Source organism: Sciurus vulgaris, assembly GCF_902686455.1.
Source record: "Sciurus vulgaris genome assembly, chromosome: 5".
Classification (NCBI taxonomy): Eukaryota; Metazoa; Chordata; class Mammalia; order Rodentia; family Sciuridae; genus Sciurus; species Sciurus vulgaris.
Genome location: NC_136465.1, coordinates 113,848,878 through 113,902,235, shown reverse-complemented (window position 1 = coordinate 113,902,235; position 53,358 = coordinate 113,848,878). Strand labels below are relative to the sequence as shown.

The window sequence follows — 53,358 nt, the reverse complement described above, 5'->3', positions numbered from 1 at the left end:
AACTCTTTTTTTTTTTTTTTTTTTTTGCGGTGCTATCTCCCCAGCCCTAATACCAACTCTTGAGGCAAATGAGGGGACAGAGCCCAGGACAGAGCCTAGGGGCTCCTCTATGCTAGGCCGCGGGGCTCTGAACCCTCCGGCCGCGCTGTCAACCAGCCGGCTCGAGGAGCGCCGCGACTCCATGCACGCGCCGGCAACGGCTCTGCTAATGACTGTGGCCTTAGGGTGACTGAGAACCTTCCAATCCGTTTTGGAGTTGAGAATCTGGCGGCGGAAACCGCACCCCGGTTGGGCTGAGATCTGGAGGAGTCGGGAGCAGCTCCACCCGGTCGCGGGGCGCTCCTGGGCGCCGCGCGAGGGGGGCTGCACCTGGCCTGGGCGGGCGGGGCGGGGCCGGGGCCGCGGAGGAGGAACGCCCCGGCCCCGCCCTCCCGGCCGCCCCGTCGGGAAACCCAGGAACGGAGCGGCAGCGGGGCGGCTGCTCTGCCTCGGCGCGACAGGTAAGCGGCAGAAGGAGCCAGCGACCCTGCCCCCGGCCTCGCAACCCCGACTGCTCACCAGTCGGGCTCGCTTCTGCCAAGCCCTCGCTCTCACTCGGGTCCACCAGCCTTCTCCTCTTCCTCCTCAAAACCCCACATTGTAAAGTGAGAGGCTGGGCCAAACTGGTCCCTCCTGCCTGCGCTCCTGGCTGTGGCGGGGGTGGGTAGTTCCTCCATCGGTGGTACTCCCTCCACTAAAGAGCTAAGGGTAAATGGGGTGCCCAGACCTCTGGAATTTGGAGGGTGGGAGGGGGACCAGCCATAACCCTCCCTTCCAGGACTCTACGCTCTTTCCCCCTCACATCGTGCCCTCTCCCTGGCATTCCTCATGCGCTCATCTCCCCAGATTGGGCCACCCTATGTGCTCCAGTACGGAAAATCTTTCAGAAAGGTTTCCTCCTGCCAGCGACACGTCAGTCACACTTGAGCGAAGGGACAAGAGAGCAAAAGGCTTGCTGGTGGGACTCCCTCACAGCCCCACCTGGTTGACCTGCCCTAAATGTTTGGGCCTTTCGGGGAGTAGGGAGGGATTTATGTGGTATTGTGTGGGAGGGGGCCTGATGGGTGTGCATGACTGTGGCTGTCATCAACTTCCTGATTTCTCGTCACTTGTTCCAAGCCTCATGCTGACAGAAAGGAGAAACAGCTTGTACTGCCCCTGGGGCCAGGCATCCCAGACCCAGACCTCTGCAGAGTGTAGGACAGGACTGTCCTACCTGTGTGGGCACTGGCAGTGATCAGGTTGCCAGCAAAGCTTCAAACGGACCTCCTCTATTAGCCAGGAGGTCACAGGGAGGGTCTCAACACTGTGCTCTCAGATCACCCGAGACCCGCAAACACAGTTTACAGGCACTGGGTGAGGTTAATAACTCTGGACACACCAAAGAGCCTCCAGGACTTATGCTTATTTTAACCTGGGCTGTGTGTGCACTATGCAGGCCTTCTCTCCAGTGAATGAGCTGTTTCCCTACTCATCAGAGGAAGGGTAGGAAGGATGACACAGGAAATTACATGTGATGACTAGAACAAGGTAAGGCCAGGGTTTTGAAATATACTTTGTTCTAATTATCCAACGATAGCCAGTATCTTAGCAGGCATTTCCCAGCTCCAGTATCATGTGTTTTAGGAATCCAAAGGTAACAGAAGAAAAGACAGCTCTAGGGGTACCAGGGCAGAAAGCAAGAAAGGACTATGCAAGGGAAAATGGAAATCTGGTACTGACTAAACCGAGGTGGAGGATATTGAACTGCCAAGTAATCACCACCCATAGTTGGTAGGACAACTAACTCCTATCCACAACAGCGTGGAAGAGCGCAGGCCTGTAAAGGGGAGGCCCTGATGTTTATTAGGTGCCCTCTGAGATCAGAAACATCTTAGCTCGAGTTCAACTGGAGAAACTGGGCAGGAGATATAATCATTGCAGTCTGTGTAGCCATTGCCTAGAACTGAAGTGAAGACTTAGAGGGTCAGCTCATTCTAGGGCCAAGGGCTTCTCATGCAGGGAGGCAGTGGGCATAATGAAGGTGGAAGGCTGCTGACTCAACTCTGTCACTAATTTAGCTGTACAACCTTGTCCAAATCACATAAACACTCCCTGGGTGGGGAGCAAATGAGAAGGTATATATGAAAGTGCTTGGCAAAGCTCCAAAGCACCAGCCAAATGCAAGACAATATGGTGCCATGGTTACAACAGCAGGCTCTGGAGAGACATGAGCCTGAGTGCAAATTCTGCACAGCTACTTCCTTGCAGTGTGACCTTGGTCAAGTTAGTTAACGTTCCTGTGTTTCAGTTTCCTTCTGTGTAAAATAGATGATAACTAGAACTTGATTTGAGAGAGTACAGTGGTGTGGACCTATAGTCCCAGCTACTTGGGAGGCTGAAACAGGAGGATCACATGAACCCAGCAGTTTGACGAGTTTGTAGTTTGGCAACAAAATGAGACCCTGTCTAAAAAAAAAAAAAAAAGGGTTGTTCTAAACATCTTACAACTCCTATAGACATATCCTGATATCTCTAGCCCTGGAAGTGAAACTGAGGACCAGAGGGGTGTATATATGCTGGAAGGATACATGAGTGGCTGTATCAGAGCCTGGGTGAACTTGGATCTATAGCTCCTGTCCTTCTCTGGGAGAGCCCAAAATGTTCATTCTCATTTGATGGGTCTGAGAATGAGGATTTGAATAGAAAGAGGTCAAGTGTAGGGCAGTGCCTGTCTCTGTGTCAAGCTCAATGCTGTGATTGTGCTGTGTAAAAGGCTTGTGTGATGACAAGAACGGGTTCAGTCCAGGGAGAAAAAGGAACATTAGAAGACTCTTTTATGGCACCTGAGAGCCCTGTGGGCTTCAGGTTATTCTCCTGTACCCTGTCCAGCCCACTCTGGGTCCTAGGAAATGGTCTAACCACACACCTCAGGGCAGAGGGATGCTGCAGGCACAGAAAGCCATATGGATGAGTCAGGTGAAGCATTCTGAAAGTGAAAATTTGGGGACCAGGATTTAAGAAAGGTAATGATATGTAGGTGTCTAGGGTTGTTGGTTTGCCTCCATGAAATCTATAAGCAATTCCTACATGGGGAAAGCATGAGTGAAAAACTTAGGAGCAAATAAACTCACCTAGATCTTGGGGCAGCAAGACATATCTTTGTCTAAGATGGCTTTGCAAGAGGGGGCTTACAGGTAAGAATCTGAAGAACAGAACCATGGCCTTCTTACCAGGGAGATAAGGGCAAGGCTTTGAGGAGGGAGAGCCAGCCAGAGCCAAGCATCTGGTCAGGTTTGAGAATGAGAGCAAATAGGAAGCAGACTGCCCAGGCTGTGCTTCTGCCACAATCAAGTAGAACTAAAGGAACATGCACACGGCTGTCCTGATGGTGAAAGGGGAGAGAGTCCTGAGGCAAAGGAGGCTGGCAGGCGGTTCAGCAGACTCTCCAGATGCTGGGCGCAAGGGCACACTTTCAGATGATGGTTTTGAGAGTGGAGAAGAAGGGGAGGATCCTGGTAGCAGGGAATGAATCAGCAGGACCTGGGAGGAAGCGTGGGGTGAACCCAACTTTGAGAAAGGATTAAATACTACAGGCCTGGGAGTGGGCCAGGGGCAGGAGTTGGGGGATTTTTCAAGGATTTTGATGCTATGACAGTCGTGGGAAACTGGGAAGGCCAGCTCGCTTAAGGGACGGAGCACAGACTGAGTTCAAAATGTGGTGGGTGGAGTATCCAGTCTCCATGGGTAGAAATTCCACAACCAAGTGCAGGTGTGGGAGGGAGAAGGAAAAACTTCAGTTCCACCCTCTCCAATCTGGAGATTGGTCCCAGTCTTCAGAAACATCCTGTTTCCCACTATCTTGACCTTGCCCAGCCTTCCCTGGCCCTGTCTCCCTGCAACCAACAGATGGTTAAACTGAATTTGGATTTCTTTTTTCTTTGCTTTCCTTCAAGCCCACACTGCTTGTCACCAGAGTTTCTCAGCCAGTAGAGAAGCCCACCTATTCCCTGCCTGGGACTCTCCTTCCTCCCTGGATTCCTAGGGGTCTGGGCACATTCCTGCCCCACCCGGCAGGGCCTAAGAGATCCTCCGGGGAAAAACCTATTGAACTTCCTATTTGGTGTCCCTGTCAATTTGATTTTTGATGATTTTTTTGCTCAGAACAAAGGTTTAGTGAGCACCTACTTTATGTGAAGTGCTGATCTAGACATATAGTGGTAAGGCAAAGTTGGGTTGGGTTTTTCAGTTGAAAATCTATGTTTGGATAACGCCAGCTTAATATTATATGTAAATATAGAATGAACCTAGATATACTGGCGGGAAATGTTAATGGACTGACTACAGAAAGAACTTTCAGCACATCTTTTGGGGCAAAACAAGCCACAGTGCTGCAACTTTGGTATTGAGGAAAAATCAAAGTGTCTTGAAGGTGTAATTATGGGGGAAAACTCCCAGCATTCTATGATCAAAAGGGTCAGAGGTGGGAGGAGAGCTTTGGAAGAGATAATTTGCTCCTCTTTCACAGCATGGTACATAGGACATGAAACAAGAGCTGTGTTTGATGGGGAGAAAGTGTTAGCCAGGAAGACTAGACAAGCATTTGTCCAGCCTCACAGCCCCTTCCCCCACCAGGAGCTTGAAGTTGACCTGTCCCCTCCCTAACATGATGTCCAGCTCCACACACCTGTGCCCTCAGTGAGAGCCATGGCAGTCCTTACTTTTCAAAGAGACTTGTAATTGGGTTGTAGTTTGACTGACTTGAGCAAACATCCCTCTGGTGATGACGGGACAGCTTGCTTCCTGACTGCCACGTCTCCCCGGAGGTGAGCAGCTAGCTCATTTGATAAACAGGAAGAAACTTGTTACAAAAAGGCCACCTGGCCAGCAAGGGTGTGTTCTGGGTGGCTGACCCTGGCTTTCACAAAAGCAGAGGCTTTGCCTGGGACTTCTCAGTTTCTGCATATTTAAAGCATTTGAATTCCTGGGTGGGAGTTGGAGGAGTGTAAATGGCACCCAGGAGGTCTGGGAGTAGAAAGGGAAGTTCAGCAGAGCCCAGAACCCACGTGACCTCCAAGGGGGAGGTGAGAGTAGGCTAGCAGAACGGTGGCCTAAGGTTCTGCTCCTGGGAACTATGGTATGTCACCTAAGCAAGCTAGCCTCCCCAGTAAAATGAGGGCAGGGCACTCAGATAGCAAGTTGAGGGTCTAACAGTAGACTATCACATAACTTTAATACCTGTGGCAAGTGCATTTAGAACATCTTTTAGTGTAGCCAGTGCTTAATGTTTAACCCTTCTGGCTTCATTTCATTTAACAAGTGTTTGTGGTACACCTACCACATACTAAAGGAATGCTAGGCTTTATAAGTAATAAAAAGGTGGAGTCAACATAGCCTTTCAGGTCCCAGGAAGGAGAAGAGATGCCTCTAATGCAAGACAGGCGGTGATGAAGACAGCGTAAGTGAAGATAGGAAGCCAAGGCTAGGGGCTGTAGGCCAGTGGTAGAGCTCTTGCCCAGCATGGACTGCAACATTGGCTTTCAAACTTCTGTGACTACAAAACCTACTACTCATATATATGTGGCAGGGTAACCCAAAAGTCTTAGGGCAGTTTTATACCTTAATAACATCAGAAATATAAATTATACAAAGCAACAAAAACAAAAAAAGTCATTTGAAAATCTGATCAGCTGCATGGTGGTACACACCTATATTCCCAGTGGGAGGCTGAGGCAGGAGGATCCTGAGTTCAAGGCCAACCTTAGCAACTCAGCAAGACCCTGTCTCTAAATACAATGTAAAAAAAAGAGCTGGAGATATGGTTCAGTGGTTAATTAAATGTCCCTGGGTTCAATCCCTGATACCAAAAAAAAAAAAAAAAAAAAAAAAAAAAAAATCATTAAATTTCTTTTTCTTTTATGAATTTTGAATAATGAAATTTTGTTTTAATTTTCTATCAGATACTCTGTCATCTTCAATGAACTGAGATAAAGATTAAAATATAAATTGACTATTCAGAATTGATAAGACTAAAGAAAGGCAAAAGAAATGTAAATAAAACTTTCTAGTGATATTTGTTTTAAAATCTGTAGCCTTCATATTTCTGAACTTATTTTCTGAAATACATACTTTTGAAGTTATTAAAGCTTAGAACTAAATATATGTATAACTGAAATGAAAAGTTAATGAAATAATACCTACCCATATTACATGTGATGGAATTTGATACTTCTTTTTTCGTCCTGTTCTGGTCTTTTAAAGAATTATTTTTCATGCTGATCTGCCACATTCTTAAGTTCTTTTACAGCACTGTAAGGGGTTTTGATTAGTGGTTGGCTAGCCTCTAGTTGCTCTTCCTCATATCGACGAGAGAAGGTATGTTCCTGTTTTGCTTGGTGGGGCCCAGGAAGCAAGTCCCATTCATTCAATCGAGGAAGGCTTCCCAGAAGAGGATTTCTGGCATTATCTCAGTGCATTGATGTTCTGATGAGTTAAAAAAGATGAATGATCAGCAGCAGCAGGAGGAGTGAGTGGACAAGCCCTGTGGACACTTTTTTGTCAGTACCCCTGGGTGTGGAGCCCCAAAGGTGGGGGAGATAGGCAGGACATGGCAGGTGGATCCTGTGAAGCCCTGCACTTAACAAAGTACTACAATAGGGGCTATTCCTTCTCCAAGGCTGGTGGAGGGGGTGACCTCCCAGCTCTTGTTAACTGCACTTCTGGGAATCATCACCTATGCAGAGAGCAGGAATCTTTAATCCCAAACTCCTGTGGCTTCCACTGGATTATGTGCCTCTTCTGAGGGACTCTTCTGTTGCCTGCATGCTGAGCAAACAAACCAGACAGTGATTACTGCCAAGCCTAATCACAGGTGTCTTGTTTCCTTTCAGGATGTGGTGAGTACCTTGAGGAACTACAGATTCCAGAGAAAAAGTTTTAGACAGCTAGTTGGATTGAGAGAGCGGGTGCCTGGGAGCAGCTCATTTTGACCCTAGCTCTCTTTCTTCAGGAGAAATAAAAGGAACAAAGACGAACCCCGCTTCAAGGGACCACAAGGCAGTGCCAGGAAGAGTGAGTTGGAGTGACCTGGGTGGCTCACCTTCTTAGAAGAGGTGAGTCCTAAGCAGTGGCTATTGCTAGTAATTACAGTGTTACCACACCTTCATTGTTAACTATGTACTTTCTTGCTGGAGGGGGAAGAGAGACAGAAAGTAGCAGAAGTTGCCAGAAAAATGCTCATTGCTACCCTGTTCTGTAGCCCTCTGACTGGGCTTGGCTGCAACAGTTCCAGGATTGGTGAGATGTCTAGCTCAATGAGAACCCCTTGGATTGACCCCAGCATTATTCTAACCCAGGGGCAGAAAGCTGCCTCTACATTGAACCCCATTTCTTCCCTGAAACCCCCATCAATTCCACAGGGAAGTCTTACCTTTGCAGCTCACTCTCTATGCTATTGTTAAGTTTTAATGTTAAGAATTTTTTTTTTTTTATTTTTTTTATTTTTTATTTTGGCGGTGCTGGGGATCGAACCCAGGGCCTTGTGCTTGCAAGGCAAGCACTCTACCGACTGAGCTATCTCCCCAGCCCAAAGTTAAGAATTTTTGAATAGATAATATAGTCAGGGCTCAAAGTACAAAAAGGGATTCAGTGAAAGATTTTTTTTTTCTGTCCCTGTCTCCTCCAGGGGCAGGGGCTACCACCTCTTGTTCTCCAGCAAGAGTTTTAAATCCCTGGAGAAAAGGAATTCAGTCTTGTACCCCTTCATGTCCCTATTTGGCCTACCCTGGCACCCAGGGGGGTTTTGCTCTCACCCTGTCACTGCATTCCCCTCTTCATTAGCTCTGCTACTACACTGGGTCAGACCCCCCCCCACCCAACCCCCCCAGGCCTCTCTTAACTGACTATCCAGCTGCCAAGCAGGTCCTGCTCCTAGATGCTCTCTACCAGCTATCATATTGCTCTACATGGAATTCTGGGCTCCCAGCTAATCCTTTAGTGTTCCGCACACTTCAGGTCAAGGGCAAACTCCCTAGTTGCCTCTCCAGACTCATCTACTGCTTCTCCTATCAGACTTCATACTCCCACCATAGCAGATGGTTCTCAGTTTTCTGATTGGCCATTCTGTTCCCCACCCCTAGGCCTCTGCTGTGCTCTTCTCTCTGCCTGGGACATGCTCACCTCACCAGGGTGACTCCTACTTGAGTCTCGGTGCTCAGCCCAAGCTTCTTCCCCTGATGGAACTTCTCTGCTCTTGCCCATGTGTTGAGCTTCCCTTCTCCTTCAGCACCCAAGCGTGCCTCTCTTTTGCTGCCTTCTTGCTGAGTAATCACTGTTTAACATCTGACTCCCTCAACTGGTGTATACTCCCTCAGGTGGGTCTTGCTCTGCACTGTGTTCCCACAGCTTGCAGAGTCGCTGGCACAGAGCAGGTATTGACAGAATGAGCAAATCTCTCCCATCTCCTAGACAATACAAAAAATGCAAAACAGATGCCCAAAGAGAGTTCTTTTATTCAATTTTTGATGTTGCTGCTGAATCTCATGATATGAAAGGAAGTGCCTGTCTCCCATGCCCAGAGTAAACCCTGCTCCCTGTTGAGATCATGACAGTCATATATTCCCCAGATGCAAGTGGCTCTACACCAGGCTTCCCCACTGGCAGGAGAGTTTGTGTTTAAATAGCAGAAATAAAGAACTCAACCACAGTTACTTTTAAGCAAACTATGCAAGGGATGATGAGCATGGTTTTGGCCAAGGACCAGATGCTTAAGGTTAACTCCTGGGAAGCTGAGCAGGGATTATTAATTATCATAATAGAAATACTTGATACCACTTACTGAGGGCTTAGTAAATGCCAGGCACTCTGCTGGGTGTTTTACATACAATATCTGATTTAATCCTCATCATCACCCTGTGAGTTAGGTACTAGTTATTCCCACTTTGTAGATAATGAAATTTGAGACTTAGAGGGATTAAGTAAATCACCCAAGGGTCTGTCATGGCTAATGATAACAACTAATGCTTTGTGAGAACTTAACCAGGTACAGAGACTGCCAAGTTTTTCCACCAAAAAAAAAAAAAAAAAAAATTAAAGTTAATCCTTATACCAACTCTAGCAGGTAGGTGCTATTACTAGAAGGGGCAGAACTGGCATTCATGCCCCATTCTCTTGCCACCAGCCTCTGTGCTCTACCAGCGAGCCTTATACTGGCCACAGGAAAAGTTGGCCACAGGAAAGTTTTGCAAACGTTCATCCTTTGAGGTGTGGGATACATGCCTAGGGGTGGAAGCTGGTGAGCACCCATACTTGGTTCTGCCTAGAAGATATCATAGAATATTAAGTTTAAAAAATCTTTTTAAATTTTTATTGCAAATGAGTAGATACAGAAGGATGCAGTTAGCTGGTCCTTGTACAATATGAGTTTGAACTCTGTGGGTGCATTCATACATGAATTTTGTGTGTATGTGTGTGTGTGTGTGTGTGTGTGAGAAAGGAAGATTTTCAACAATTTGAAAAACTGACAAATTTATAGCCTAGAAATGTTGACAAAATTAGATATGTCATGAATATGTGTAACGTGCAGATAAAATCTATTGTAATCTATTTTATTATTTACTAACATAAAATATACACAAATCTATTATTAAAAGTTAAAATTTACCAGAACTTATGCACACAAACACAGATCATACATGGTGGCATTTGAATAGAAAGAAATCTAGCAAATGTAAAGGTGCAATATTAAATCATAACTGGGAGCTGAGGGTGTAATTCAGTGGTAAATTGTATACTTAGCATGCACAGGACCTTGAGTTATATCCCCAGCACCAAGAAACAAATAAATGATAACTGCATAAAATTAACTTGTATATGCTATACTACTGTAATAATTTTATAGCTACCTCCTGTTGCTGTGGCTGTGAGTTCAATTATTTTGAGCATCCACTTAAAACACCATGCAATATTAATCATCTTCAAGTGAGCAGTTTTTTCTCCCTAGAAAATTGAGTATCACACTAAAAAGTGATCTCCTGTTCATGCACATTTTTCACCACACCTATTATATATACCAAATATGATTGATTGACTGTTGATGTTATCAGCGAGGCTTCTGATCAACAGCAGCTATTAGTTAATTTGGGGCAAAGTCAAAAGTTATACTCAGATTTGTAACTGCATGGAGGTTGGCATCTCTAATCCCTGCAATGTTCAAGGGTCAACTGTATTTATAAAATATATGTAGGGTATAAAGAATAATAATATCACCAGTAACCTCCATCCACTTCCAGAAAAAGCTCTTTCCTTCTAAGTTCCCTATTGCCCACCTCTAATTCCATACTTTTTTCTCCTTCTTCAGAAACTTTGGATATACTATTCCTTTAGTTTCTTTGTAGCTTATAAGAATACCTATTTAATATGACTATGCATACAAAAAATACATTTGTATCATAAACAGCATGTTGTTTAGTATCAGCATGGTTTCAAATTTTCTGTAAATGGAATCACACCATATGTGTATTTCTTTTATTTGATCTTGTGTTGCTGGGGAGTAAATTCAGGGCCTTGTGCATGCTAGGCAAGTGCTCCCCCACTCAGCCACACTCCCAGCCCCTATATAAGTCTTTCAGCAACTTGCCTTTTCACCCAACTTATATCTACATTGTTGCACAGAGAAGTGGTTCATTCTTTGTCATGGCTGTAGAGAACTTCACAGTGCAGCTACTTCACACTCTATTCATTCTATTGCTGATATACTTGTAGATGGTTACCATTTTTTGTGTGTGTGTGGTTTTAGACAATGCTCCTGTAAACATTCTTGTCTAAGCTTCTTGGTTTGCATGCACTAGAGTTTATCTGGGACATAAAAGTAGGAATGGAATATTCAGTTATTGGGGATAGTACTCAGGGGTGCTTTACCCCTGAGTTACATCCTAGCCTCCCCCCCCCGACACACACACTTTTTTTTGTGACTGGATCTCACTAAGTTGCTGAGGCTGGCCTCAAACTTGTGATCCTCCTACCTTGGCCTCCTGAGTCTCTGGGAATAGAGGTGTGGACCTCTGTATCTGGCTAACGAGTAAAATTTTAAATAAACAAACTTGGCAGGTGTGGTGGCACACAGCTGTAATTCCAGCAACTCTGGAGGCCAAAACAGGAGAATCACAAGCTCAAGGACAGCCTCAGCAATTTAGCGAGACCCTTAGCAACTTAATGAGATCCAGTCTCAAAATAGAAAATAAAAAGGACCAGGGATATAGCTCAGTGGTAAAGTGCCCCTGGGTGCAATCCCTAGTACCAATACCTACATACATATATTTATTTTGCTTGTTAGTGCCAAAATGGTAATGTCAGTTGAATCTCTTCATGTAGAGTTTCAGTGTTCCAGTTGCCCAAACCCATGAATGTCAGGATCTTAGGGCAAGAAAGAATCTGTCCAGTTTCCTTAGTTTACAAATGAAGAAAATTGAAGCACCAGCACATTGTGAACATGTGAAGTCAGCACAGAGCCTGACTACAGCCCCAAACCCCAACTCCCTCCCCACCCCTATCTTGCCTCATTTCTCTCTCTCCTTTTCTTTCTCAGGCCGAGGCCCCACAGTGTGGCCACCACAACATATCATATCAAGCTATTTTCAGGATCAGGCCTGGAACTTGGAGCTGAGCCTGCTGGGGTCCCCATTGGTTGTGGAGGATGAGGCTGCTCCGCAGACGGCACATGTCTCTGCGCCTGGCCATGGTGGGCAGCGCCTTCATGCTTTTCCTCTTCATTCGGCAAAAGGACATAAGAAGCAGGGAGCTGGCCACAGAGAAACCATGGCTGGAGTCTCTGGTGAACCAGAAGGATCATGTCCTGGATATCATGCTAGGGGCCGTCAACAACCTTAGAGATTCAATGCCCAAGCTTCAGATCAGGGCTCCAGAGCCCCAGCAGGTTCTGGACTCCATAAACCAGTCCTGCCTGCCTGGGTTCTATACCCCAGGTGAGCTGAAGCCCTTCTGGGAACGCCCCCCGCAGGACCCCAACAGCCCTGGGGCAGATGGGAAACCATTTCAGAAGAGTGAGTGGAACACCCTGGAGACTCAAGAAAAGGAAGAGGGCTATAAGAAGCACTGCTTCAATGCCTTTGCCAGTGACCGGATCTCCCTGCAGAGGGCCCTGGGGCCAGACACCCGACCCCCTGAGTAAGTAGCACTGAGTCCGGGGTGGAGGCCAGGACTTTACCAGAGGTTTGGCAGGTAGGGCTGTGGCCCAAGGCCATGTGCCAGGAACATAGTTGAAGGTAATTTGAAAATACAGGGAAGGATTTCCTATAAGCCCTCTTTTCTCTCACTGACCAACTGGCCTTATGCAGGGACTAAAGGAATATTATGGGCAGGTCAGAGACCTGAGAGAGTAAAGCACAGTTATAAAGGTGACAGGATGCAGAAGGAACTTGGGACCAGGATCTGGCACAGAGGTACCTGGAAAGGGCTGATACCAGGCTGTGGTTTCAGTGGCCTTGCCCTCTGCTGAGGCCTGTCCCAGAGGATCTGGGACTCTGATGCAAAGCTGCTGGGAGAGTGGATGTTTCCTGACTACAGCCCTGGAGGTCAGGAATATTCCCACACCACCTGGTTTCCTCCAGTGAGGGCCACAAGGCCATGAAGTCACTCTAACCTTTGTTTGAAACTTTTATATTTTCAGTCTTGGTGATAGAATCAACACTTCCTTCTCTGAGCTGTCCCCACCTCACTCTAATGTGACCACAGCTGTGTTCACACTGTCTTCAATTTAAAGATTCTGAATCTCTAGATTTTGTCTTTTTCAATTTAGGAGTTATATCCTTGATGGGTACTGTGGCCCATGCCTGTATCCCAGTGACTCAGGAGGCTGAGGCAGGAGGATCCCAAGTTCAAGGCCAGCCTCAGAAACGTAGCAAGACCTGTCTCAAAAAAAAAAAAAAAAAAAAAAAAAAATTATGAAGGCTGGGGGTAGAGTTCAGTGGTAGAGTACTCCTGGGTTCAATCCCGAGTGACAACAATAACAGAAAAGTTAGACCCTTTCTGGCCTTTTCTTACATGGCATCTCTTCATCCCCAAATTCAGGATCTTTTAGGGCTATGAGTCTGGAATTCCTCAGACTTGGCCCACAAATATCATAACCCCAGAACAAGGGTCACTTGATGTTACTTGTAGCTCCTTGGCAAAGAAGGGCATTGTGTGGAAGAAGTTGGGGAATCTCTCTGGAGCAATCTCTCTGATCAACAGAGGGGGGACTAGAAGGGTGTTAAATACAGGATTACTTGAGCTCCAGATTCCCACCCAAAGATGGAGTGTCTAGGTGACAACGTGACCAAGTGCCACAGAATGGTTGTTGTAGTGGATGAGGATAGAGAAAAGGTTGCAGGAAGTTGACAGTGATAGTAGAGTCATATTATAGGGTGTTAATAAGGAAATGGATTAGAGAAGAACTGTACATTTAAAAGGGAAGTGCTTTTTTTCTCTCACATTGAGTAAGAAAATTGTAGTCAGTCTTCTCAAATGTCAAATTTGCCCTTTATCACTTACCCCTCTGGGACCTCTAGACTGGATATACTTTATGCAGTATACATATTACAGAGGAAGAGTCAGCCCTGGGAAGTCCTAACCTGATAGCAGAGAATAGATGAAGGAAGGAGGTGGGGTAGCTTGGCCATCATCTGGGGCACTGAGCTAGCTCTGGAGATGGGAGGTTGGAGTGTGTTGGCTGGGACCTGTGCAGAGGCTCAGAACAGGTGACAGAAAGTCAAGAACAGCTATTCCCAGCCACAGATGTTGGCTGGTGTTTCAGAGGAACAGAGGATGGTTTAGGGGAGCTTTAGACCCAGCCTTTCCTACTCCAGGAACTTCCAGGGACCTGTATAGCTGTTTCTATTCTCTTGTCCTTCCAGGTGTGTTGACCAGAAGTTCCGGCGCTGCCCACCTCTGCCCAGCACCAGTGTCATTATTGTGTTCCACAATGAGGCCTGGTCCACGCTGCTGAGAACAGTATACAGTGTCTTACACACCAGCCCTGCCCTCTTGCTGAAGGAGATCATACTGGTGGACGATGCCAGCACTGAGGGTGAGGCTCGAGGGGCCCTGAGGAGGGGCCAGGGTCCCAGGGGTACTCTGAGGAGGAGGACAGTTTCTCTCAAGGGATCAGGCCTTTTGCCTGGCATTGCACGCATCATAAACCCCAGAAGCAGAAGACAGGTGGGGGACAAGGGGCAGGTAGACCACATTTGTAGAGCCTGATCTTTATTCCCACTGCACCTGAAGAACTCCAAGAGCTTTGCAGCTTTGGCCTTCAGAACGTCCTGAGAGCTGCCAGGCTCAACCTCAACTCAGAAATGCTAGGCAAGGGCAGGGCAGAGGGTAGGCACAGGCCTTTTCCTGGTTCTTGCCTGCTAGACCACTCTTCTGAAGTCTCCACCTCAGAAGCTCTTTTTGCTGTAATGGTTCATAGGTAAGTGAGGTTGTTCACTGAACTTCCACCCTTCAGTCAACTCCACATTTACTGAGCCTTGCACCTGGCACTGATCCAGGCCCAGGAGGTGCCATGACAAGCAAGACAGACCCTATCCTGAAAAGGCCAGCTAACAACCCATAGGTCAGACTGTGGTATGGCCATATGAACACATGAAAGGGCATGGACTTGAGTCCAGCACCAGGAATTCTAATCTCAGCTCTGACTCTCTGAGCTTGGGCAAGCATTTAACCTCTCTGAACTTCAGTTTCCTTTTCTAAAAACGAGGACAGTTGACTTCTTCCTATGGCAGGTGAGGGATCTGAGATAGGTGATAAATGAGATAATTCTTGTGACACAGAGCAATTGATATTGAATAACAGCTCCATAAACATTGGTTTCATTTTATTCATTGTATGGAACAGTGTGCCATGGGATTATGGAGACAGGAAATATTATTTCTGCCTGACATGGCTGGGCCTGGTCCACAATGGAGGTCAGATTGGAGCTGGGCCTCAGGAGAGAATGGATGAGGGGCATTCCCAGAAGAGAGAACAACATCAGCAGAATCCTAGAGAAATGAATTTGTATGCTGGGGAGATCTGGTATGGCTGAAGAGTACGTTTATGGTAGGAAATGAGACCAAAAAGATGTTGAATTAACATTCATGCCAGCTAAACATATTTGTTTAGGGAGAAATATCAGCTTCCTCTCAAATCGGGCTCTTTTGTGACCCTACACCCCCAGCCCTATGCTACCTATCCCTCAGAGAAGCTTCAACCCCTGAACCTAGTGGTAGGAGTTCTAAACTGCTTTCACAGAACTTCATGAGTTCATAAGTTATAAATGCCCAGTTAGGCAACTCCTGTGACCAAACTGGGTAAGTGGCAGAGTGCTAGAGTGGCATAGGAGCACCTAAAGGACAGAATAGCCTGTGCCTCATAGGGCAGAATTTGCAGTAGCCCCAGGCACCCCTCCAAAGCTTCTGATCCTAGCAGACTCATGTTCACATTCTCTTTGGTTGTTCCTACCTTGTTGCTCTGGACTTTCTCTTAAGGACAATTCTAGCATGCCTAGATCACTTTCCTGAAAAACCTAATCCAGGCCTTATTTTTCTGTCTGTCTGCTTCAAGAATCCAGTGAAAACTCTTTTCCTCCCCCAAGATTAGAGCACCATTGCCCTCAACAATGTGCTACACCCACATTCACTGTAATTCCAGAGAATTTGTACACTCTAAAATAAGTAACCCTGGCTAGGCATGGTGGTACACACCTATCATCATGGCTACTTGAGAGGCTGAGGCAGGAGGATCACAAGTTCAAGGTGAACCTGGGCAATTTAGGAAAAGCCTGTCTCAAAATGAGAAATAAAGAGGGCTGGGGCTCAGTAGTAGAGCACCCCTGGGTTCAATACCCAGTACCACAAAAAATAAAGAAGGGCTAGTGGTGTAGCTCAGTGGAAGAATGCTTTCCCAGCATGTGAGGGTCTGGATTCAGTCCCCAGTACCACAAAATAAATAAGAAGTAAATAAGTAAGATAAAATAAACAACCCAACCTGAGTGCTTTCAGACTCTAGAGATACTTTAAGCACTGTTCAGTTCAGTGGGGAAAGGCAAAAGCAAAACAAAAAAACCTCAGCTCTTTGGCCAGATATCTACAGTCCACAGTGGGATGAAATTTCCTATGCACTTGACTCAATCAGATTAAACAGCTCTCATTACACACACACAAATAAGGGCTGTGCCTCTGCTGAAATGCAGTGTCCCTGCTCTCTGTCCTCCTATCTAGGTGCCCAGCAGGAACCCTATGACCATGAGTATTTGGGTATTTGATACTGAGGTAGGTGGAGACCCAGTACCAGGCTGACCTCTGAGTCAGAATCAGGACACGGATTTTACTCCTGAGTGAATGGGTCAGTGTCCAGGGTTCACTCCTGGTCTGGAAAACACTACCAACTTCTGAAAACTGGCCCTGAGGCCCATCAGTCTACCATACCCCAAACAGTGTACGCCATGTCCAAAGCCCTGTCTTGCCCCATGGGGAGGCTGAGGAAGAGACAACCTAGGCCTCCCTCCTGTGGGGATTTACTAGTTGAAAGGGGGACACATATCTAGGACCCAGAAAGAGTGCAGAAATGAACACAACCCTTAGTGAGCAAGTTCCTTATGAAGTGGCTAGGAGTGAGGAGATTAGGGAAGGGAGGGATGAGCAGGGTCAGGACAGGATAAAAGTGGCAGCCTTGAGACAGGAATGCACTGTGGGAAACCCATGGGAAGCATTTTGAAACAGCCCAAGATATCTCCCATTTCTGTATCCCCTTGCTTGTCAGAACTGAAGTAAGTGGCAGTTTTGAGGCTTCCTGAATTCCTGAGAGTTGTAAGATAATCAGAAATTGTTCAAAGGCTGTGACTGTAGTTGACTTACAACTTGCAGTGTCTGTTTTAACAAGTAAAGTTGTTCTATTACTTGCAGGATGTCTCCATATTAACCCTATTTACATTTCAATTTTTTCTTCTGTTTTTCCCGACAAAGAGATTCTATCTCTGTCCCCATTGTCATCCCAGCAATTAGGTCTACAAAGGGAATAGTCAGTGCAAAGACCCTAAGGCTTGGTATGTTTGTGGGACAGAAAGAAGGCCAAAGAAACTGAAAGCAAGTGGACAAGGAAGGAGAAAGAACACTGGTAAAGAGAGAGAGCAGGGACTAGAGGGTGTGTAGCTCAGTGGTAGAGCACTTACCTGTGTGCATGAGGCCCTGGGTTCAATCCTCAGTACTGCAATTAAGTTAAAAAGAGATGAGTGGGACTGAATCATAAGACCTTTATAAGCAGTGAGCAGTATGTGGTTTGTGTGTGCGTGTGTGTGTGTGTGTGTGTGTGTGTGTGTGGTCAAAACCTAATAACAAAATTCAGAACTTCACCATTTTCAATTACAGAGTTCATGAATACTAAATGCACTCACATTGTTGTGCAACCACCATCACCATCCATTTCCAGAAGGGTTTCATCTTCCCGTATTGAAACCCTGTACCCGTTAAACCACAACTCCCCATCCTCCTGTCCCCAGCCCTGTCAGCCACCATCCTACCTTCTGCCTCTATGAATGTGATTACTCTAGGTACCTCATATAGGTGGAATCACATAGCCTCTGTCCTTTTGTGACCATCTTCTTTCATATAGTAATATCTTCAAGACTCATCTATGTTGGAGCATCTGTCAGAATAATATTTTATCCTATGTGTATACCACATTTTGCTTATCCATTGATCTGTTGATGACAATTGTGTTGCTTCTGCCTTTTTTTTTTTTTTTTTTTTTTCCTGGTATTGGGGATTGAACATAGAGTCACTGTACTTCTGAGCTACATCCCCAGCCCTTTTTATCTTTTATTTTGAGACAGGGTCCACTAAGTTGCTTAGGGCCTCACTAGGTTACTAAGACTTGCTTTGAACTTGCACTCCGATGCCACTGTGCCTGGCTGCTTTTGCCTTTCAACTGTTGTGAGTAGTGCTACTGAGAACATGGGTGTACAAATAGCAGTTTGAGTCCCTGTTTTAAATTCTTCTGGAATTTAATCCCAGAAATGGAATTACTGGATCATATGATATTCTGTAGCTTTAAAAAGAAACTACCATGGTGTTTAGATTTGTTTTTAAGTATAACTTTAAGCCATTATTAGTGAAATGATCTGATTTATTGTTTTTAAAGATAGCTCTGTTGCTCACTGTGACTGCCATGTCAAGAATAGTTTGGAGAGAGTAGTGTATAAATGGGGCCCAGAAACCATTAAGACATTAGTGCTGGGGTGATTATGGGGATGGAGAGAGAACTGGTAGGTTGGTTGTGAACAGTGAGAAGAGGGGAGAATCCAGAAGGACTCCAAGTTGGAGAGATGCTGGTTCCCTGAGCTGACAGAGGTGAGACTTGGTAGGCAGGTAGGGTAAGATCTGGAATTATGTTGGGGCATACATTAGGTTTGCAGTTGTGTTAGATGTTCAAGTGAAGAGGAGGACAAGACCAGGAAGGAAGACCCTGGACTCATCCACATATAGATGGTATTTATTTCAAACCATGGGGCTGAGTGAGGCATGAGTGTTGGGGGTAACTGCAGTCTTGTGGATTAGAGTCTTGAGGACTGAGCAGGGTTGGAGTGGTAGTGTTGAACCTAAATTAAAAGACTGTCATCTGAGAAACATGAGACAGAATAGACCAGCTTGCCTGTCTCCCTGCTCAGTTCTGGTATCCTCCATATGTCAGAAGGGTGGTACCAGCAGAGAATTATCAGGGAGTCATTTCTTAGGGGAACTGTCTGATTCCTCTAGAAGGGACAGAGGCCTAGGACTGGGAGCCTCTCAGGCTCAGAATCCCCAGGTTTAGCCTAACCACGTGAGACTGGAAGGAAATCGTGGGGGAACTTTGTAGAGCTCAGACTCCCATGAGGATGACAGCTCAGTGCTTCTCGGTTACCACAAAACCCACTTCCTGTGATATTTTGTCTCTGGGTTACCTCTACTACCGTGAGCTTCCTGCAAGCAGAGTTAAAGCAGTTCTTAGGAGAAATGTGAGCCATGCTGAGATGGTGAGGCTCCTGCTTGGGGTTCCTCCCTCTTTCCTGTCAGAACCAGCCCCTGGGGCTGTGATTGGGTCATGAAGCTCCAAGATCCCTGATGGCAGGACCTAGCAGGTCCCTCCCTGTACAGAACAATGTCTGGCACCCGGAAGTATGTCATCAGACGTTCACTAGCAGATCACTGAACTAAAGCTGCCATGGGAGGTTAATTCTGACTCTTAAGATCCTGACACCAGAGGGAAAAGTTCTCATTCCTGGAGTGAGTTATAGCCCTGGCTTTTGAGTGATTGCTTAAAGGATTCCATCCACAAGGCAGCACCATGCCAGGAACACCTGTCTATCCAGAATTGAAGAAAAGAGAAGAGTCGAAGTTCCAGATTATAGCCAGGCACAGTGGTGCACACCTATAATTCCAGCCACTTGGGAGGCTGAGGCAGGGGATTGCAAGTACAGGGTCAGCCTGGGCAACTTAGTTTGATCTATCTCAAATTTTTAAAAGAGTACATTAAATGGGCTGGGATGTAGCTCAGTGGTAAAGCAATCCTCAGTAATGCCCCCCCCCCACCACAAAATCCAAATTATAGTTTTCTACCCCTGGGCTCCACCATCCTGAGAAAAAACAAAAAGAGGAGCTTGACCAAGTAGATCTTTCTCCTTCCCTCTTGGGGTTTCACACATGGGCAAGTGGGTCAGGCCTCAGACTGCAGGAGGTTGCAGAGATCACCTAGAAGCCATGCCTATTGTCCTGGCCAAGTGGCCTCACTGTTCCTGGATGGGGGTGGTGAGAAATCCTCAGATTCAAGCTGGTTAGGACCCCACAGATGCCCTTTGCACTTGCGGTAAATCTGGGCTTATCATTCTGAGTCTTTCATCTATCTTTTTTATCTATGAATATCAGGGACAATACTCCCTATTCCATTGATTTGTTATTGAAAAGACTAAAGAAGGAAGTCAAAATGAAAATAGCCAGTTCAGTGACTGGCACATAGTAGGTAGAGAGTGCATGTGTGAGCGTGTATATATGCAAGATTGGTTTCAATCCACTAAATTGATTTCATAGGGTTTATAAAATTCAGAGCAGGGCCTGTGCACTGGGCTGATCCCAGGATCCAAAAGGAAAGGATACACATTTGTCACAGCTGTTTGCTACCTCTAACACTACAAGAACCTCCATTCTATACAACTGAGACTAGAACAGTGGCACAGATAAACCAAAATAGCAGTTAATGAAATATAAGTAGGATTTGAAATATGTTTCAAGATGGATTCCTTCAGAACAAAGCTATTTTTTAATGTGCTGAGGGTTTCAGGTGGAATACTAGGATCATTAGGGAACTCTTAGAGTAGCCAGGAAAGGTCACTCAGAATGCTCCCCACAAGGGGAACAGTCAGTATAAAGGCCCTGAGGCTTGGTGTATATACAGGGTGGAAAGAAAGCCAGTGTGGTTGAAAGGATGTGGGCAGGAAGGAAGCAGAATACTCCCCCTGAAAAGGAGCAGGAACTCTCAGCAAAGATGCCCCTCCTTTCAGAAAGCTTTCCTTGCTGCCCTCCAATTCAAATGTTTGGTCCTCTTGGGAGAATGACCCAGCCTGCACTAACTGTGGCATATCACTGACAGATCATGGGGCAGTGTGTTCTTTAGGTCAATTATCATGCAGCTGTGATCGCTGTACACTAGTTCCTAACACTGTGACTGGCCCATGACAGGTACTTGGTGTATAGTTGTTTTTAAAAATGTATGTGTGTATGGATGAATAGATAGATAGAAGAAAGACAGAGAGATAAGAGCGGTACTGTGGATCAAACCCCAGTCCCTGAACATTCTAGACAAACACCCTTCTACTGGGCCATACTCTTAACCTGTTTTTAAGTATAATTTAAAAGTTGCTTGGTTTGATTAATTTTCTTAAAGAATTCCATATGTGAGCCAGGCATGGTGTCACATACCTATAATCCCAGACACTTAGGAGGCTGAGACAGGAAGATCACAAGTTCCAGGACAGCCTGGGCAATTAGCAAGACCTTGTCTCAGAAATAATAAGAACTAAAGATGTAGCTTAGTAGTAGAGTGCTTATCTAGCATGAGTGAGGAACTGGGTTTGATTCTCAGCACCAAAAAAAGAAGAGAGAAAAGAAAATGTTGATCCAGCAGTTGCTCCGACTGGCAAGCAGCCAACATCCATGTTTGCTGTCCCAGTCAAACTTATTCCAAAGATCCTGGGAGATGGGGAATCATAGACACTAAGAAATGAGGGAGCACCCACCAAGTGTGAGAGGGAAGGAATCTGAATCACAGTGCTGGAGGAAGTGGCAGGGACAGTTGAGAAACTGTGAGAGGCACCTGAGAGCCTTTGTCAGTTTGTACTCAATATGGGACCAAAAAACACAACTCTGAAGTGCTGTCATGGATGATGGAGAGGGACCTCAGTAAACAGGCACCAAAAAGCCCCAAGAAGACTTGGCCAGAGATGGGACTTCCTCCTGTCTCCCACTATTCTCCCTTCTCCCCCTTCCTCACCTTCAGCTTCTGTGGAGTGGCTCAGTGTGCTGGCAACCTCAGAGCACCCAGGCTTGGTGCCCACAGGGGATTAAGTTTGCAACAAAGCAGAGAACTGGCAACAGTGGCCTTGTCCCTTCCAGAGTACTTAAAGGAGAAGCTGGAGCAGTACGTGCAGCAGCTGCAGATCGTGAGGGTGGTGCGGCAGGAAGAGCGGAAGGGACTGATCACTGCCCGGCTGCTGGGGGCCAGCGTGGCACAGGCAGAGGTGCTCACATTCCTGGATGCCCACTGTGAGTAGAAGATGCCTGCCTGGCACCCTGTAGGCCCTAAAAAAATTGATGACTCCAAAATTTCTAGGAGTATGCTCTGGAGCCCCCGATGCTCTTCCTTTTCTCTTTCCCCTACCCATTCTTTGTTCTGAACTGTGCACCTCAAAGAGACCTTGAACTGGGAACAGATTTGTATGGGGCTTTCCTTTGGAGCCATGTGGAGCCAGAAAGGCTTCCTTCTTGACCAAAATCAAAACCCCTTCCAGTCCTTGTCAGGGGAAAAAAACTATTCTGATGAGCTGTGATATATATTGGGGAAAGCTCTAGACTTGGAGTCAGAAATCCTGGTTCCCATTCTGACTGTGCCACTAACAGCCTTGGTGTCTTCATTTATAAAATGGGAATGAGGATACCAACCTTATTCATCTAACAAAATCATTACTCTGAGGACCCAGTGAAGTAATACATGCAGTAATATATGCAGAAGTTCATTGACAACATCAAGTGGGCTGATCACAGTGATGCAAGCCTTGAGTGGGGCTTGGGTTAACTGTGGGGAGGACCTTGACCACTTGTCTGGGTCTGCAGGTGAGTGCTTCCATGGCTGGCTGGAGCCCCTATTGGCTCGAATTGCTGAGGACAAGACAGCAGTGGTGAGTCCAGACATTGTTACCATCGATCTCAATACTTTCGCGTTCTTCAAGCCTGTCCAGAGGGGCAGAGTCCACAGCCGTGGCAACTTTGACTGGAGCCTGACCTTCGGCTGGGAGACTCTGCCCGACCATGAGAAGCAGAGGCGCAAGGATGAGACCTACCCCATCAAGTAAGGATCACGGCCTAAGAAGCCCCCAACCTGACTTCTGTGACCCCAATCCCACCCAGCTCCAGGGACCTGTGCTACTCCATGTCAGCATGTATTAGGTGCTCTTATCAAGTGCTTGACATTTTATTTAATCCTCACTCTCTGTGAGGTAGGTACTATGATAGCCTACTTTATACTGAGGCGCCCAGTGATAAACATTTCACTGTAGATGAGGCAGCTAGCAAATGGTAGTGAAGATACTCCATTCTGTCCACCCCGCAGCCTTAACCATGGCACTGCACTGCTCCTCACCATAACAGCTTGCTCCTGTGCACACTGATGCAGCCAGCACTGGACTAGGGGCTTCACATACTTCATCTCTCTGATTCCTTTCCCCACTTAGGTCATAAATGGCGCTGGAAGAACAGGTGAGAGAATTGGGTGGAGGTCAGAGTTGAATAGCCATTGTAATAAGTAGGGGTGGTATGCACACCTAGGTCATGGTTTAAGAACGTATTTAAAGAAAATAAGCTTCCTACAGTTTAAAGTTGCCCTGAATTTTTTTCCCCAGTACTGGGAATTGAACCCAGGTATGCTCTAAAACTTAGCTACATCCCTTTAGGTATTTTTTTTTTTTTTTTTTTTTTAATTTCGAAACAGGGTCTTACTAAGTGGCTGAGGTTGGTCTCGAACTTGCTACCTTCCCGCCTCGGCCTCCCAAGTTGCGGGATTGCAGGCATGAGCTATTGCACCCAGCTGCCCTGAACTTTTTCTAAAGGGCCAGATAGTAAAGATCACAGGATTTACCAATCACAAGCAGTCTCAATTGCTTTTTGTTTGTTCGTTTGTTTTGGCACCAGGGATTGAACCCAGGGTCACTCAACTACTGAGTCATATCCCCACCCCCTTTTATATATTTTATTTAGAGACAGGACTTGCTGAGTTGCTTAGGGCCTCCCTAAGTTGCTGAGGCTGGCTTTGAATTTGCGATCCTCCTGCCTCAGCCTCCCAAGCTGCTGGAATTACTGTTGCTTATTCTTTGAAGCCCAACAGGTCTTGCCTATCCTTACAGCCTTCTCTGCCCTCTGCAGATTGCCTGTTGATGTTGTTAGAGACCACAAGTCTATTTTAACCACGGTCTCAGACAAACTGTGTTGGGAATGAGGTTTAGAGTATACTGTGGTTTTAGATTATTTATGTCACTGTTTTCCTGTACTGGCCAGAATATTGGCCCTGAATATATGTCAGGGTTGGAAGGAAGCAGAGGATACTGCTCATCTCATCTCAACCAGAGATGAGAGAGAAGTTTTTGTTTGTTTGTTTGTTTGTTTTGTACTAGGGATTGAACCCAAGGATGCTTTACCACTAAGCCACATCCCCAGCCCATTTTTATATTTTATTTAGAGACAGCTGAGTTGCTTAGGGCCTTGCTAAGTTGCTGAGGCTGGCTTTGAGCTCATGATCCTCCTGCCTCAGCCTTCTGAGTCTCTGGGATTACAGGTGTGCGCCACTGTGCCTGGCTCAGAAAGAAGGTTTGAAAGGAGGAGAGGCTTAGGATTCCTCCCATTGCACATGCCCAGAATCCTGAGAAATGCTGACCAGAGTCTCAGTTGAGAGAGCTCAGGTGCTCAAGGATCCCAAATTGCCAGCTGTTCTTCTGTCTGCATTAGAAACAGAGAGGGAAAAGAGAAGGCAAGAGAGAAAAAGAATTGGCATTCCCTAGTGACCCTCCACTTTTTTCATAGATGTCTTTTGTTTGGCATGTACAGCAACAAATCCCACCCCCAGACTGGGACCAGGCACACAGCAACACAGTCAGGGACAAGGCGCTTGGCTGCCACTCATCACTGACATGCCGAGTTCCAGCCAGTGTTCAAGGACATACAGCTGGAGAACAAAGCTCCATTGTTTGAGGAATGAATTTGCTCGTTGGTTCAAATGCCCTGGTAGCAGTCACGGCATGCCCAAAGCACTTCACAGAGTGGCCCACCAGCAGGACCTGGCAGTACCCCCTAGCCTCCCTGTCAAAGCCCATGGGAAACCAAGAGGAGAGGCAGACGACCCAAGAGAATCCCAGGGCTAGGAATTAGAGGGTATGTACTAGAGATTGCTTGTTGGTTGAGGATCTATAGTGATAGTCCCTGTGTAGCGTTTCTTCTTACAGCTGATTTGTCAGTGACTTAGTCTAGGAGACCTTTTGGAGATTAGACAGGCCCTAGTAAGGGGAATTCTTAAGAGCAATTTAGCTTCAAAACCATCTCTCAACCTCTCTGGATGCTTCTTGTGTGAGCTTAGGACCCCTAGGAGAAGACAGAAGCAGTGACAGGAAGCCAAGCTGAGCATAAGGGTTCCCAACTGAAATTCCTCCCAGAAAGTGGCTGCAAGAGCCAACTTCAGGAAGACAAGAGCAGCTACAGAGTAACACCAACGTCAGGCTCCTGTGACGTCACCTTGGTGGATCAGTCCATTGAACCTTGATTAGACCCCAGTGTGATTAAGGCCCCTTAATAGGTTCTGGGGTTACACAGAAGGTTTCCTCTGGAAAATCTTCTTTCTGCTTGGTCATACCATATGAAGCTACCCACTAAGGGCAGCAAAGAGCTATTCACGCCAGGCTGGCCCAGGCGCAGAAACCAACAGCCAAGGACTAAGTGCTCCTGCCTTCCATTTTGCTTTTACTTCCCTTTGTCCCCTTGGGTGCCCTACCCTTAGCCTAGTACCTTTGAGGAGCAAACTGGTATTTAATTCTAGGAATGAGATGTTTTTGTCATTTTACCTTGAGTCTGTTCCTCCTTGCCTTTGTTTGGAAGCCAGAATCTTTTTATGGCCTCCTAGTTGTTCCTTATAGTCCAAACCTGGTGCTTAATCTCACACTCTTCCCACCCTGTTTCCAGGGGTACCTCTTATCAGTTTCCCTCATTCAAAGCAACTGGCATCTTTTCCCCAACTTGAGTTTCTCAGGCAACTTAGAACACCAGGGTCAGACACCTGCTAATACCGTGGCTTTATAGTCCATGAAGAGCCAAGGAACCCAACACACAATAGGGTCAGCCCCGCTGATAATATGTGTTCATTCATTCACAGTTTGACTCCTGTCTATTTTCAAAAACAATTTCATAAACTTTCAGAAAATTGAGTATTTACTCCATTCTAATCACATTGCTGCCAAACAAATGAGCAATGAAGCTTCCCGCTCTGCTACTATACTGTGTCCCCAGAGGATGGGATTGTCTTTGTCAGCTCTGGATGCTCACCGTGCACAGCACCCACCCTGGAGGCCAGTATCTCATACATCCTTGGTTGAATGAATGAATAAGTACCTTTCTGAGGAGGGTAATAATAATTACATCTGTCCTTGACCCAGGATTGGAATGGGAGAAGGACAAAGTAAAAGTTCAGGGGCAGGTGACTCAGCAGAAGAGGGGCTGCATGTCCCAGGAAAAAGGAAAGGAAGGGGGAGGTAGGCTAGGAGGCCTAAGGAGCAAGCCCACAAACAGCCTTCCGCGACAGGCCCCTGCTCCTCCCCCTGCAGAAGATGCATATGCTTCCCCCTCTGTCTCTTCAGGTCCCCGACGTTTGCTGGTGGCCTCTTCTCCATCTCCAAGTCCTACTTTGAGCACATCGGTACCTATGATAATCAGATGGAGATCTGGGGAGGGGAGAACGTGGAAATGTCCATCCGGGTGAGAGTGAAGAGGGCTTCGGGGGGAACCTCAACATCCCAGGGGACAGGAGCTGTCCCCGAGGCAGGGATGTCACATCTGGAACCGAACTTGAAAGGGTGGCTGTTTTCTGTTATGGCCTGCCCCTTCTCTGTCCGCCTCCCTGTCCGTGGTAGTAGGGCTCTGGCAATCAGTGGGACTACTTGAAACAAATTACTAGGTAGAGCTTCTTAGTGGGAAGGGATAACAGGGGCAATAAGGACTGGACATGTGGGGACTGGGGATTTTCTGGCAAAGTCTGTGGGAAAAAATGATGAGCACAAAGGGAGAAACAGGTCATAACCAGTCACCACCCTGGTTTTGTTGTTGTTGTTTTAGAAAAATCAGGCTCTCCTTTCCAGGTCAAAGGACACCTCCCCTTAGGGTTTCCCTATCTCTGTTCAACAAACTCTTCATAACTGTAGGAGAAGACAGAAACCCCAATTCTGATAGATGCCAGAACTTCGAGGGATTTAAAGAATTAGGCAAATCAAGATTGGATTAGGAAGAAAGGATTTCCTCTTCATGAAACTTATACAAATTCCCATGCCAGTAAAAAGTAATAAGTAGATGAGCTCATATTTTCTTTTTTTTTTTTTTTTTTCGTTAAAAACATTTATTTCACATTCACTCAGCTGTACATTTTCTATGAATAACGTGGAACTGAGATATTTATAATCACCCCCAATCCCAGGCATCTTTCCCTCCTGACACCAGGAAACACTGCCTCACACAGTCATGTTCAATGAACTTGGCTCTGTCCTGCTCCTTCCTGGTTCTTGGACAGAGTAGCCCATGGTCCCTGAGACTCTATTGCCCCAACCCCTCTCAGATGGGCTCACTTATGAAGTCTTTGTTCACAGTGTCACATAGTCAACACATGATTGATAGCTACTATAACATTACTATAATTGTGTACTTCTTCCTGTAGCGGCCATACTAAAGAGAACAACAACACACCTCTACATATGGAAACCAAAAGAAGAGGCTAGTGGAAGGGATGTTTTCAGCCAGCCCACTAGCATAGAGAAAGGTCACTTGCAGTTACCATAACTCTCAGCATTCTGATTCTAGGCTACTCAGTGAGCCTCTGACCCCTGTCCAGTCTCTCTCCTGAGAAACCATGTGCTAAGGAACGAGGTGACTACCCCAGGTCACCTGCAGTTGACAGTCCTTGCTGTTAACTAACACACTAATTTTGTGACTTGGGGGATCTTTAGTTTCCAATAATACCTAGGTAAGCTGATAAAATCACATCTTCAGGTCAAAAGGTAAAGTGATCAGAGCTCAGAGTAGGTGGGCAGTACAAAGTGATCCAACTGTCCCTTCTCCAGAGTGGGAAGTAGTAAACTCAGGACTTTGCAAATCTCCATTTGCTTAAACCAGAATGAACCAACATCACAGAGCCTCGAATTGTGTAGTCACAGCCTAAGAAGAAAGTTGGTCAATGTCCCTATTTCCAGGAAGAGACCTGAGTCTTTGGACCTGGAATCTAGTGCCCTGGGAACTGAACATAGCTGCCTGCGGGGAGATTGCCCCCCCACCCAGACCTCCTAAGACACCATCCTGTCTCCTCTTGTGCCAGGTGTGGCAGTGTGGGGGTCAGCTGGAGATCATCCCCTGCTCTGTGGTAGGCCATGTGTTCCGTACCAAGAGTCCCCACACCTTCCCCAAGGGCACCAGTGTCATTGCTCGCAACCAAGTGCGCCTGGCTGAGGTCTGGTTGGATAACTACAAGAAGCTTTTCTACAGGAGAAATCTGCAAGCAGCGAAGATAGCCCAAGAGGTGAGAGGAAGTAGTGCCCGGAGGTGATAGGATGAAGAAAAGAATAGAATCCCAGACTCTAGTCAGGGACTTAATGGCAGGGACCCCCATCTTTACCATTCTGTGCCTCCCTTCAGACCTAAGAGCCTTGTGAGATAGAGCCCAAGGGAGGCCACAGATCTTAAAGGCTAGAGAAGGGAGAGGAGGCTTTGTTGTCCCTACCTAGAGAATCATAGCATTACTTAGGAGGGGAGGAGTGAGAGAAGAAATTTGAGGGAAAGAACCTCTTACAAGAGGAATGACTCTGAGAAGCTTGGACTGGGAACCAGGAGGACTTACTGGGCAGTCACAGGAAATGAGGAAGTGGTGGGTATTTTGGTAGAGGGGGCAATCCCCAAACCAAGGTCGGGGGTCTGAGATTGAGTATGAGGCTGAGCAACTTAGCCCCAGCAGATTCTGAATGGGAATGCACAGGAGAGAAAGTGGCCTTGGGAGCAACATGCTGGCTGGGCTGTTTCAACTCAAACGGGAAGCTCAAGACTGTGGGACTGACCCTTAGGGGACTGACTTGGTTGGCAGAAATCTTTCGGTGACATTTCGGAACGACTGCAGCTGCGGGAACAACTACATTGTCACAACTTTTCCTGGTTCCTTCACAACATCTACCCAGAGATGTTTGTACCTGACCTGAATCCCACCTTCTATGGAGCTGTAAGTTTGAGAACCAACCTGCCTTACCATCATCACAGCTACTCCCTGAGAAGTTCAAGACCACCTACCCCCACTGATGGATGGCAAACAAGAATTGACCTTTACCTACCACCCTCCTTTATCTAGGAGGAGGAGAGAGGGGCCACTTTGGGGCTTCTAGGTATAGAAAAAAACCTGGTTGGGGGAAACAACCCATAAGCAGTGGTTTGCAAATGTCAATGCACATTAGATGCACCAAGGAGTTGTGTTAAAACAGATTGCTGGGCCCCAAACCCAGAGTTTCTGATTCTCAAGGACTGGGGCGGGATTTGCAAATCAGATGTTGATGGTCTGGGCATCACACACTTTGAGAACCCCTGCTCATAAGGAAACTTCTTCCAAGGAAGTTTCTTCCAAGGAAAAAGTCTTCCAAGGAACCTGATGTCCTAAGAGGTTAGACATCCTGTCCCACAGTGGATGTCCAGTCCTGACTCTCCCTCACTTTGCTATATTCCCTGTCATCTGGGTTGATGAAAAGAAGAATTTTTCCCCAATTGGGCCCTGCAGCACAAAATAGGAAGCTCCCAGTTATGCTACCCTGGCCCCTCTCTGTTTACTATCTTGCAGATCAAGAACCTTGGCATTGATCAATGCCTGGATGTGGGTGAGAACAACCATGGAGGGAAGCCCCTCATCATGTATACCTGCCATGGCCTCGGTGGCAATCAGGTAAACAGCCCACCCATACCAGGTTGGCCTAAGAGAAGCCAGTCTCTGGGGTACCTCCTCTCCTCATGGTTCCCTTCCTCTACCATAAATAGTCTTTTCCCAAGGCCTGGGGTGAAGGTGATCTGAAAGGCAGAGGAGATATCATCCCTGTCTCAGGGAGCTGAGTCTGAGGAGTAATATGTGACAGGCCGGTAAGGTCTGAATTCTGAACTGGGGACAGAGGGCGCACCGGCAGCAGTGCTATGTGCTAGAGAAGGAAGAGAGGGAGAGAAGGCTTGCTGGAAGGAGGCCGACTGATATTTGTGGGAAAGTGTGAAAATTTTTTAGTATTTCCCTTCACCTACACTCAATTTTTATCTTCAGTGCCTCCCCCGCCCAGAAACTGCCACTCTAATCCTACCACCCAGCAGTGATCCCCAACCACCTACTGACATCTCACAATTACCAGGCATCCTGGGAAATTTACCCCATGCCCCAAGAGGCCCCAGCACTTGCCTGAGCAGTAACTAGTAACATCCCCATTCACTGTCCCTCCACTACTACAAATGTACAGTCGCTGGTAAATAAGAGGTACTTAACAGAGCTGAAGCAAGGAAAAAAGTGGCTTAGGACCCTGAACAGGGAGCCAGCATGAGCAAATGAAGACAAGCCATTCAAAAGCAGTTTCTTAAACTACTGATCTATAAAATGATTTTAGGTGATACACTATTTTAATAGTAATTTACTAGTAGAGATAGAACAAGAATATCTAATACATGATTTTACACAGAGATGTTACTTAAAATGAAGCTAAGTTAAATTTTTACTTTATTCATTTATTTACTTTGGTACTGGGGATTGAACCCAGAAGCACTTTACCACTGAGTTATATCCTCAATCCTTTTTATTTTTTTATTTTATTTATTTTATTTTTTGGTACCAGGGATTGAACTCAGAGGCACTTAACAACTGAGCCACATCCCCAGCCCGTTTTTTTTTTGTTTTTGTTTTGGTTTTTTTTGTTTTTTTTTTTTTTGTTTTTTTGTTTTTTTTTTTTTGGTATTTTATGTAGAGACAGGGTCTCACTGAGTTGCTTAGTGCCTTGCTCTTGCTAAATTACTGAGGCTGGCTTTGAACTCCTGATTCTCCTGCCTCAGCCTCCCAAGTCGCTGGGATTACAGGCATGTGCCACTGTAGCCAGCTAGTCCTTTTTATTTTTTATTTATTTTATTTTATTTTTTATTTATTTATTAAGACCCTGTCCTTTCTGGCTTGAAAGCACAGGGTCCCACTGAATTGCTTAGGGCCCCACTAAGTTGCTGAGACTGGTCTCAAACCCATGATCCTCTTAGCCTTCTGAGTTTCTGAGATTACAAGCATGTGCCACCATGCACAGCAAATTTAAAATTTTAACTTAATAAAATATATAGTGACTGTTATTCTAGTATAACCTATTTATTATAAAAATTATGAAGGCAACAAAAATTACTAAGAGTGTTGGCATGAACTGGTCCACTTGCTTTCCTTCCCAGGAATCTATCTTTGGTTGGTATCTTAGGGCATGTAGCTTTGGAAGGCAGTAGGCAAACTCCCCTCCTGCTCTTCAAAACTTCCCCTTTAAAAAAAAAAAAAAAAAAAAAAATTTTTTTTGTAGTTGTGGATGGACAAAATGCCTTTATTTTATTTGTTTATTTTTACATGGTGCTAAGGATAGAACCCAGTGCCTCACACATGCTAGGCAAGCACTTTGCCACTAAGCCCCAGTCCTAACCCTCAAAACTTCCTCTTCTCTTGACTTTCAGTACTTTGAGTACACAACCCAGAGGGACCTTCGCCACAACATTGCAAAGCAGCTATGTCTACATGCCAGTGCTAGCACACTGGGCCTTCGGAGCTGTCAGTTTATTGGCAAAAATAGCCAAGTGCCCAAGGACGAGGAATGGGAATTGACCCAGGTGAGTCAGTTGCCCAGAACCCTTGGAATCAAGAACCCGAGACCACATCTGCCCACTGCCCATTTTCTGAATCCTCTGCCCGAGATACTATGAGGTGACCTGGTGAGTGTGGGTTTGATGACAGGCAGGGTTCTTGGGACTTGATCAATGTTGGTTGATGACCCAGTCCAGCTGAAATAAAGATAGGGTTGGTGATTATGGTCCATAGCCAGTTCTGCCATGGCATGAACATCTTTAGACTGAACCCAAGTAGGTGAAAATGAAGAGTCATTCATGGCTCCTGCCTGCCTCTGTGTGCTTGGCCCAAAGTGAGGCCACTCACATGTATTGGCTTAGTTCATCTTTCAGAGGCTCTTTACTAGTAGGCCATGGCCCTGTGTCTGAAGATGAGCCAGATGAAGCTCAACAAGTGTGTAACTGATTCAAGACTCATCACAGTAGGAATTGGCAGGCTGGGATTCAGACCTAGATAAGTCTGGCTTGAAAGCACAGGCTCTTTCCATTGTGCCACACTACTTCAGGATATATGAGCCCATCCTTAGCTCAGGGAAAGAGGAACCTAACCTTGAGGCTGCAGGGAAGAGAGGAGTCAAAATAAAATCAAAGATAGGAAATGCGGTGCAGGCAGCAGAGGCCCCAGGTCTTTGAGCCATCTAGGTTGGCAGGAAGCCCTTAGAGCACTTTTCTTTCTTCTTTTTACTTTTCTTTTCTTTCCTCTTCTTTTCTTTTCTTTTCTGTTCTCCTTCTTTTCTTTCTTTCTTTCTTTTTTTCTTTCTTTCTTTCTTTCTTTTCTTTCTTTCTCTCTTTCTTTTAATTCTCAGACTTTAGTTTGCTGCTTGATATTCTCTGCATATTGGAGCAACCACACAAATGTCCTTGAAGCACTAACCCCTGACTTGTCTGAGCATTGTCCACAGGCAGCTCCCTCTACCAGAGATCCAAAAGAAATCTCCAACCTGGATCAAGTATTTTGGTTTCAAAGAGTTGCCCAGCTCCTTCTTATTGATCCACACATGGTGGTCCTTTTTCCTGGCCTGGGGAAAGTCTCTGCTTAGTAGTAGTTCTTTGAAGAAGAATACTTTGACCCCAAGGTTACTCTCTGTCTGCATTGCCTGGGGGAACTTGAAGTTGTAATAGCTATAAGGTGCATTGCCTAAGAACTTGGCTTCCCTGTTGTTTTCTGAGAGAGTGGTCAGGGTTCAGCTGTCCCTTGGACAGTCTCCCCAGGCTGCCACTTTGTCTGAGAGGGCAGCATCTAAACATCCTCATCTCCAAGCTTCTCTCTAACTAAAAGGATAAGTTTCCAGTCTAGCTTCTAGTGCAATGAGATTTGGTCTTTTTTTTTTTTTTCCTTTAATCAGCTTCTGTTATACAAGTTCCAGGTTTGCACTGTAGGAATTTCTGTTCCTACATATCTTCCAAATTTTGTACAAGCAATATATCCTGTTCATCCTGTTCTTCATCAAAGGTCAGATTTCTTCTTTGCTAGTTGCTGGGCTTCATCTAAAGCATGAAGCTCATGATCTGAATACAGGTTGTTCTCTCTCTGCTGTAGCAGAGCTGCCATGGAGTAGATGTGCAGTGGTCACTGCAGACAACATGACCAATAGGCACCACTAGGACCCACTGCTTGAGGGTGTGGCCTAAAAGACCAGGCTGCAAGAACCCAGGATACCTGCCTATACCCTCTGAAAGCATTTTCCTATTAGCCCCTGGTCTTGTTTTCCTCTGTTATAGCCACTCAAGCTAAAGCTGGAGCTGGGGAACTGGCACCAGTCACAGGGGCAGGGACTCACTAATGCAGCTCATCAGAGCACCTCCCTCCTGGGAGAGAAATTGCAAATGTCCTCTTTGTGCCTTGTTGGGTTCCTTTGCCTTTTTTCAATTGCCCCCTACCTCATTGCCCCCTGTAGCACGGTTAGAGTCTGCCCCCAGGTTGACCCTTTGCTGTGTTGTCTTTTAGGATCACCTCATCAGGAACTCAGGATCTGGTACTTGCCTGACAACCCAGGACAAAAAACCAGCCATGGCCCCCTGCAATCCCAGGGACACCCACCAGCTCTGGCTCTTTGTCTAGGCCCTGGATCATCCCCAGAGAGCCTCTCAATCTTCTCAGGAAACAGGATTGCCGATGTCTGGAAACTTGACCACTAGCTCCTCAATAGGCCTTAAAAATGGATTTCTAAACCCAATGGATGTCAAAGGACGATCTTGCTCCTTGCAACATTGGGCCCATTTTCTTTCCTCCATACTGATGGAAGAGACCATGAGGACACATGACATTTGGTCTAGGGCTTTCCTTCTGTCCTAGAAACAGAGGCCACCAACACAGAGAAGGCAGCTAGGGGAGGGCCCAGGGCAGCAATGCTGAACACAAGAAGAATACCTCTGCAGCTATATCCTGAAACCCTGATCACCTAGAGAATCTGCAGAATCTAGTGAAACAGGGTGCTCTAACAGAGGGATTAGAGGTCAAAGAGAGCCTCCCTTGCTAATGTTGCCCAGGGTGTGTAGAACTGATCATGATTTATAGGAAGCATCCCATTGAGTATCCTTTATTTCTTTTGCCCAATAATCCTGTGAGAAAGACAGGACAGGAACAACTGTGCTCATTTTCCTGATAAGAAACTAAGGAAGAGACAGGTAAATAAGCTTGTCTGTAGTCACACAGCTAGTGGATAGCTGTAGCTAAGACTGAGGCTCTTCACTGCTAAACCAAAGCTCCTTCCACCACACAAGAACATTAGACAAGCCACTAGCTTTACTATGCCCTCTTTACCCCATTCTGATCATTTTCAGCTGGCTGGCTTCCATAAAGCCTTGAATGATGGAGCTGGGTAGCCATGTGGAAGGAGACCACATTTGGGAATCCTGGGATGTTAATGATGAAAGAAAGTTCATGGAAGCAGTGATTCTCAAGATTAAGCCCCATATATATTATAAAGTAGAAAATACAAAGTAGCATGGTGAAATTGAGGGAGGGAAGGGCAATGCCCTCCAACCCATGACCTTGTAGAAGTCTGTGAGCCTAATTTGAAAACTGGTATTTTAATCCAATTCTTTAATTTTATATTATGAAACTAAGGCCAGACGAATTTGTCCAAGGTCACCCAGCAAGGTATTAGCCACCCTGAGATTAGAACCCAAGCAGGGACAGTGTGCAGAGTCAAACAAGACTAAAAAACTGATCCCATCCACTGTACTGGCATAGGCCCTGAATGGAGCGGACTTGATGTGCTGCCAACCCTTCTCCAAGCAAGTTGGATTCACCACACATGTTCTCTTTGCCTGAGGTAGAAAGCGCCCCCTGCTGCCAGGCCTGGTGGCACATGCCTGAAATCCCAGCAGCTCAGGAGGCTGAGGCAGGATGATTTCAAATTCAGAGTCAGCCCCAGCAACTTATTGAGGCCCTAAAGCAATTTAGTGAGATCCTGTCTCCAAATAAAATATTAAAAAGGACTGGAGATATGGCATATGGCTCAGTGGTTAAGTGCCCTGGGGTTCAATCCCTGGCCTGGTACCTAAAAAAAAAAAAAAAAAAAAAGACACACACACACACACAAAAAGACACACACACACACACACACACCCTCCCCTCCGCCACTGCCTAGCTGGAAACAAACCAAAATTCTGTCCAGGAAGGCTTCTTCTGATGTCAATAGCAGCTGCCTCCTGTTCCCATGCAATTAAACCCTGCAGGAGGCCTCCTGGTTCCCTGGTACCCTTTGGGAGCCCACCATAGAGAAGACACTCTAGGGTGACCCAGCCAAGGAGAAAGGAAGAAGTGGCCAGGATGTGACCTGGAGTTGGGAAAAGGAGAAGTTCTTTCACAGAAACAAGAGAATTGGCCATGGAATCCCAGTGAAAATAAAGATTTTAGGGCATTGGTAGAGGAAGTGTGCGTTGGGTTCTTTTCCTGCTCTGTCCCTTAGCTATATCCGTTGATTAGGCTGGGAAGAACCACATACATTTGAAAAAACTGTGTTAGAGCCACTGGCTGTTATCCCCAAGCATCTATGTACTGGATGACAAGTATACGTAGGCAGAAGGAAATTAAGAGGAGGTTATGCCCCCATGGAACTTCCACTCTAAATGTAAATAAGGCATGAGAAGCTTAAAGATGTCAAAAAAAAAAAAAAAAAAAAAGTGCCATATGTGTTAGAAGGAGCAGTCCCTTCCACTTAGAGGGATCAGGAAAAGCCTTACAAAGACAATGACATTTGACCTCATGGATGGGTGAGTCCTCAGGTGGGAAGGACTTGATAAGCAGAGATGTTACACAGACAGCATAAGCAAAGACACATAGGGACAAAGATACGAAAGGTTCTGGGAAATCAAGAGGACATCAGGGAAAGGGAACAATGGCTATAGGAGGTAGAAGATAAGGGTCTTGTTTTTTCTTTAATATCTTTTTAGATGTTGATAGACCTTTTTATTTTATTCATTTGTTTATATGTGGTGCTAAAAATCAAACCCAGTGCCTCACACATGCTAGGTAACTGCTCTACCTCTGAGCCACAACCTCAGCCCCATGGGCCATGTTTTAACTTTGATGGACCCTTAGCACTAAATAGGATCCCTGCTCCATAAAAAATTAAAATTATATTTGTGACTACATTGGTATAAGGGTGAATGTAATCTAGATTCTAGTTACGTCTTCTAATCTTAGACCAAAGCATTTTTGTGAGCCCCTAGAGGTATTGTGGGCCTTAGGTACTGTGACTACTGGGTAAATCTACTCTATAGAAGAATGGATCAGGACCCAATTGAGAACAGCTTTGAGTGCTGTAATAAGTCAATTTAGCCACAGACTCATAACCCCTAATCTTGACCCTACACTTGGTTGCATTAAACATCCCAACATTTATGAGACATGGAGGGGTTTGCCACTTATTCGAGTACACCACACAGCTTCTATAACATCACCCTGTAGCTCCCCAGCCAAATCATATCATGCCCAATCAAGGTGCCCTGTTGGGCCAAGAAGCTTCCTCATGACTATCAAAAAAACAGCATAACATTGCTCAGGAAGAGTGAGCTAAGAGTAACTCACAGGGAGTGAAAGGTACAGCAGGAGGGAGAAAGGACCACATGCTCTAACAGTTAATCTGAATTGTCAACTTGATTGGATTAAAAGATGCCTAAAATTAAGAGGTGTCCGGGTGTGTCAATGAGGGTGTATCTAGGAATGATTGGCATGTGGGATAGCAAACTGAAGTGGAGACCCTAAGTGTGGACAGCACCATCCAATAGGATGAGGGTATGGATGGAATGAAAGTTGGAAGAGCAAGGAAGCAGCAGCAGTTGCAAACTCCATTCTTCTTCAACAAGTTCTTGATTGCTGCTGTGATTATCTGAGGACATCAGACTCCAGCACTTTCATTCTTCCAAAGCGAATCTCCAGGAAGTTTCCAGAAGTCTTTGGTCCCAGACTGGGGTTAATCCCTCTGTTCTGAGTCTTCAGCATCTTGAACTGCACAGCTGCTGCTTCCTCCCACTCTGCAGCCTGCAAACAGCCATTGCAGACTATCCAGCTTCTGGTTGTATAATTCAACCTAATAAATCTATAAATTTATCCTAATAAATCCTAATAAATATTTCTCTTGTTGGTTCTGTTCCTCTAGAGAACCCTAATACACATGCCAAATTGGCAAGGGGAGGACAGGGAGGAGAGATGGTCAAGAAGAGGAAAGAGAGCTGCAAGAATACTAAGAAACTAGTTTCTTGCCTTCCCCTTAGCCATGGCTGGCCTTGTGCTAACTCAACACCTGCACTTTTCCTTAAAACCCATGCCCTGGCCATCCTCAGAGTTAACCAAGAGCCTCTCCCTCTTAAAACCTGCTTCCAGGGCTGGAGCTGTGGCTCAGTGGTAGAGTGCCTGGCATGTGTGTGGCCCTGGATTCGATCTTCAGTACCACATATAAACAAATAAATAAAATAAAAGATCCCTTGACAACTAAAAATATTAAAAAAAAAAAAAACACAAAAAACTGCTGCCAGCTCTGTGCAACTATTTCCTAACACCAGATCATTGAAGCCTCTGGGGATCTATCACCGACGTGAAGAGTATTAGACCATTGCCAAAGATAGCTAAATATCCCAGAATTCATTTATTTTGTAATTACTTAGTTATTTTGGTACTGGGAATTGAACCCAGGCATGCTTTACCATTAAGTTACATGTCCAGCCCTATTTATTTTTTAACTTTGAGACAGGGTCTTGCTGAGTTGCTGAGTGACCTCAAATTTGTGATCCTCCTGCTTCAGCCTCCTAAGTCACTGGAATTATAAGCATGTGCCCCACACCTGGCAATTTATTCTTAGTGTTAATTGCAAAAGTAATATAATGGAGAAAAGTCGAATAGTATAGAAAAATGTGAAATTCATCCTAATGTTGTTCCAGACCTACTGATTTATTCTCAAGAACTAACAACTTTTTATAGCTTAATCTCCATGGCATTTTCATTTTTTTCATATTTTTTTTTTGGTGCATTATAATTGTACATAATGATAGAATTTGCTGTCACGTATTCATACATGCACACAATACAACAATATAATTTGACAGATATCATTCCCCATTATTTCCCTCCTCCCTTCCCCTGATCCAGTCATCTTCCTCTTCTCTACTCCATACCTTTTTCTATGAAAGTACAAATATATACATACATGGTACCAGATATTTTGCAACTTGCTTTCTTCACTTTGTGTACTAAGGACATCTTTTCATGTTGGTTCATTTAAGTTTAGCTCATTCTTTTTAAAAGACACATAGTACTTCTTAGTGGGGTTAAATCCAATTTATTCAACCATTCCCTGTTGATAAATACTTAGGGTTTCCCACTTTTGTGACAAACATTGTGACAAACCATACTACAAAGTATGTTGACAAACAATACTATAACCCACAGCCTCATACATTTATTTTTATGCCTGTGTTTATTTCAAAAGAATGCATTCCTAGCATTGGAATTGCTTAGAATTGCAGTGCCTTAAAATATAGGCCAAGGCCACTGTATGCCTAACACTAAGAGTGAGAATAAAACAGAGTCTGACTGCATCAAAGATTATCAGTTGTGAGGGGCTCCAGTCCTAGAGTTTGGGGGTTTTGCTGTCGTTTTTTTTTTTGTTGTTATTGTTTGTTTTATTTGTAGTACTGGGAATTGAACCCAAGGTCACTCTACCACTGAGCCACATTCCAAGCCCTTTTTATTTTGAAACAGGTCCTTGCTAAACTACTGAGACTGGCTTTGAACTTGCGATCCTCCTGCGTCAACCTCCCAAGTTACTGGGATTACAGGCATGTATTATCACGCCCAGTTAGTGTTTGGGTTTTAAACAATTATGGATTGGGTTTCTCTGGGTCAGGCCAAGGGTACAGAGACATTTGAGAAATTGGCCCTGCCCTTCAAGTTTTGCCACTTTAGAGCAGGTGATGTCAAAGCATAACCTCCAGGAGGCCCTCGCCCCTCCTCATGGACTCCTGGTCCTGGACTGACACTCTCCTTACTCTCCAGAGAGACCAGGAGGTGGGGCCCCTATCTCATTGCTAGCTCTTCCCTGAGGTCCACTCTGTGTCTGAATGCTGAAGGTTGGACTGGCGAAGGAGTCCTCCAGGTGACCTGAGACTTGAAGTGCAACTCCCCTGAATAGCTCAAGGACCCTTAAAAGTAGTCTGCAGACTACTTGAGACCTTTTCCAGACCTCTCCCACCCTTGCAGACCTAAAGCCTAGAGCGGGGAGAGTGCAGGTAATAAAAACCCCAGGTGACTTTCCTGCTTTCTACCTCCCTGCGCCTCCCTCCTCCCTCCACCATTGGCCTTGAGTGGCAGATTCTTTCATTTCCTGCAGGACCCACTCACTCCCTCCTGAGGGCCCCTACCCCCATGGCCCTCAGACTGTTTCCCTATCACTGAGGTTTACCTTCTCTCTCCTGCCCCATGTTCTCCTACTCCAGGAGCCCCTCTTTTGGCTTTCCACTTGAGCATCTCTACAGAACTATTTCTCATTATCTCCCTCTACCAGAGATCTCTCTACAGCACCTGCTTGGCTGTTAGTCCCCCTTCCTCCCACCCCAACTCCCCCAGTACCGGATGGAACCCAGGGCCTCTCACATGCTAGGCAAGTGCTCTTCCACTGAGCTACACCTCCAATCCTTATAATTTTATTTTGAGATAGGATCTCACTAAGTTGTCCAGGCTGGGCTTGAACTTGCAATCCTCCTGCTGATACCGCCAGTGAAAATCAATCAGGGACAGATTCCGTTTCCCAAGTGGGAAGATTGAACACCCGAGAAACACCACAGCAAGCACAGAAAGCAAGTTTATTTAAAGGAGGGAAACAGACTTCTCCTGGAAGGAAAAAGGGGTCCAGATCTGGTATCCAAAGAATTGGGGGTGTCCTCCCCTTTCATACATTTTAGAGTTCCTTTGTTCTCATGGCCTTTCCCCCTCTCATCCTGCTTACATGATCCGTGACCAAAGTGACTTGTGACCAAAGTGACTCATGATCAAAAGGTGGGCCAAGGGCAGGAATGAAGCTGCCCAGGGGTCCAGCAGGAAAGGAGCAGCCCAGGAGGCATTCATTAACAGCCCTTGTTGGGAGGAATAATTCCCGAGAAGCAGGTCACCTTGACAACAGGTTGCAGTAAGGGGAAGGGCTCTGGAGGTATCAGCAATTCAATACCCCAGAGGCAGGTGAGTGTGGTCACGAACAGGGGATGTGTCCTTAAGATATTAACATTCCATTCCCTTTGAATCAGCTTCCATCTTCCCAACCCAACTCAGCTTCCATCTTCCCGACCCTGTCTGATCATCTATCTACAGGAACTGCCTGACCTTTGTTCTTGCCTCATTCCCCCTCTAATTTTAGGGAGTCTTACTACTGTAAGGAAAATGGACGATGGCTGCTCTTGTTGCTTCAAGCTGACAGTGGGTGGCATGGGGCAAACAGTTCAGATTTCCTTTTTAGAAATCAGGTCTGTCAGGAATCCGTGGCAAAAGTCTGGTTTGGAAAGAACAGGCTGTAAAGTTTTATGAGGGTGGGTGTTTCTATGAAAGAAACAAAAAGATGTGAGCACTGGAATAAGATTAATACAAAATAAACGTTGCAGTATCTAGAACATGTCAGTGAATATCATGAAGACAATAGAAACCAGTAATATTTCACCAGGTGTAAGAGCTGAGTAGTTTTTCCCATAACAAGGCAGTGAGGACAAGGCCTTTATCTGGGAACGCAAATCTTTAACACTGCCAGGGTTATCAGGAATGTAAGCACAATACTTAGTTTTTAAAATGTCACAGATGCTCTGTAAGATGTAGTTAAGCTATTTAATATCATCTGATTTTTATAAAATATTGACATAAACTCTGTGCTTAGCAGAGATCCCTTTATTTCTGTTACTTAGGGCTAAATAATCATACCACTAAATACTGATCAAGCTTACCTGTATAGGAGGTTAGCAAGATTTGTAGGCCTTAAATTGACTATTGAAAAAAAAATTTCTGACTCTGATAGACTCTTTTGAGAGTTATCAGGCACTCTTGCCTAGAATCCCTCTTTTGTAGCCTTCAGTTTTACTTACTCTTGGTGGGGCTGACACAAGTGTACGTCTTTAATTGCATTAAAATAACCATTGTTTTCCTTTTAAATGATCAGGAATGACTGCACTTGGGCTTTAACTGTTTTTGTTATGTATTTTAGATCAAACTGATCAAACTGATCTTGTTCCTATCTGTTGTTAAGAGTAAGCTGAATTCCCTCAGGAGGTCACTGTCAGGGAACTTGTGAGCAGCCTCTTTGTTCCTTTAGTGCCAGCTTCCAGGATAGGTCAAGGTTCCACTGACCATGTGACTTCCCTTGGAAACATCAGGAATGTCTCCCTTCTTCAAAGAGCCTCCTCTTTACAGAAGGTGCACTGGTCTGCAGCATGTGAATTAGTCAATTTTCAGCTCTCCAGGGTCTCAGTGATCCCCCAAATTGGACAGTCATGTGGTCCAGAGTCACTAAGCCCTTAGGGAAGTCCTCTTGTTCCCTGGGTTCATGCTGACTCAGAGGGTAAGAGACAAATATTGGCTATTTTCTTTCTTGGCCCTATTTCCTTAACTTTAGTCTCTAAGTTTTGGTCTTAAACATCTAGCAGACCAGTTTCACCAGTCTTAATGTAAGAGTACTGGGTTTTAAGTCTATAACTTTACAGTCATTTACCCCTTTTATTTAATTGGGGTCAGTATTAATACTGGAGGTTAGCCTTACATCCTGTCTGTCTATAGATGATGGCCTACTATCTCAAATTAACTCAGGTTGTCATATTGAAAGTTGTACTTCTGTAAGGCACTAATGGACAACAGTTAAAGTTTACAAGGAAAATACAAAATGAAATTAGCAAGAATAAAAACATATTGAGTTTATATAATAGCTATGAACCAAGAAACATAATTTCTATAATCCTAAACCTTTACTTTAAACCTTACTTAGTTATATATTATGTCTCCTATTTATTTTGAGATCACAGTAATCTTTACAGCAAAAGTTTATCCTTTGAACATAACTTTAAATGAGTTTAAGTCTATTCTACTTTTTTTTTTTCGGCGCTGGAGATTGATCTCAGGGCCTCGTGCTTGGGAGACAAACACTCTACCAACTGAGCTATATCCCCAGCCCAAGTCTATTCTACTTTGAAATTAACTTAACATGGAATAAGGTGAGAGACAGAGTCTTAATGCAATTGAGATGGGGGCCTTGACAAATCTTTAGGTAAAGTGTTTTATTTATGAAGATGATCTTTGCCTCTTTCTTAAATATCATTTTACAAGTCTATATATGCTGTTTCCTGAGTCTATATGAATATTATCTAACACAATATAACATCTGAAACATGAATCTAACAAAAGCTAAGAGAGCTTTTAACCCCCTTTTGTGGGAAAGTGGCAAAATGTTTTTATGTTTCACAATATTAACCTTGAAACAGATCAGGCTCTCATTATCTTTTAAAAATATATTTACATGTCCACCTCAGTGTAAAAAGTAACATAAAATCATATATATTATATATAATGTTATTATATATAATAATATCATAAAATTAAACATAACAATTATGATATAATATAATATATATGATTTAATATTATATGATTTATATTATAATATTATACATTATTATATATAATATTATCTATAATATATGATTTTATGTTACTTATATATATGTTTATATATTATTGATATATAAATATATTTAAATATATACATATATAAAATATATTTATAAATTATTGATAACAGGTCTGGTTACAGAACATTAAATAATATAAATAAATCCCCAATTAAGTTTGCTATTTTTGTAAGTCTAAAATTACCATTATAGACAACTTTAGTTAGGAGAACACTAACTTGAAAAAAATGCTCTTTTAAAACCTCATGCTTTAAGGACTTGTGTACCTGGAAGATGTGAATACATTTAGTATACAAAGAAACCAGTAATAGCACCACAATTACATTGATGTTTTTATATTAACCAAGTTTAGCTGTTAAAGAAAAATCTTGACTCTGTAATGTAGTGTAATACTCTAAAATAACAGTTGTTGTTTAACCAGAGTTGTACAAATTTTAATTCCTTTAAGACTAGTTTCTCTAAAGAATAAAATTTAACAGACACGAGAGATTATCTTGATAAGAAATCCTTGTTACTTCAACCTATAGAGGATTAGACTTTGGTTTATATCAATACATTAATATTTGATCTTAGGGAAAATTCTTGAATAGCTTTAATTGATTATGCTAATTATATATATATATATAACCAACTTAGTTACATACAAACATTTTGAAATTTACCCTTCACAAACCTTTTGCAACTTGCTTAGATATTTTATTTCACCACACAAAAGACTTTCTTATCCAGAAACATTTCTTTTTCCCCTCTACTTTCTATATGAAAAGACATTTCCATTCCTAGAAACTTCTTACATCTCTTTCCTCCCCGTTGACCCCTTTTCTTTATTCATACTCTGAAAAAACCCCTATGAAATTTGAACTTAGACAAATTATTCCACTTTAATAAGACAAAATACTTTATACTATTTACAGCATGTTAATTGAAACACAGTTGAAACTTTTTTGATTCTTTGCATATAGAATTACACCTGTTAGAACTTTAACTGTTAGTAACCTTGCTTTAGTGAAGACCCATACACAAGGCAATCTTAAACCTTTTCTCATTTACCCATTTTAAGAAAACCCACATAATATTTAAATATATTACCTTATGGAATTTGAGAGGTCAGGAGCACTTGATTTTATACTGAGCAGTTAGCACTTTAATTTTGTCAGTTAATCAGGCGTCTCCTTAACAAACAAATGAAGATTAATCTCATTGGTGTTAAATCTAATTTACTTATTTCTAATTGTAAAAACAAAGATTTCAGACAAGTATAATGAAGCATTAACCATCTCTTCCTTGTTGAAGAAACATCCTAGAAACAATGGATATTACATTCTAGACTTTTTGTAGAAATCAGTATTCTATTAATTGTCTGATCACCTAGAAAAACTTGTGAGTTAGTAATTTTAGAGACATATTTATTCTCATCTGTTTATCTAATTTAACTAGAACTTTTTAAATCATGTGAACTAAAAGTATTTGGAAAAAAAAATAAAAAATAAAATAAAATAAAAGTATTTGGATCCATTTTACTTTTTTGTTGTTGTTCTTCTAATTATTTATACATGTTAGTAGAATGCATTTTGACACATACTTCATTTTACTTTAAAACTTAATTTATGAGTACTCATTTATCTATAGGCCAATTTTGATAACATGTACATGATATATAGACACAAGAACATGTAGACATGACAGACAATACACAGGTATGCATACATATACAAAACAAATAAGAAACAAAGACTTGTATCTTTTTGTAGGTAGATCACCACTACAATGCTACAGATATTTATTAAAGCCTCTATCAGATTGAGAGCTAGCCCTTGAAAAATTTGGCCTCTGAACAAAAACAGTGTGAAAACCTCTATAATTAGATAAAATAAGACTGACCACAAACAGAGAAACAAGTCGTACCCCATTTGTTTACAATTAAAACAAAAAAGAAATACAAAGGTAAATATCAGAGGTCATAGTAAGAAGTGAAGCATTTACCTTTGAGAGTGGGAATTGCAGAGATGGGAGTAGATGCTTGGACACAAGGTTGTTATTTTTGTTATATACCTTCTAGTATTATTTGAGTTATTAAAATATGTACATTTATTACTTTGATACAAGTTTAAAATTAGTTTAAAATAATAAATAGAAATTCAGCAAGTGGAAAGAGGAATACCAATAGGAATGATTAAAAAAAAAAAAAAAACTGAACAGGGAAACATTAATATAGGTGTACAGAATCAAAATGTGAATTCACCAGAAAACCAAGAGCTCAAAAAATATATATAGAATTTAAAACAAGAGTTCTAGAAAAAAAAAAAAAATGACACAGTCATTAATTACTTTAGAAAAGGAGCATGCAAAACATTTTTTATCAGATCAAAGTTTACTTTTGGCTCAGATTAGAGTGAGTTCAGATATTGGAAGAAGGAGAGAGAGAGCCCTGAAATCCTTGGATAAATATTCTCAAGGTAAAGAAGACTTGACCATTTCCTCCCTGTGCTGCAGCCATCCATTTATGTCTCCCAAGCCACGGGGATTTAAAAGCAGCATTTTTTTCTCCCTGTTCTAGACAGGTCCCTTGCTGAGCCTATGAGCTCCATAGGCCTCTGCAATTTACGATTTAATGCAGACCTTGGTTAGACAGAGATCTGGCAGCAACTAAGTAAAGGAAACTGTTGTTTCGAGGGCATTTTTAACTATTTTTATTTCCCTAGTTGGTAATCAGGCCAGGTTTGGATGCAGAAAATTATGAGACATCATCTCCCATTACTTTTGAGAATGAGGCTCTGCTCTGAACACATGAAAACAAAAAAATTGAGTGAAAGAGAATAGGTTCCATAAGTGCCTGCACCGAGGAACTGCCTCTTTGGCTAGGGGACATCTCCCTGATATTGGAGTCTTTAGCTCCTCAAGCCTCTAGTGGTCAGCAGTTTCCACCTGTCCTTTCCTGTGTGACTTCTGGATTTAACTGCTGCCTTACCAGTTTGGTCATGATCACAGCGCTTTTTCACGGGTGGCCATAAAAGATGCAATCCTCCGCTGGACTATTCACCCTTACCCTGTGACTTGTAACTCCCTGGGAGAACACAGGATGCCTTTTTTAAGTGAACCTTGATCTGCCTGTGTTGAGCCTCCCATGAGTTAATAAACTTTTGTGAGGGGAAATTTGGTGTCACTTAGAATGAGGATCATAGCTGAATCTAATTTACATTTTTGGCACAATTCGGGTTTTTTAAACAAGGTAGGAACCTTGGACTATCTCCCTCCTTTTTACAGAACAGGTGAGCTGTAGAATGATATTAAAATCTATATTTCCCAGGCTGGGGATATAGCTCAGTTGGTAGAGTGTTTGCCTCGCAAGCACAAGGCCCTGGATTCAAAACCCAGCAATGAAAAAAAAAAAAAATCTATATTTCCCTTTGAGGCCCATGATTCTCTATTAGATAGAGAGTTGGTATTGAGACCATGTTTGGCAGCAGCAGAACACTAGGGGGAAAGACTGGGACAGAGTTTACATACACCATGGACCAAAAGAATCCTTAGAGGGCTGTAGGTATAAAACTCCTTTTCTGTAGTTAAAGAAGCTAGCAAAGCATATAGGAACAACAATGAGGAGACTCTCTGTAGGCCTGGAAAGGCAATGAACAAAGGGAAACCCGGCTCTTCCTTACGAAACATTCCATGTCCCTCTCTCACTTCTAGAGTCTGAACAGCTAGACTCTGATCTGCAAAGGAGGGTGGGTGCTCCAGAAAGAAAGAAAAGATGTGGGGTACATGTGAAGGAGTTTACCTTGGTGATGATCTCAGGGGAACCTCCAAATATGATACCATCCGTGATAAGAATCAATCAGAGCCAAGTTCCATTTCCCCAGATGGGAAGATTGAACACCCGAGAAACACCACAGCAAGCACAGAAAGCAAGTTTATTTAAAGGAGGGAAACAGACTTCTCCTGGAAGGAAAAAGGGATCCAGATCTGGTATCCAAAGAATTGGGGGTGTCCTCCCCTTTCATACATTTTAGAGTTCCTTTGTTCTCATGGCCTTTCCCCCTCTCATCCTGCTTACATGATCCGTGACCAAAGTGACTTGTGACCAAAGTGACTCATGATCAAAAGGTGGGCCAAGGGTAGGAATGAAGCTGCCCAGGGGTCCAGGCAGGAGGGGAGCAGCCCAGGAGGCATTCATTAACAGCCCTTGTTGGGAGGAACAATTCCCGGGAAGCTGGTCACCTTGACAACAGGTTGCAGTAAGGGGAAGGGCTCTGGAGGTATCAGCAATTCAATACCCCAGAGGCAGGTGAGTGTGGTCACGAACAGGGGATGTGTCCTTAAGATATTAACATTCCATTCCCTTTGAATCAGCTTCCATCTTCCCAACCCAACTCAGCTTCCATCTTCCCGACCCTGTCTGATCATCTATCTACAGGAACTGCCTGACCTTTGTTCTTGCTTCACTGCCTCAGCTTCCAAGTAGCTGAGATTACAGGTGTGCACCACCATGCCGGAGTCCTCCTTCCTCTTACTGACCACTCCCCCATCCTTCTCCACCCTCCTTGCCTTTATCAACTAGTGCACCAGGCAGATCTTTGCATTTGTATGCCACTGAGGCTCGTGGGAGCAGTGACGGATGACAAGGTAGGATGATGAAGGGTGCACCCAGTGGAAAAACCATCCTGGTTCTCCATTTTCTTTCTGAAACTTTGTTGGATGCTTTTCAACTAAAAGCAGATGATTGAGCTCCAACTTTATTCTGTCTTTGAAGAACAAATTAATTCGTTTACGTAAAAAGAAATCTTTTCATTTGTACTTCCACCTGTTCTTTTCCCTGCCTTCCAACCACAGCCCTGCCAGCTGGGAGGAAGAAGGTCAGCAAAGCTGCTGATAAGAGGTGTATAAAGAGGTTGGCTCAAGGTAAGGGGCAGTGGTCTACTCTGCTGGCAACATGCTGCGCTTCCTGGTGTTCGCCACCCTGGTCGTTTATGGTAAGTGGATCATTTGACCTGAGTTCCACAGCAAGAGGGATTTGATCCAGAGGGTGGAAATGCCTTCCCTAAGCTGGGGCCAGCTGCGTATCCCGGAGGAGGGTGGGATGCTCTGTCTGTGAATATAGCAAAAATTTTACTTTCCTGGAGCCCAAGATAGGAAAGATCAGGGCCACCAGCCGGCCATGTAAGACCCTTCTGGGTGGCAGTTCTCTGAATCATGAAGTAGAAAGAAGTCCTTGCTGGGGGTACCTGGGCTTCTCCACCGGCCTCCTTCAAAAGAGGCCATCCTCAGCCAGTGCCCAGCAGGGATGCGCATGTCTGTCCCTGCCGCCTGGAGAATCCTGCCAAAATATGGGAGAGGATTCTTCTCCAGCCTAGGAGTGACCTTGGTGAACTAAGACCACAGGGCCCTAGCCTGGTGATTTTGGATAGGTCCTTCACGGAAAGCCAGAATTTCAGGACTTCTGGAACTTCTGGCACTGCAGACTACCTTGCTTTCAAAAGAGGCTCAGAGAACTCAGAGCTGTGCCCTTCATTTGTCAGGAAAGAGCCGTGAATTTGCAGACAAGGCTAACATTCCTCAAAGCACAACCTCCACTCCCCACCACCACCGGGGCCGACCCCATGCTTAGTCATCACTCACTTTTCTTCTGTTCCCACAAAGGACACAGCATCCCGAACTTTCCAAAAACTAATGCTTGGGTCGTTGGAGGGACTGAGGCCCGGAAGCATTCCTGGCCCTCTCAGGTGGGTATTCCTCCACAGCCCAGACTTACCCAAATCAGAGTTGCTGTGCCATCACAAAAAGTATTGTGCTTGTCTGTGTATATCCTGATCAACGGCAGCTCTCCAACTGTCTACTTTGGGAGGGGGCGTTTACCAAAGATTGAATGTAGGGACACTAGATCACTGAGCCACCTCCCCAGAAATATTTTGCATTTTATTTAGAAACAGGGTCTCACTGAGTTGCTTAGTGCCTCGCTTTTGCTGAGGTTGGCTTTGAACTCACGATCTTTCTGCCTCAGCCTCTTGAGCCAATGGGATTACAGGCATGCACCACGGTGTCTATTTTAAAGATGGATGGGAACATGCTTGTGTGGATTTCTAAATGCACAGCCTTGAAAGAAGGGGTTTGGACACAAGCCATGCTCTACCAAACATGCAACCAAACACACAACTTTTATACCTCAGAGACATTACTGCGACACCCCCGCATGACTGTGCTACACCCGCACACAGGGTTCCACATACCTTGAAGCACACGCGCAATCGCCGATACACATGGTGCACATGCGCAGTACTACACAGTACTGCACACGCGGTGCTTATTTGCTTCACACAGGAGCTGGACCCTGATTCAAGCAAACCTAAATGTATAAAACTGGCAGGTTGGGTGCTGTGGAGCATACCTGTAATCCCAACTGACCGGGAGGTTAAAGCGAGAGGATCACAAATTCAAAGCCAGACTCAGCAACTTAGCAATACTCTGTCAAATAAAAAGGGCTGGGAATGTGTTCAGTGGTTAAACACCCCTGGATTAAATCCCTGGTATCCCCTACCCCCAACCCCCACAAAAAAAAAAAAAAGCAAAAACTGTCAGATTGGTTGGTGAATAACCACACCTGGAGAGGAATCACTGCAAATACAACTAGATTCGATTTAAGACAGTTTGAGCTCCAATCTTCAGGAGGAGATCCACTGTGTAATATGAGGAAGCATGAACTGAGAAAAACGAACATTCCATTGGCATCTCTAAATATTCCCTGAAGTCAGAGTTCAGGATACTTCTTGAAAACATTAAAGGAAGAGTTCTTGAGAACTAAATTTGTGGGGCTTAGATGAAGGAGTTACTACTGGATACATTTCCTTTCCAACAGGATACAGAGGTAAAAGGACCTGGGCTCTAGGCCATTGCAACATCTGGCCCACAAATGCCAAAACAGTATGTGTGCCTTTATTTCCCTATCCATGTGCACAGCAAACATCACCAAGCCATGGAGCACTTTCCAGCTGACCCCAGAGGCTGACCCCTTCTCAGACGTGCCTGTCCCATGGGTAGCCATGACCAAGCAATCAATAGCAATTGACTGCTCAGAGGAAACCTGTTTGCTCTCCCTAGTCCAGCAAGTTAGAGAATGTTCTGAGGGATGTCAAGAATTTCAGGTGACACGCTTGGGGGCAAAGATTTTTAGCAAACCCCAGCCCGTTCCTCTTTTCTTTCTTCCCTGTCTAGGTTTCCCTCCAGTACCAGTCTGGAAGTTCCTGGTTTCACACTTGTGGAGGGACCCTCATCAAAGAGAACTGGGTGATGACTGCTGCACACTGCGTGGACCAGTGAGAGAAAACAAAAACCAACATTTCTGAGCCCCTGGGAGGGAAATAGTTACCTTTTAGGCGAAATATGCAACTTTGACTTCCCAGGGCAGTGCTCTACCAGGGTGGGCAGTGGGCTATTGCCCAGCCTGTGTGTGTTTAGGGTAACTGAGAGAAAAGTACAAGTTTTGGAGTCAGGTAGACTCCCATCCAAATTTTGTTCCACCATCTCCTACCTATGTAACCTTATTTAGCTTCTCTATTCTCCCATCCTCTTATCTCAATAATACCTATTCTGTAGATCTGTTATGAGGATTGAGTAAATATTTAAGTGCCTAGTCAACATAGGACTGGTAAGTATTTGTTCATATTTGTCATGAGCAAAAGTTCTCATATTTGAACATGTATCACCTCATGCAGTGCCACACACCTCTAATCCCAGCAACTCACGAAGAGGCTGAGGCAGGAGGATCACAAGTTTGAGGCCAGTCTCAGCAATTTAGTGAGACCCTGTCTCAAAATAAAAAATATAAAGGACTGGGAATATAGCTCAGCGGTAAAGCACTCCTGGTTTCAATCCCCAGTGTGTGTGTTGGGGGGCAGTCATCTGGAAGGCAGAGATTACAGAGTCCCACCCAGCAGAGTTTCTGATTTGGCTGGTCCTGGGTGAGGCTGGTTCCAAGACCACACTTTAAGAATTTCCAGCCTAGAAGTTTGCTCTTCCTTTAAAGTCCCTCTGTGGCTGAGAGCCATGATTTCATTATGCTTACTACAGCTCTCCCAGGTGAAGATATTTAGCTTAATAAACTGTGAACATGAAGTTGATAGTAGGTTTTTGCACTTCCACAAGTCAGTAGTAAATTAAGGAATGAGAGGTCTTGTTACTTCCTCCTCTTGGAGAATCTTTCATCCCCAACTGCCTGGGCCACGTAAGATGCAATCCTATCCTAAAGATAAAAGAGGGCTTTGCGACTTTCCTCTAAGGAGGAAAGGGAGCCTCCTGAATCACTCAGGCTTTCCCTCTCACTCCAGCCCAATGATCCTCCGTGTGGTGGTGGGAGACCACAACCTCAGACAGGAAGAAGGTACTGAGCAGTACCTGGGAGTGCAGAAGATCGTGATACACCCATACTGGAACAGCGATAACGTGACTGCCGGGTAGGGACAAGACGGGGCTGGGAGTTGGAGGGCTGATAAAGCAGAGCTGGCTTAGTTGGGTCTTGGTTCCCTGGTGTTCTCCGGAGGCTAGAGGGAGTGCATTGCCTGAAACTTGGTGCACTGTGGAGGCTTTGGGTCAAGATCCAAGAGAGTCTGGGGGCACCATGTCCTGCAGGGAGTGATGAACTAGCTCATTCATCCAGGAGAACTTTGAGAGTTTAGATTGTAGAGGGCTGGAAGATTTCTGAAGATCTTTAGGATTTGTTTGATGTATGTGGGTATGCATGCTTTGATTGAGGGAAGCCCTTTCTCTGTGTTTTAATATTTCTAGGTTTTGTTTGTTATTATTTATTATTCACCTTATGGAATACACACTATAAATAAAAGGAGATTTTTTTTCTTTTGGTGCTGGAGATGAAACTCAGGGCCTCACACATGTTAAGCGCATGTTCTCCCACTAGGCTAAGCCCCGGTCTCAAAAGGAAATTTCCTAAAATGACCTTCACATAAGAGAACTGCAAGACCAAGTTATAAACTTTTGGGGAAGAAATTATTAAAGCGATTCTTTTCAAGGCTGTGGGTTTAACTCAGTGGTTAAGAGCATCATGAATGAAGACCCAGGTTCCATCCCGAGTACTACCAAAAAAAAAAAAAAAAAAAAAAAAGAGAAGAGAAAAAAAAGGAAAGAAGAAAGGAAAAAGGGTGATAATTCTGTAGAGTGTGGAGATGGGATGGGTACAAGAATTGGGACATTTCTGCAGAGCTTTCAGGGTCACTCAGTCTTTTACATCTTTTTTCTTTGAGAACTGCCACCAAGATCATGCCATCTGCTCTGTTCTGATTACCCATTCTCCACTTCCTAGAGCAGCACAGATCAGAGCCAGGCTACAATACAAAACTTTCACCAGCAGATGGTGCTGTTAAACATATAATGGCCTACCGAAAACTCAAATGCTTAGCAAGTTAGCCTCCTTCCAAGTGTTGGTTTACAACTCCAGGGAGTTGAAGGTTTAGGACTGACCAGTGCTGATGCCCACCCAAGGAAAGACCTGACTCCACCTGTGAACTGTCTCCTTTCCTCCTACAGCTTTGACATGGCCCTGCTGCGCCTAGACAGGAGTGTTACTCTGAATAGCTACGTCCAGCTGGCTACTCTGCCCCTGAAAGGAATCATTCTGTTTAGCAACAATCCCTGCACCATCACTGGCTGGGGCAGGTCCAACGGTAAGTCATCTACGTTAGCACCATCCACCGCCACGATATTGATTAGGCAGCTAAGCTTCTAGGGTATATCTTTCTGTGGTCCTAGGTGTTTATAGTCAGAGACCAACAATCTAAAGAACCATAGATAAAATAACTGATACATGAAACTAAGCTAAGAACAGGCTGTGGAATAATCAAGTCAGAGATTCATAGACTCTAAGAACTAAAAAAAAAGACTTCACCTGGGTGCAGTGGCATATGCCTGTGATCCCAGTGACTTGGGGAATCTGAGGCAGAAAGATCACAAGTTCAAGGTCAGCCTCAGCAACATAGTGAGGCCCGAAGCAACTTTAGCGAGACCCTGTCTCAAAATTTTAAAAAAAGGACTGGGGATGTGGCTCAGTGGTTAAGCACCCCTGGGTTCAATCCCCAGTACCAAAAAAAAAAAAAAAAAAAAAAAAGAAAAGACTTCTTACATAAATAAACTAAGGCCCAATGAAATTAAGTACCTTAATTACATGTCTAGTTAGTGCAAAACTGGATTCAGAACCCAGTCATCCTGGTTCTCACTTCAGTGGTCATTATACCATCGTGCCACCTCCATAGACAGGTGCTGGACTGAGTTGGAGTGAATGAACCATTAACTACAGATCCAGGTGAGTCAGGGCAAAGGAAGCCTCAGCCCTCTTCTGCTCATTATGAGAAGATTTCAAGGAGGGAATGTTATTTAGATAATATGGAAAGGTGGGAGGGCTATGAACAGAAATAGGAAGGAACATTAATCTTGATGAGAGCCACCAGGTGACACTTGAGTTTCTGAAGGAGAGGCAAGTTATGCTTGCCTGGTGAGCGGCCAGGCCATTGGGAAAACCCGGAGCTGAGAGAGACATGCTTCTAATGCAGCTATGCTCTCCTCTCGGTTCATTTAATGTCGCTGTGGTTCAGTTTCTTGATCTATATAACATTAAAGCATTGTTGTAATGATCCACATAGTACATGTATGAACACTTTGAAAAGCTGCAAGAGTCAAGTAAAGACAAGCTGCACCAAGCTCTTAAAAAATGAAAACAGGCGTGCACAATCTGCTTTGC

The 53,358-nt window shown here is 44.5% G+C and overlaps 2 protein-coding genes and 1 pseudogene across 4 annotated transcripts in view; 2 read left to right on the top strand and 1 right to left on the bottom strand.

Moving 5' to 3' along the window:
• The first annotated feature begins 408 nt into the window (after positions 1–408).
• On the top strand, positions 409–34,998 carry GALNT6 (polypeptide N-acetylgalactosaminyltransferase 6). 2 transcript variants are annotated; one of them, XM_079141134.1, is made up of 12 exons: positions 409–500; positions 7,028–7,130; positions 11,603–12,201; positions 13,929–14,101; positions 21,696–21,845; positions 22,413–22,647; positions 26,192–26,309; positions 27,913–28,113; positions 28,672–28,803; positions 29,410–29,511; positions 31,293–31,445; positions 33,409–34,998. In XM_079141134.1, the coding sequence occupies exons 3-12, from the start codon at positions 11,711–11,713 to the stop codon at positions 33,520–33,522; spliced, it is 1,869 nt and encodes a 622-aa protein (XP_078997260.1). In that variant the 5' UTR covers positions 409–500; positions 7,028–7,130; positions 11,603–11,710; the 3' UTR covers positions 33,523–34,998. The 2 variants fall into 2 exon arrangements, with proteins under 2 accessions (XP_078997260.1, XP_078997261.1); XM_079141135.1 differs by lacking the exon at positions 409–500 and adding an exon at positions 1,478–1,569.
• On the bottom strand, positions 31,590–33,062 carry LOC306662271 (large ribosomal subunit protein mL46-like; annotated as a pseudogene). The gene is made up of 2 exons: positions 32,402–33,062; positions 31,590–31,616 (listed from the first exon to the last, which is right to left on the bottom strand). The product of its transcript is annotated as a large ribosomal subunit protein mL46-like (transcript).
• A 12,126-nt stretch (positions 34,999–47,124) lies between the features above and the next one.
• CELA1 (chymotrypsin like elastase 1) overlaps positions 47,125–53,358 on the top strand; it is a 14,860-nt gene continuing 8,626 nt past the window's right edge. The window contains exons 1-6 of the mRNA XM_079140453.1: positions 47,125–47,243; positions 47,451–47,590; positions 48,258–48,340; positions 49,827–49,927; positions 50,939–51,064; positions 52,152–52,288. Coding sequence (XP_078996579.1) covers positions 47,551–47,590; positions 48,258–48,340; positions 49,827–49,927; positions 50,939–51,064; positions 52,152–52,288 — 487 coding nt within the window. The 5' untranslated portion in view covers positions 47,125–47,243; positions 47,451–47,550. The remainder of the gene's footprint in view (positions 47,244–47,450; positions 47,591–48,257; positions 48,341–49,826; positions 49,928–50,938; positions 51,065–52,151; positions 52,289–53,358) is intronic.

Excerpts from the sequence above, each read along its gene's own strand:
- GALNT6 (XM_079141134.1), top strand. The coding sequence starts at position 11,711 with ATGAGGCTGCTCCGCAGACGGCACATGTCTCTGCGCCTGGCCATGGTG. Across the intron at positions 12,202-13,928 it reads CCAGACACCCGACCCCCTGA|GTGTGTTGACCAGAAGTTCC; the intron begins GTAAGTAGCACT and ends TTGTCCTTCCAG. Across the intron at positions 28,804-29,409 it reads ATCCCACCTTCTATGGAGCT|ATCAAGAACCTTGGCATTGA; the intron begins GTAAGTTTGAGA and ends ACTATCTTGCAG.